General features: G+C 44.1%; 1 protein-coding gene across 1 annotated transcript; it reads right to left on the reverse strand.

Annotated features, from left to right (window-relative positions):
* Positions 1 to 4,306: 4,306 nt before the first annotated feature.
* Positions 4,307 to 59,042, reverse strand: LOC124265807 (integrator complex subunit 1-like). Its single transcript, XM_046700639.1, is given in 39 exon segments — positions 4,307 to 4,442; positions 5,104 to 5,222; positions 11,446 to 11,742; positions 12,831 to 13,043; positions 13,281 to 13,376; positions 16,486 to 16,539; positions 16,955 to 17,017; positions 17,065 to 17,075; positions 17,427 to 17,546; positions 18,420 to 18,668; positions 18,982 to 19,140; positions 19,320 to 19,431; positions 20,345 to 20,366; positions 20,416 to 20,561; positions 20,792 to 20,896; positions 23,293 to 23,460; positions 23,880 to 24,029; positions 24,540 to 24,710; positions 25,364 to 25,493; positions 26,221 to 26,240; positions 26,242 to 26,422; positions 27,167 to 27,227; positions 27,656 to 27,747; positions 29,346 to 29,445; positions 30,447 to 30,604; positions 33,440 to 33,517; positions 33,936 to 33,961; positions 33,964 to 34,058; positions 34,196 to 34,304; positions 37,844 to 38,026; positions 39,163 to 39,304; positions 52,529 to 52,674; positions 52,999 to 53,185; positions 53,406 to 53,523; positions 55,034 to 55,190; positions 56,250 to 56,387; positions 56,582 to 56,778; positions 57,689 to 57,976; positions 58,750 to 59,042. Coding segments are annotated over 39 exon segments (5,046 nt in total). The 5' UTR covers positions 58,799 to 59,042.
* Positions 59,043 to 60,948: the final 1,906 nt, after the last annotated feature.

Here is a 60,948-nt window from a genome sequence, read left to right on the forward strand (position 1 = left end):
CAGTCTGCAGCAACAAGCGACCTCCAAAAGAGCGTCATAGTATTTCCTGACAGCAAAGTTTTATCCAGTACCGCTATGACCGGGTGCTCGGTAAGAACTACCGATACTCACACCGGGCGCAGTAGAATCGCGAACCAAATCATCCATCAGTTGCGAAGACCTACGACAGGATTGTACCACGAAACGGTTCGTCGATGACTTTGAGAACTGATTAGCCAGACCCAGTCGGGGCGCCGGAGCGCGATTCTGTGATGATCACGCGCTACTGGATATCATAAAATTACCTGCATAGTGGAAGTTATTAGCGTATACTTGTAAAGAATTCATCCGGTAAAGGTATTGGCAGTGGATAAGCATAGATTAAACATTAAGCACTCTCACAAGCCGTGAAGGTAAACCGTGGATAAACAAATCAAATTGTCGAAGCGAGCTCACACTTCCTTAATGAGGAATTCAGCGCCACAGATGCTCCTGTCGGGTTGGTAAATCGGTTCAGGTGTGGTGAGCCGAATGTTGGACATTGATCTGAATCAGTCCGCGGATCTGGATCGGTTCGGTATCCGGAACGCTTTAAATGATCTCAGCTGATGGAGAGATTCTAGAACGCCAGTGATTTGAACCGATGAGGCGAGGTGAAATGTTCCGCTAAGGTGAATCGTTTCGTGCTGTGCATGTGAATCGATGATGAACCGCTTTGGCGATACGTAAACAGTCTTAATATTAGCGGCTTAACCATTGAGTCGATATCGCATCCACATAATGCCGTGGCTAAACGGTTTTGACGATAACTCGCTGTGTGAGTCAGCTGGCAACACAGAGCCAGCTTGGATGAGGCGGACCATCGACGATATCATCTGATGATGCGCCAATGAAATTACTCACCGGCCTGACATGGAATTGACGACGGCAGTTAAAGTTACCGGTCGCACGCGGGGAATTTGTCGGGTGATCAACTGTTGAAGCGTAACGAAGCTGCCAGTTGAATCGGAGAAGCATGTCTGCATGTCTCTAAATATCGCCCTTGATAAGGGAGCAAATCGGCTAACGCTTGCTCCAGGAACACAGGTCATCACAACCACAATACGACGAGCGGGGATCCCAGGAAGCAATATTGTTACAGTGTACCACGCTACTTAGGGTCAACAGCAAGAAGCTATGGTGTCAGAAACCGCGCCTGGAGAGGATCACCGCAGTATTCCGAAGACCTCAGCAATAACCTGCTATGACCCAGGCTAGGTAGAAGTGGCATGGCATGAAGGTGAACGCACCATCCACCGGAAACCATAACGAAGCCTCAGCAGGTGAAACCACCCGCGACAGAAACCCATGTTAATGTGGGAAACCACGACCAGGTTGCGCTAACCGCGAGTGCTCAATAGGGGATATCCTGATTAACCTCCGAGGTGAATAAGCAATCAATTGACGCAGAAATCACCCCGACCAAAACACACCGCATAGCCAGGGTGAACCGGAATCGGTAATGGCGTAACCACTTTGACTCAGGTGAGACTGAACTACCACTAATGAATCAGAATGCTGCGGCGAATTGATTCTCGACTTGGCGAGATGGTGAGCTCTAACCTAAACCTATGTTGAGTGGGTGAACTGAGTCGGTAATGTGAACTCGTTCCGGCCCTGGTGAATCCGAAGTTTCGGTTCTGAGATCGGCCGTCCGCTGAGGTGAATCTGAAGTTCTATCTTGCTAACGCAATTCAATAACGCTAGGTGAATGGTTCCGTTTAGTGGAACCAACACTGGCTGCTAGGACCCAATCTGATTGGTGAAATGAGCTCCAGGTGGTGAATTTGTTCCGACTGGTATTATTGGAATATTGACGACGGTAGCAAGAGCCGAACGCAGACTCCAGAAACGATTAGTTCCCAGCAGTAGAAGAACGAATCTCAACCCCAACCACAGATGGTGACTCCAACTCAAGGGTGAATTTACTTTTAGTGAAATGAAACCGTACCGTTAGAGGAGAACGGATATGTCTCCAACCAACGCTCGAAGCCATCGCCCGATGATGAATGCTTGGATTTAGAAGCTTCGGTGGACCTGAACGGTCCCGGAAGAACGGATTCTACTTAGGATGAAGTGCAGATCACAGGTCTTGTGGTGCAGATTAGCCATTGGCGACACTACCTGAAAGCATCGCCCATGATGAACTTTGAGCTAGGTGGGAGGAAAGCTGCCCCAAAACGCTTTGGCTACATTCTCAGACAATATAGAATCAGATCGAAGCATCCATAAAATCTTCAAGTAGGGAGAGACGGAGATTTAGAACGGCGAAAGCAGGTAGGGGCTGATAAACATTGTTTTGAGCGGAGATGGACCAGATTCCGTGATAAGACATCCTTTATTCATGTGCCAAACGCATCGATGTTAAAGCCGAATTAAAATCCTCATTAGACAGTCCGGACATTTTAGGGACAACGTTTGTCCTGGACTCAAGAACAACTCCACAATAATCAACACATAATGTGTGGGTCCTAAGCTGAAAAACTTTTATTACGCTTTGAGCTTAACATCTTCGCTTTGGCCTGAACAGGCTTAACCAATGTTGAGCAATTATCGTGATTAAAATTTTTCACATCCACTCAGTGGAGCGACAAGAAAGAGAATGAGTATGTGAGGTGATCACATGGGCGAGGATCGGCAAGATGCCTCCTCAGGTTGTCATGGACTAGTGAGCGGCGACTTAGCAGGAAATACACGCGACAGCACAGGGACATTTGCGTATCAAGGCAGGCCTGAAAGCAGTTTTAATTCGCTTCACCTCTCATGGTCGAATAAGAGAGAGAGGTGCAAGTCGAGATTGATAAGTTTAAAAACATCCTCTTTTTCCAAGTCACTGTAAATCAAAAAAGGAAGCACTACTACAAAATAATCACCAAATATTATTTAATAGTCCAGCTTAACAGTCCACACAGTAAAATTAGGTTGTTCTTCCGTGACGCCATGAGCGCACTCAACGCGGAAATTATTAATAACCATGGGTGTTGTGTAGAGGAGATCTTGATCGGCGGAGGTAGGAGAGTTTGCAGGAGAAAACACTGGAGAAAAATAAGGCTGGCTGGTAGACATGAGCGCTGTGAGTGGTAAGTGAGAGCGGTGAGTGGTAAGGAGAGCGGAGTGGTAAGGAGAGCGGTGGAGTGGTAAGGAGGAGCAGTGAGGGGTGATGAGCTGTGAGTGGTAAGGAGAGCGTGAGTGGTAAGGAGATGCGCTGAGGGGTATGCAGAGCTGAGGGCAAGGAGAGCCGTGAGCAGGCGACGTGAGGCAAGGAGGAGCGGCAAGGAGAGCTGCGGAGGAAAGGAGGAGCAGTGAGGCAAGGAGAGGTGAAGTGGCAAGGGAGAGCGCGCTGAGTGGCAAGGAGAGCCGCGAGGGGTAAGGAGAGCGTGAGTGGTAAGGAGAGCCGTGAGGGGCGACAATGAGGTGAGCAAGGAGAGCCGTAAGGAAAGTGCTGAGTGGTAAGGAGAGTGTTGAGTGGCAAGAAGACCCGTGGAGTGGTAACGCCGGAGAGCTGCTGAGTATTTGAGGAGAGCTGAGTGAGCAAGCGGAGAGTGTTGAGAGGAGTCGAGAGCATGTCGTGGTAATGGAGTGAGCCGTGAGTGGGAGGGAGAGCGGTGAGTGGTAAGAGAGAGCGTGTGAGTGGTAAGGAGCAGCCGAGTGGGTAATGAGGGTATGAGGATGGGAGGGAGGAGCGGAGTGGTAAGGAGAGCCGGAGTGAGTGGGGAGCAGAGCCGTGAGTGGTAAGGGAGAGATGTGAGCGGTAAGGGAGAGCTGCTGAGTGGTGTGGCGAGAGCGTGGTGGTGGAGTGAGAGCGGCGGAGTGGTAAGGAGAGCGTGAGTGGGTAGGGAGAGCAGTGAGGGGCAAGGAGAGCGGGGTGAGTGGTGAGGTGAGACGGGTGAGTTGTGGGAGAGCGTGAGGGGTAAGCGGAGAGGTGAGTGGGTAAGTGAGAGCGGTGGAGTGGGGTGAGAGCGGTGAGTGGTGAGGAGAGGTTGAGTAGTAGGAGTGCAGTGAGTGGTAGGTGAGAGCGGTGAGGTTGAGGAGAGGTTGAGCATAGAGAGTGTGTTAAGGCAGGACAGAGTGATTAGAGTAAATGGGACAGCAATAGCAGTGGAGAGCACTGAGCAGAGAGTGTTCAGCAACGGGAAGAGTGATGGCAACATGACACATACCAGTGGACCGTGGCTTCCCTTGAAGATGATCTGCACCAAAGCTCTCAGTCGACATCCTTGTCAGCCAAGCAGGCCTTCAGCAGACTCATCCTCTGGACAAAGGGTCTCTGGGGTTGAAGAACATGGGCTCAGGGCACCAGCAGGATTGGAGGACATGGCTGCAGTTGTTTTCCTAGTGTCACCAGCTTCTTCCAGGATGTAGTCCACCACCACATATCACCTGGCTGATGGTCGGGCGACAGAATGTCCTCGCGAACTGTCCATCTGGGACAAATAAAACATAGCTTATTACCAGGAAGAGCATTACAACTAGCTTCAATGATATTGTTTTCTAAGAGAAAGATTTCAGTCCTCCACAACCTGAACAAAGACCTCCTGCCAGCCATATGCGTAAAGAAAGTCTACCTTCTTGCACTCGCCCCTGCCAGATCTTTTGGGATGTGGATACACCACAGGAAGTCCAACACCGCTGCTAGCATTGAAGCTGAAATACAGGTTTCTGAAGTTGAAGGTTACTGAACCACAAATACTCACTGCCTGAATTACCTTTCAGTGAGACTGCTAAGATCAATTGTTAATTTTTGAAAGAAGAATCTTGATCTCTTTTAGCTAATGCTTAATTTAGTATTCCTGTGATATTACTGGAAATTAAGTGGAAAGCCTGAAGTTAACACCTGAGTGAAACCCACCAGCATGGGTCTGGTGCTGACATGTAGAAACACAATCATGGCAAATCTGGTGTCAGACATGTGACACCTGGGACAACTGGGTAAACCATACGCCCCCAGAAATAAACAAAGCTTGATGTTGATGGAACACATAGCCACATGCTTCACAGCCATCAGCAACCAGGTCATATCAGGCTATACAGAAACAACAGCCATCAGTAACCAAATCATGTCAGACTCCACAAAAACTACATTACCTCTTGTCTGTGTTGTTGAGGATCCTGGTGATACACCTGTTGACTGTGCCCCAGTTACACTGGTGAGTGAGCAGCGCCAGCAAGTAGGGCTCCTTCCGCCGCTCTGAACCTTTTCTCCTCTAATGGCTGACGGTCTTCTTAGCAAATATCAACTGCCGTTGCAGATCGGGTTGACTGGATGATTTCAGGGTCCAGCAGTTCCAACCAGTCAATCAGCAGAGAGGCAGTGGATACAAGCATGGGCTTACCTGGTGGTAAAATGGCAATGCTGATCATAACTCCCGCAGGTGATCAACTACAAAGGACTTTTTCACACTCACCATCTAAAGAACATATTATTTGTCTTCACAACACAGCGATAAAGTTGACAAGATAACGTCAAGGGTAAAGACTTAGTTCCTGGTTCACTTGTTATACAGCCGAACACACACATCTTACACTTCAAATGTATCAGAGCCTGACTGGCAAGCTTCTTGGTCATCTGCCTGATGTCGTTTTCATCAGCTCCATCATCACACACTGCCGCTACACTAGGTTCTCAAGGTCAGGTCGCCACTCAGAGCTGGGGAGACCTTCAAACACCAGTCAACATTAGGTCAACTATCACAAGCTACCCATGTAGGTAGCATTCCTCGCTCAGCTAAGCGAACTAAACAAAGGAATAACAGGTTAGAGAGAACACCGCCTTATACCTCTGCAACTAGGGAGATGTTGGCTGCTTATAGTGATTAGAAACGGGCTGGTGCGTTGCTTTCAAGATTACTGTACTGATAGAAGGCTTTACATGCATGCGCATGTCATGTTCTTAATGGCAGGGCCCAAATGCCAACACCAGTTCTCTGTTAATAGTGTTGGCCCCACAAGATCCCATGCTGTTGTTACACACCACTCAGGCACTTATATACTCGTCCATGAGCTGGCCAGTTTTATCCCCTTACTGTCGGAGCCCAATGCACAGCAACAATAAGTACAATTTTTTATCACCTTTGATATGGTTTTATCTCCATTTAGCAATATTCCAGCAATAATAACGGAGGGGACACCAGAAATTGTCTTCATTGTACCTATGCTGGGAATTGAACCGTTGTCTTCTGTGCGACAAGCAAACCCTTTTAACCACTATGCTACCGACAATAATCGCCACTATTTTGGCATGACACATCCTTGATTGAACCATTGATCTCTTCTCTTTGGGCAGATGCTTTATCGTGGTACAACAAGGCAGCCAATATGACGTGTAGGGCTGCAAACAAACTGATCATAAAGCAACTAGTACTGTTCACCATGTTAGCACCACAAAACGAGATGCCAACTTTACCCTGCAGGGGATGTGTGCTCATGCCATCAACCACTGTTCTGTCTTGTTCGAATTTCCCAGTCACCTCTATGATAAAGATGTAACATTGCTGGGAGGAGGAGAAAACAACCCCTCGCGACTAAAAACAGGGGCGTGAGGTAGCCTAGTGGTTAAAGTGTTTGTTCGCCACGCCAAAGACCCGGTTCGATTCCCCGCATGAGGGCACAATGTGAAGCCATTTCTGGTGTTCCCCACCGCGATATTGCTGAATATTGCTAAAAGCCGGGCAAGAAACCATACTCACTCACTCACACCAAAAATGTAATTTTTGAGTAAAATTGATATTTTATACTTCATCCTGACTCATGCTCTTTGTTTGTCTTCTCTTCTCTGCAACATAGTGGAACACTTGTATCTCCTAATTGAAGCCCCTTCAATGTAAAATCACTAATTGGTACTCACCACGAAGTTGCCTCCCTTTGCCCTTTTGGCGGAACAGGTGTCGCCACCTCTCTGGCCTTTCATGCTTCACTCTCTCCTGATTTTGCTGCAGCCCAACACTTGAATTTACAGGGAAATCTAAAGTGTTATGTGGGAGGATGGGAGGTTAATTATGAGTCAGGATAAGTTATAAAATATCAATTTTACTCAAAATTACATATTTTTCCTTATCCTGACTCATGCTCTTTGTTTGTAGAATCCTAATGGAACGGAGGTGGGCAAAACAGAATACTTTGATTTTATAGAATTAGTGATTTATATAGATTTAACTGTAATAACTCCTTACGGGAACTTCATAAAGGCATAGACTTAGATAATTCCTCTATTATAAGTTCATAGGTTATAATGCCATACTGGGGTATTTCATATTATGATATACTGGAGATATTATAAACAACAATATCAAAGCTTACCTGATAGAGAAGCTTATACCACTGAACATATATACATACTGCTAGAACTCAGAGAGTTATAAGCCAGATAATGCATGTAACAATTATGCATATTAATCTTCGTAAGACTCCACGGTTAACGCTTACTTCCAGGACTGTCAACTGCTGTGCGAGGACCAAGGGATCTAAATGGTGAATGCCTGAGACGCCCTCGGTGGTGATATCTCTCAGGTAGTGATTAGCAAACACCATGTTAGATTTCCAAAAGCATCCTTCCATAATTGTATTCAAAGAACAGTTACCGTAAGGCGAGAGTGGAAAGCCAACTTCTGATTTCATGGGATTTGATGCTGCTGAGGGGTCCAGTCCTGCCGCCCTTGTAGGCTGGCATGACAGTTCTATCCATATAGATATGGTGGGTACGAGAGACTTCTGTCTGAGTTGTTGCCGACAAGGAATGAATAATCGCTTGAGAAATCTTCGCCTTGTTTTGGGAACGTCGTAAATAGATTTTGAGAGCTCTGACTGCTATAGAGATAAGTCCAGTGTATCTTGGAGATCCCGGAAATGGAGGATAATGCAGGATATGAAATAACCCGTTCTGGTTGACCTGGTAGTTGATTTTTGGCTTATGAAATCCCATCTTAATCCCAGGTGTGCTGTGTTTTGATTGTCATCAAACCGTATCCTCTCATAATCTATAGTGCTGAATTTCCTACACATCCTGGCTGCTGTGGCTAGAGATAACAGGAAAAGCGCTTTTCTGTGAGAGAAACTCAAAAGTTTGTCGACTCCAGCGTTCATAAGCCTCACTTGTGAGGTGTTGCAACACTATATTCAGATCCTGCTGGGGCGCGAACTTCCGCTTTGGTCCTCCAATCGAAAGCCCGTAGTAAGGCCAGTAACTCTGGAGTTCTTGTTAATCTAACACCCGCTCTCATGGTAATGACAGAACTAAGCCGCAAGATATGTTGACAATGTCGGCCTTTTAAATGTTTGTTTTGCCGTAGTAACACAAATAATCTGCCACTTGTGGATGAGTAGCATCTCTTGCTGTAAATCCCTTTATTTACTGCGTAATTCTCAAACTGTGCCACTTGTCGTCGCCGCGTTACGTGTAGAATAGCGGTAGAATAGCAAGCGCGTTGACCGCTTTGCCGCCTCTGGTAGAATACCTCTTGTTTAAACACATTTTAATACAATCCATACGCGGAAGTTGGAATACTTCTGGCTTCCGTGCACCTGTTTGGTGTGTGGATGTATTAATAGATTTGAGCCAGGGAAGCTCTAGTGTTGGTTGACCATTTCTTGAATTAGAATGGGGAAACCACGCTCTGGTCGCCAGTAGGGCGCCACTCAAAGTGAGTTGGAGGCTTCTGTGTTTGTCTGATTTTCTGTAACACTTGAGGTATTATTGCTGGCGGCGGAAACGCTGCACGCATTGAGGCCTTCCCAGGATATGCTTAGAGCCGCCCGCTGCCCATGCTTGTGGTCTGGGACTGGTGACACGTAATGTCGGTAGCTGATTGTTGAAGCGTTTGCGGTATTAGATCTACTAGCGGGCGCCCTATTTGCTTGATTATCTGTGCAAATATTTCTGTATTGAGCATCCATTCTGTCGGGTGACGGTTGATGTGGCCGAGAGTGCGCTCTTGCTAGTACATTCTTGGCTCGAATGACATGCTCTGACATGGGTTTAGATCGCGGTATTAGATCGAACAGTTGAAAGCTTAAAGTCAATAGGTTCAGTGATCTTGTTGAACCTTGTTTGTTCACATAGAACGCCACTGTCGAAGTTGTCGGTATGAATCATTAAGCGCGCATTCTGTAGAATGTTGCCCAATGAAGTATGCATGCTGATTACAGCTTTCATCTCTAACATGTTTATATGGAGCTTGCTTTCTTGCCTTTGATTCCATAACCCTGATGCCGTCCGGTTGGCTGAGATGAGCTCCTCAACCCTGGAGCCGACGCGCCTACATATTAGATGGGTTTTTGAATTCTGCTCTTCTAAACAAATACCTTCGCGAAACATTCGACCTCCTGGTCCACCATAGTAGATGAGGTCTGAGACGCTTCGGTAGACTGAATGGTTGTAGGTCGTCGAGATGTGCATTGATGAAGACCTGTAATGGGCGTAATCCGTAATCTGCCCGAGACTGTCATGTCTTGGCTGATGAGGAGACCCAACACGCCCTCTGCCATTGTCGTAGGTGTAACGGAGAGAGTAGAGCTGACGGAATGGTCTGTTGGATCTTGAGCCAACGGTCTTCTGGCACGACGATACGGCCAGTGACTGTGATAAATCGAACGCCTAGGAACTGCAGATCTTGGCGATGGTACCAGGTCCCACTTGAGTAAGTTTACTAACCATCCTAGCTGTGTTAGTAGCTTTATGATAGTAGTTTAACTGTAGTTTGAGATGCTGTGGATCTTGATCTACTTTGTATCCCGGTCGTCGAGGTAGAACGACTCCGCGAGCCCCTAGACGATGTAGATAGGTGACAATAGGTTTCGCTATCCTCGTGAATAGCCAGGGGCTGATGATATGCCTCAATGGGAGTACTTTCCATTGGTAATGTAGCCCGCCTAGTGCAAATCTTAGATATTTCCTGGATTCGGGATGTATCGGGACATGTAGATAAGCCGCCTTGCAGATCCATACCGGCCATGTAATCCATGGGGCTTAATCAACCGCCGCAACTGGAGGAAGGTGTATCATGCGAAACTTTGGTGGTTTGGCGTAGATAATTCCTGCTGAAAAAAGCTCATGTTGTAAATGAGTCTGTATTTCTCCTTGAGTTTTTCTTGGGTACTAGGAAAACTGGGGAGTAGAAGCCTGGTTCGATGTCTACTTGATCTAGTACTTTCTATGGCCTGCTTGGTTATGAGTGATGTAACCGCCTCTCTTAACTTTGGTAGTTGTTGTGCCTGTAAGTCGAACTTGTAAGGGTTGACTGTCAGCGGAGGCGTGGCCTGTAGTGGGATACGAAACTGTTGAAGAATGTTGGAGACATAAGGGTCTTTAACATTCCCCAGTTCTCCCAGTGTAGTTGGAGGCGCCCACCCACTTGTGACGGTTGTACTGGAACGGCTGGGGTGGAAGACTCCAGTCGTTCAACCTGTCTTTCAGCCGCTTATAGTTGGGGGAACCTCTGGGTGTCCTGCCTCTTCCTGACCCTCCTCTATAGTTGCCATATGGGCTTAATTTAAAAGAATCTTTTCCCCTGGCTGCTGGCTATCTTCCTATCCCGCGGCTTTCTGTAGCCCCGAACTTAGATCTCCCTGAGTATCTTTGTGAAGTCTGCCTGATGATCGCGCTTGCTAGCTGTTCCATCGACTTGATCATAAGGACTTCTCTGAGTCCTTAGTGACTTCCTTGGAGACTTTGTCTATTCCTCCGTCAAAGATGTTTGGGGATGACCACGGGCTTCGTATAGAGTGGAGCTGTAAAGTTCTCACCCCAGCTGCAGGAAGCTGAGGAGGCCTCTGACGACGAAGCTAAGGTCAGTGCTGCTGAGACAGATGTGAGATGATCTGTAAGGAACTGCTGGTCCTTCTTTTGCATCAGTAGGGCCGAAAAGTAGATCATCCTATCATCTTCAGAGGTCGATACGAAATCTGGTGATAAGTGTCTCATTGATCGCTCTAGATCTATTTAGGCCAAAGAACATGCCCTCGCCATGTTTTCTATCTGCACCAGCTTGCATCGTCAATCTTGTAGTTCTTGTTCTTAACATCGCTGATCAGCTTGTAGTTTTCATCGATGTCTTGTGCCTTCAGGAAGGGGTCCATACAGCGTGGAGAACTTCTTAGCGTGAAAGTTCGGCAGATGTGGAGTCTGCACTTTCGTGAGCTTTAATGAAGGCTGTATCTAGATTATGTGGCACCGCAGCAATCGGTCGATCGGAGGTAAGGTGATGGCGTCTGCATCGCCTTCCTTCTTCATCAGGTATGTCTGCGCTGAGTTGCCACTCTTGGACGGTGAAGATAAATCTAGGTTGTTTACCATCCAATATCTTATTCTCAGCCGTTTGAGAAGATGATGCTCTCCATCATCTTCTGTACCAGCATCGGAGATGAGAGGTTGATGCTCTTCTGATGGTGACCTCTGGGCTGCTATCTCTATGTCGGGTGACACTTCGGGGAGACCTGAGTGTAGACCTGTGTGCCGACTTGTGTGATGACCCGCGCAGGTGATGCACGTGGAGATCGGCGTGGTGAACGGCGCGGAGATCGCTCTAGGTGATCTGCGCCTTCTATGGGAAGACCCAGATCTGCGAGGAGAATGTTGACGGCCAGCGAAGCTCTTGAATAGTCCTCGACGCCCTTCTGGACGATGATCGATCTGTGTGACGGCCTTCGCAGCTTCCTCTGCGTCCGACCTGGGGAGCGGCGCCTTGACTTCCGCGGACGGTTTCCATGACGCCTGGTGGTCTGAGTCTGCATCTGAGGACGAGGCCGAGGATGATGACGATCTCTCCCCTTCGCCGAAGGCCTTCGCGGACGACCGTACATCTGGCGCCCTTCGCTGAGGTGGTCTGTGACTTCCTTCTCGGGCTGCTTCGTCGTGGCTGCTACGCTGACTGGGGGTGCCTCTGGGGTATCGCCTGGCGTTGCTCTGGCCCTGGGCTGGCTGCTTCCCGACTGTAGTGGCCCTCCATCATGGTCATGATCTGCCGCAACAGCTCGTCTGGGATGGTCTGCGCATTTAAGTAGTCGGTGCTCCTCTCTGCGATGACAGCTGCTGACCCTCAGGGAAGTCGCCTGACATCAGTGTAGAGGCATCAGGCTGCATGGCGCATCTCTGCTGATGTCACTGTAGCTGTCACCGGTCGCTTCTTGTGGCGCGACGTCAGGGATGATGATCGGCTGATCATCGTAGAGCCCAGTTCGGCGGCTGGAACAATCTCGGCTGAGAAAGTTCTTGACGACTTCGTAGACTTCCCCTTAGATGTCGACGCTGCCCTGGGGGTCCGAAGTCTGCGTTGGGAAGACGTCGTGGCCCTCTTGGACTTTATCTGCGATGACGGGACGTCTGGGGAGGCAGGACGCTTCTTAGTGTTGGCGGACTGCATCCCACGCCCATCTTCCGACGGAGTCTCTTGCGAAACACCAGACGGGAGGGGGTCTATCGACAGCAGCTGACTGGAAGGGGAATCCGATGTATCGGCCATGTCTAACCCTTGTTTGCGTGACCTATCTGCGGTACGTCTCACGACGCAAAGTAGCTATACCTCTATAGTAACCTATAAGAGGTAATAAACTAAGAAAAACCAAAGGATATAGTGTGTAAGGAGACACAGGCGCTCTCACATCCTGCTCACTGGGCGAAGAAGGAGAGAGTGAAGCATGAGGCCAGAGGGTGGCGACACCTGTTCCCGCCAAAAGGGCAAGGGAGGCAACTCGTGGTGAGTACCAATTAGTGATTTTACATTGAAGGGAGCTTCAATTAAGGAGATACAAGTGTTCCACTATGTTCGCAAGAAGAAGAAGACAAGCAAAAGAGCATGAGTCAGGATAAGGAAAAATAGTACTCTACCTTGTGTGAGCTTGTTAGGATCCACTTTCCCACCAGTTTTAAACATCTCCAGTTTCATCTGAGTTCTTTCTTTGGTCTTACTCTCTGATCCTGATGTTTTACCAGCTTCCAAGAACTGCTTGATGACCGACAGGAGTGGACTTCTTCGTCCCGGTGTGAAGACAGCCAGGCGTTCCACCATCCTCCTCACAGCATCAGAGAGTGATGTCTGACAGCACAATAGTGGTACAATAAAAACATTATCTCAGGTACACATATAGAGAATGTCTGTTTGTGTCTCTCATCTCACCACCCCGATCAAAAACAGAACCATTTTTCATACAGTCTCATTTTTCAGTTTTGAAATCATTTTTGCACATATTGAATACACCGGCTAACTTCTGTTTAAAATCATTCCATGAATCTTTCTTGTAATTCTGAATTTCTTAAGTATTTTGTTTCCCACCTGTTTAGATATGAGCAACTTGAGAAGTGGTCCTGATCTGGAAGATGTCTCATAAAGACGCGCTGCAAACTCGGCACCTTTTGTTGATTCCAGGATCTGGGCAACAAGCATCTCAAAATAATATCAACGATAATAGATGTGTCTACATCTCAAAATCAATTAAGTACGACATAATACAAGATTTCAAGCATATCAATTAAGTACGACATAATACAAGCAAGCACATAAATACCTTTAAATACGCCTCTAACATTTAATTTCCGTGCGTATCGTGCAAATGGAAATCTATTTCGAATAAATACTTGTCAAGTTTCTTTTGCGAAACACGATTTGACACATGAGGACACCCCAACACTAGGAATCACTTGCGTTGCCATGCAACGATTGGCTAAAAACTACACTGTTCCTATTTATATCCAGTCGGACCTGACATTTCGCGCATCACACGGTTGCTCAGTTATTTCTCACACGTCTTCAAATACAAAAACATGGTTGGAAATAGTGATCAATGAATCGTCCAGACAAACCACATCACCAACTCGCTCACACAAAAACATGTCAGTACTCCTTCAAAATTCTCAGTACACCTCCACTTGCAATATGATGTGTAAGTACACTCGCACCCCCAAAAGTTATCTGGAGCCCTGATGTGTAATGTGTTCAGCCATCTTCCAGCTGTATGGCTGGGGCCAGTGCGGACCAGACAAACATGTGATTGATACTGTGAACAAGAATCCACAACATCAAACAAAATACAAGTAAAGGGGGCACCCAATCCATTCGGTCACCTCTTACAAGTGTAGGTGGCTGGCGACATAATTTAACCAAGAAGCCCCATAACCCCCTCACTATAAATAGAAGTAGATGAGTTTGTGGAAGCATCACTTAAGTCAAGGCAGGTCGAAAACAATGAGATGCATCAGATGCTCAAGTCAAGGCAGGCCGAAAACAATGAGATGCATCAGAGGCTCAAGTCAAAACAGGCCTAAAACAATGAGATGCATCAGATGCTCAAGTCAAGACAGGCCGAAAACAATGAGATGCATCAGAGGATCAAGTCAAGACAGGCCGAAAACAATGAGATGCATCAGAGGCTCAAGTCAAGACAGGCCCAAAACAATGAGATGCATCAGAGGCTCAAGTCAAAACAGGCCTAAAACAATGAGATGCATCAGATGCTCAAGTCAAGACAGGCCGAAAACAATGAGATGCATCAGAGGCTCAAGTCAAAACAGGCCGAAAACAATGAGATGCATCAGATGCATCAGAGGCTCAAGTCAAGACAGGCCGAAAACAATGAGATGCATCAGAGGCTCAAGTCAAGGCAGGCTGAAAACAATGAGATGCATCAGAGGCTCAAGTCAAAACAGGCCGAAAACAATGAGATGCATCAGATGCTCAAGTCAAGACAGGCCTAAAACAATGAGATGCATCAGAGGCTCAAGTCAAGACAGGCCGAAAACAATGAGATGCATCAGAGGCTCAAGTCAAGACAGGCCTAAAACAATGAGATGCATCAGAGGCTCAAGTCAAGACAGGCCGAAAACAATGAGATGCATCAGATGCTCAAGTCAAGACAGGCCGAAAACAATGAGATGCATCAGAGGCTCAAGTCAAGACAGGCCCAAAACAATGAGATGCATCAGAGGCTCAAGTCAAGACAGGCCTAAAACAATGAGATGCATCAGAGGCTCAAGTCAAGACAGGCCTAAAACAATGAGATGCATCAGAGGCTCAAGTCAAGACAGGCCTAAAACAATGAGATGCATCAGAGGATCAAGTCAAGACAGGCCTAAAACAATGAGATGCATCAGAGGCTCAAGTCAAGGCAGGCTGAAAACAATGAGATGCATCAGAGGCTCAAGTCAAAACAGGCCGAAAACAATGAGATGCATCAGATGCTCAAGTCAAGACAGGCCGAAAACAATGAGATGCATCAGATGCTCAAGTCAAGACAGGCCCAAAACAATGAGATGCATCAGAGGCTCAAGTCAAGACAGGCCTAAAACAATGAGATGCATCAGAGGCTCAAGTCAAGACAGGCCGAAAACAATGAGATGCATCAGAGGCTCAAGTCAAAACAGGCCTAAAACAATGAGATGCATCAGAGGCTCAAGTCAAAACAGGCCGAAAACAATGAGATGCATCAGAGGCTCAAGTCAAGACAGGCCGAAAACAATGAGATGCATCAGAGGCTCAAGTCAAGACAGGCTGAAAACAATGAGATGCATCAGAGGCTCAAGTCAAGGCAGGCCGAAAACAATGAGATGCATCAGAGGCTCAAGTCAAGACAGGCTGAAAACAATGAGATGCATCAGAGGCTCAAGTCAAGACAGGCCGAAAACAATGAGATGCATCAGAGGCTCAAGTCAAGACAGGCCTAAAACAATGAGATGCATCAGAGGCTCAAGTCAAGACAGGCCGAAAACAATGAGATGCATCAGAGGCTCAAGTCAAGACAGGCCGAAAACAATGAGATGCATCAGAGGCTCAAGTCAAGACAGGCCTAAAACAATGAGATGCATCAGAGGCTCAAGTCAAGACAGGCCGAAAACAATGAGATGCATCAGGCAGGCTCAAGTGATCAAGACAGGTGTGATGTGGCAAGTATGATGCATCAGAGGCTCAAGTGAAGACAGGCCGAAAACAATGAGATGCATCAGTGGCTCATGTACTGTCAAGACATGGCCGTGTACAATGTGATGATGCATCATATGATGGGCTCAATGTCATGTGGCAAGTGTGTACTTTCATATGATGTTGCAAATATGTACTGTCGTGTGATGTGGCAAGTGTGTACTGTCATGTGTGATGTGGCAAGCATGTACTGTCATGTGTGATATGGAAAGTGTGTACTTTCATGTGTGTTTTGGGAAGTTCAAGTACTGTCATGTGTGATGTGGGAAGTGTGTACTTTGATGTGTGATGTGGCAAGTACTGTCATGTGTGATGTGGGAAGTGTATACTGTCATACTTGATGTGGCAAGTGTATACTGTCATATTTGATGTGGCAAGTGTATACTGTCATGTGTGATGTGGCAAGTACACACGTGACAGTAGACACGTGACTGATTTACTGAATGTTAACAGATTAAAATAATACAACTAAATATTCAAAGTTTAGCTCAGAAAATCCATATTTATAGCAGCAGTTACAGCAACAACCTACATCAACTCTTACTCAACATCATCTACGTCGACTCACCTTGTGCATCGTGGTGATCACCTCAGCAGCTTTGGCCTGCTCACTAGATATTGACTGAAAGAAAATAGGGCAAAATGGGCAAAACCTTTGAAACCTTACAATAACACAAGTAAAGTTTACATGCATTGCTTTGGTTTCACACCACTTTAAGAAGTTAATACACAAAGGCATTTAGACAGTGGTCAAATGTAACACATGTTAAGCAGTATTTCAATAATACCAGTGACTGTAATAATGACATGGTAGCGAAGCCTGAAGGTGGTAACTGTAGTGAAACACCATGGTATGCTGCTGACACACCAACAGAAACCACTGTTCAGGGCGATCTGTAGTCAAAGACATGATCAAAGGTCGAGTTTAAGGGAGGCAACTCGGAAACTTCAAAGTACTGATGCCTTCTTAAGTGAACAGTTTTATTCTAAACAGCAGTCATGGCCTGAAAATTTGACCAGAGCGGAAGAAAACTGACCTTGATGAGTGCTTGATACAACTTGTTGGATCTTGGGTTGGACGTTCCGCTTGGGTCAAAGATCTGGTAACAGAATAGAACGAAGATGTTAGGAGCTTTTCCCAACTAACTGCAATTGTACCTAGCAGAAATCCTGGAACCCTTAGAACACATGCACTCCCTCAACCTCCAGGTTCCTAGTTACATAAAATCAGGTCTAACTTGTACTCACTGGTCACAGCTGAAAATGAGTATTATTCCCTTTCTGGAAATAATTACCTGTTGTGATCTCATAGATTTTCAAATAACTGTACAAAATTGTTCTCACAGATATGGGTATAATATATATTATACAGCTACCATCAGTGAGAACAGTTGCTTCTATTTCTTGAATTTCCATACAACTGTGACATATTCAACCTTAAATATACTTAAATTCCAGAACAAAATCAGCAAGGAGAACTGGAGAACTGTTCAGATGTCCAGTATTTACCTCCAGCAGGCAGGGTATCATGTTGGGTCTCCCCCACGGGAGTGTGACCTCCTCCACCTTCCGGATCTGCCACCGGGGGGTAGCCAATGACCCCAGTGTCCATCCCCTCTGTATTTGGTCCTGGAATAACAGACACACATCAGGTAAACACAAGGAAATCCTGCTTCATCTTTACAGGAAGGAAATATTCGGAAATAGTTTACATTAGTCAGTGCTTAAAGCAGTAATCCACACACACACCTATTTAGATACTTAGGGTCAACAAATGCCAATATTCAAGTCTGCAGGATTGATGAATAGACTGACTGACTGAGTTTGGTTTTACGGCACTTTTAGCAATATTCCAGCAACATCACGCCGGGGGACACCAGAAATGGGCTTCACACATTGTGCCCATGTGGGGATTCGAACCCAGGTCATCAGCGTGACGAGCCAACACTTTAACCACTAGGCTACCCCACCGCCCGCCCCTTTGATGAATAGAGATCACTATTTCTGCTAATAGGTTCTTGAAAGACATTTAGAAGTTGGACGAAGATGAAGACATGACACGTTTTAATGGATAACAAGAAATTTTTGTCCATAAACACATGTCATGTATTGATACCAATAGGGATACACAGGACCAGGTATCTCCCTGTGACATGTTATCCATTGTTCTTATCCTGGAAGGTCCTGGTTAGAATTAAACCTCAGTAACCCATCCTTGTCGTAAGAGGCCACTAACGGGATCGGGTGGTCAGGCTCGCTGACTTGGTTGACACGTCATCGGTTCCCAATTGCGCAGATTGATGTTCATGCTGTTGATCACTGGATTGTCTAGTCCAGACTCGATTATTTACAGACCGCCACCATATAGCTAGATTATTGTTGAGTGCGGCATAAAACAAAACTCACTCTCTCACTCACTCTTATCCTGGAAAGAACAAAAACTCTTCCTGATTTAATTCATGGTTGCACAAGATATCGCCATAGATTTCAAACATCCCTGACCTTGTTTGGGTTGAGGCAGATGTTGAGTCAACATGAGATTGAACTTTTCCCCTCCTTTGGCCCCTCTCTTGTGCTGGATCTCAATCAACTGGGCCATGTATACCTTGTCCAGCACAGCCTGCTCTAGCCCTGTGGGGTCTAAACCCACAGCATTGTCCAGACAGGTCAACAGCTTGCTCATGCTGGCCACAGGGATCCCGAACGATTGGACAAACAGCAACAGCTGGGCTGGTTCCAGTTCCTGCAGAGCTGTCGTGGTAGAAAGAGGTAACAACTGAAGGAACTATACACATGGACAAGAGTATTGCAACACTCGGTACTCTACATGGTATCGATAGGGTACCATTAACCATATAAGAAACTTATCAAAACCTCAATTTAACTTACTATATGGTTTAATTGACCCTCAAGAAATAATTATGTGCAATAACTGATGGAACTATTGACACATTGCAGTTGTTGGCAGACTTGTATCACATTGAATATTATTCAGACATAGTTGCTTCATTTACCACTAAAACATAATGTTTTTTATCTTTGTTAAGGAAGCCTTTGTTCTCACCTGAGTTGACAAGTTGGTCCACACTGGAGCGTATCATCCTGAGTTTCAGCCAATCAGGGAGCAGCAACGCCTCCTCGGATGTGTCCAGTAGGAAGGCTGATGGGAGATGTCCTTCCTTGGGAAACCATGTTTCCAACAGCTCGTAGTACTGACTGTCACCTGGCCATACACCAAACAATACAACCAGTCAGTGACAAGGGTAAATTGTATCTTCATAATATTTATTCAGCCAATTATTTCAACTACATAAGATATGAGCTCAGAAGGATACGTTCACTGAAAACTGAGAGTGAAGAACTCCACACTCATGAGATTGTTTAAGTGTTGAGTTGGCTGACCTGTGGGTGGTCCGTAGGTGAGCAGTGTGATCATGGCATGTACGACCAGGATGAACATTGTGGCAGACTCTCCCGACTCCCACTGTAGCAGGATCTGGTCCTGGGTGTTAGACTGAAACAGAGTCAGGAAATACAATGTACACACATAGTTAGGATCTTACAATACAATACCATAAAGTGTATAAACCCCAACACTATACTATATAAAACACCCAACACTATACTATACACCCCAACACTATACTATGTATACACCCCAACACTATACTATGTATACACCCCAACACTATACTATGTATACACCCCAACACTATACTATGTATACACCCCAACACTATACTATGTATACACCCCAACACTATACCATGTATACACCCCAACACTATACTATGTATACACCCCAACACTATACTATGTATACACCCCAACAGTATACCATGTATACACCCCAACACTATACTATGTATACACCCCAACACTATACTATGTATACACCCCAACACTATACTATGTATACACCCCAACAGTATTATGTATACACCCCAACAGTATACTATGTATACACCCCAACACTATACTATGTATACACCCAACACTATACTATGTATACTATGTATACACCACCTATGTATACACCCCAACACTATACTATGTATACACCCCAACACTATACTTGTATACACCCTATGGATACACCACCCCAACAGTATACTATGTATACACCCTAACAGTATACACATGTATACACCCCAACACTATACTACTATGTATACACCCCATACACCCAACAGTATACCATGTGTAAACACCCCCAACAGTATACTGTATAACACTATAAGTATACACCAGTATACAACAGTCATGATATAAAAGGTATGTATACACCCATGTATACACCCCAACAGATTGTTATACAATACCACATACCCCAACAGTATACATGTAGGCCTCCATGTGTGTGGCTCCCCCTATACATGTATACACCCCAACAGTTATAGGTAGTTCAACAGTATACCATGTAAAACCCATGTAAAGTACCCCAGGTCTGATGAGGGTGTATACACCCTGTGATTGTTCACAATACCACATCCCTCCTTGCTCCCGGGCCTTCTTGAGGTAGTTCACATAAAGGCTGATGAGGGCGACGAGGGTGACATCCTGCGATGGTGTCCAGGGGTTGGTCTCACATGGTAGGATGTGGTTGATCACCGATGTCCTCTCTACTATCAGCTGAGCCACATCCTTAAACAAAGTAAAGCAACTATCAGCAACAGATATCTGTATCAGTGAAGATTGGACAGTGATAACACTACACTATGCAATGTTGCAAATATTCCCACTGAGTATCATTACAGCAATATTTTCAAATTCAACAGACTTGATGGTCATAAATAATTAAGAAATTAAATGGCCTTACAAGAATGACTGCAGAAGTCTTGCAGAGTGTATATAATGAATGATGTAGAACTTACAGAGGCCAGGTTGTCGAGGTCATAGAGATTCTGGTCCAGGGAATGCTGGGACAGGAAGATGATGTAGGAACTGACCAAACTCGGATCCGTCTCTATCTGGCAGGCCTGTAACAACACACCAGTCAGAGAGGGAATGCTTACATCGTGATAAGATTTATAGGGAACTCAGCACAGAGAGTATGGGGAACAGAACACGTCGACAGGGTGGATTTATACAACATACACTTATGTAGGGAATAGTTGTAGTGGGATCCAGTGGCGGATACAGAGCGGCGGTTCAGGGGGTTCGCACCCCCCCCTTTTGAACATGACTTAAGATCACATTGAAGAATTTTTTTGGCGTTGGTGGAGCCAATGGGGGTTTCAGTGGGTTCGAATCCCCCTGAACCCCCTCCTTTCAAAATTCCTGGATCCGCCCATGGGATCAATAACACATGGGAGGTTATACAGGGAATACATGTTATATGAAACAGCCAAAGGGGGAACAGCTGTACAGGGAGCAATTACATGGGGAACAGCTGTACAGGAACAATTACATGGGGAACAGTTGTACAGGGATCAGTTACATGGGGAACAGTTGTACAGGGATCAGTTACATGGGGAACAGTTGTACAGGGATCGGTTACATGGGGAACAGTTGTACAGGGATCTGTTACATGGGGAACAGTTGTACAGGGATATAGTTACATCATGAAACAGTTGTACAGGATCAATTACATGGGGAACAGTTGTACAGGGATCGATTACATGGGGAACAGTTGTACAGGGATCAGTTACATGGGGAACAGTTGTACAGGGATCGGTTACATGGGGAACAGTTGTACAGGTATCTATTACATGGGCAACAGTTGTACAGGGATCGGTTACATGGGGAACAGTTGTACAGGGATCGGTTACATGGGGAACAGTTGTACAGGGATCTGTTACATGGGGAACAGTTGTACAGGGATTGTACAGGGATTACATGGGGAACAGTTGTACAGGATCGGTTACATGGGGAACAGTTGTACAGGATCGGTTACATGGGGAACAGTTGTACAGGAACAGTTACATGGGGGAACAGCTGTACAGGGATCAGTTACATGGGGAACAGTTGTAACAGGATCGTTACATGGGAACAGTTGTACAGGGAACAGTTACATGGGGAACAGTTGTACAGGGAACAGTTACATGGGGAACAGTTGTACAGGGAACAGTTACATGGGGAACAGTTGTACAGAGAACAGTTACATGGGAACAGTTGTACAGGGATCAATTACATTGTACAGGGAACAGTTACATGGGAACAGTTGTACAGGTATCGGTTATTATAGGGAACAGTTGTACAGGGATCAGTTACATGGGGAACAGTTGTACAGGGATCAATTACATTAGGGAACAGTTGTACAGGGATCGGGTTACATGGGGAACAGTTGTACAGGGATCAGTTACATGGGGAACAGTTGTACAGGAACAGTTACATGGGGAACAGTTGTACAGAGAACAGTTACATGGGGAACAGTTGTACAGAGAACAATTACATGGGGAACAGTTGTACAGGGATCGGGTTACATGAGGGAACAGTTGTACAGGAACAAATGGGGGGCAACAGCTTGTTACATGGGGAACAGCTGTACAGGGATCAATTACATGGGGAACAGTTGTACAGGAACAGTTACATCGGGGAACAGTTGTACAGGATCGGTTACATGGGGAACAGCTTGTACAGGGAACAGTTACATGGGGAACAGTTGTACAGGGAACAATTACATGGGGAACAGTTGTACAGAGAACAATTACATGGGGAACAGTTGTACAGGAACAGTTACATGGGGAACAGTTGTACAGAGAACAGTTACATGGGGAACAGTTGTACAGGGAACAGTTACATGGGGAACAGTTGTACAGAGAACAATTACATGGGGAACAGTTGTACAGGGAACAATTACATGGGGAACAGTTGTACAGGGATCAGTTACATGGGGAACAGTTGTACAGGGATCGGTTACATGGGGAACAGTTGTACAGGGATCGGTTACATGGGGAACAGTTGTACAGGGATCGATTACATGGGGAACAGTTGTACAGGGAACAGTTACATGGGGAACATTGTACAGGTATACAGTTATCTGTTATGGGGAACAGTTGTACAGGATCGGTTACATGGGGAACAGTTGTACAGGGATCAGTTACATGGGGAACAGTTGTACAGGTATCAGTTACATGGGGAACAGTTGTACAGGGATCAGTTACATGGGGAACAGATGTACAGGGAGCAGTTACATGGGGAACAGTTGTACAGGGAACAATTACATGGGGAACAGTGAAGAATCTGTCATTATTTGACATGACTGGCAAATTATTAACACAATATCATAATCAGACTATTTTGAGAACTGTATATATTCATACACAACATGAAGGAAAGCATTTCTGAAATCAACCTGAAAAAAACAATCAAACAGATTCTACACTGTACACAAAATCACATCCACAGAAAACATGGTGTTAAGCAGACATACCTGTCGAAGTGCCATACTAGTTTGACCTTTCACCTCCTGGAACAGCGGGAGGGATGGCAGATCCTTCAACAGCCAATCGTTGGTTCTGTTGTCACCATCAACATCCATCTTGGTTTCTTCCTTGTCATCAGGACTAGAGGCTGACTTAGACACAACCATCGACAATCCCTGTTACACAAGTAAGAGAGGGTTAGAAACAGACAACAGTACTACAGCCAGTGTCCATGTCTGTCTAAAACACAATATTAGTATTGACTCAACTGAATTGTTTCCCGCTTTGAGGCCACTATGGCCAAGTCATCCACATGAGGACAAACAGAATTGTTGTCAAGAAGCGACAACTTCTGACCAATCCTATCTCCTGCTTGACAACGATACAAGAATATGTATAGAAAGGTTGCATCACCTGAATAAAGAAGTTCTTCATCCCCAAAGTTTGTCCTTATCTCACTCTCCAACTTCTAAAAATGCCACTCAAAGAATACAAATCATCCACATCAAGTAGCTGACTTTGTGGGATCTCATGGGCTTTTCACATGGTCTACATTTGTCTCGTCATGTCTAGTTGCCCTAAAATCATGACTTACCTTGATGGCCTGAGATCGAGACACAGACTGGGTGGAAGACAGCCGCTTGAGGAAGTAGTCAAGGACCTGGAACATTGTTGATGAGTCGGAGGACGTCCCATGCACCATCTCCTGCAGGCGGCTCAGAAGTTGTCGCTGCTTCTTCAGTTTCTTTAACAGATATATAAACATTTAACAAAGGTGCTTGTTTTGCATATTGTGAAATATTACACACTACTGAGTGTTCACATGAAAATTGTGATTTTGGGGTCATGGCCAGCAATTTACATAATTATGGTTTCCTTTTCTGAAGTAGAACAAACAATATTACCAAAAGAGAAGGACAGAAATTGTTCAAACTCTATGTATATCAGATGTAATTTTGTTTATGAACTATACTGTATGCATTACTCTCATATTCACTGTGTGACTGGCCAGTTGCCATCCTGCAAATCACCCATTCTGGAGTGGAGAGATATCATGACATAACAGTCTTTGTTGAACTCGAGATACCACAGTAAGAATCTGCTGTTCACAAGATAGGAACTATTTTACTTAATTACTCATGGTGATAAATTTGTTACATGAAACACTGACAGAAAAGTAAAAGTCCCGATCAGTTTAAGGTACTTGTCAGATATATGCACATCTACAAACTGTCTGCTGGAAGCTCCTGCCTACCTCTTTCCTCCTGTACTTCTCGGCTTTGATGACGTCGGAGTCCCCTGTGTCGGTGGACTCGGGCGGCTCATGCAGCAGGAACTCACACAAACACTGGATAGGCAGCACGTCCAAGGAGCCCTCACTCGACTCCACCAGCTCCGCCAGCCACGGCATGGACTGGGACGTCCCCTGCAACACCATCCACATCAACAAAATGCAAATGTGATCTATTTCCACATATTCCATGAAAGAAATGTGTCCTTTTTGACAAACTGATTGAAAAACACTTGAGCCAGAAACCACTGTTACTGTGTACAGTCACCTAAGCAACTACAGTGTACAGTCACCTAACCAACTACTGTGTACAGTCACCTAACCAACTACAGTGTACAGGAATGTTGTTTTACGGCTAGACAACTTCTTCATGTATGTGAGGCTTCGGTGTAGATGCTATCAGGAACCACTTGCTTGATAACGGTGTTAGCATCTACCAGTACACCAAAATGTCGCATCATGTTTTAGTTTAGATGCTAACACCATTGTTAAGTATCACTTGAAGTTGTCTATACATAAAACATTGTTCCTGTTCATCATATCAGATTCTAATTGCCACTCAAAAAAGAAACAGTGTAGTTATGAAATCCATTAAGCAAATTAAGTGCTAAACTGACACATCTGTAATGAATTTCTTACATCCCTTGCTTGGCCCAGTAACTGTTATATCTGCTGCTATGTGTGTGACAATGAGACTGCTTCAAATACTGATCTGTTTTGAATTTAACATGGTGTGACAGAAACTAGATTCAAGTCCTCCCAGCCAGAGTAGTCTCCCCTGTACGCACCTGTCTTTGTATGATGTCCAGTAGGAAGTCAGGATTCCGGCTCCGACACAGCATCTGACCGACCTTAAGGGTGTTGCACAGACTGGACATCTGGTCCAGCACTTTGGCTGGGGGACATCGCGCAATACCACTGTGGAAAGGATAGCCACTGACAGTGTTATGAGGATGTCTTTGTATCGAGGAGTGAGTGAGTTTAGTTTTACGCCGATTTTAGCAATATTCCAGCAATATCAAGCCGGGGGACACCTGAAATGGGCTTCATACATTTTACCCATGTGGGGAATTAAACCCGGGTTTTCGGCATGATGAGTGAACGCTTTAACCATTAGGCTACCCAATCACCCTCAAAGAGTGAGTGAGTGATTTTAGTTTTACGCTGCAGTCAGCAATATTTCAGCTGTATGGCGGTGGTCTGAAAATAATCGAGTCTGGACCAGAAAATCCAGTGATCAAAAGCATGAGCATTGATCTACGCAGCTGGGATGCAATGACCTGTGTGAACCAAGTCAGCGAGCCTGACTACCCAATCAAGGGTTACTGAAGATCAATTCTAACCCAGATCTCTTTGTATCAAGGACAATCAACTTGCCACTCACAGCATCTGAGGTAAACCTTCACCTTAGCTACCACAGAACGATGGAGACAACCTAGTTGATTTCCAAAATTGTCTTGCAAAATTTTGGAAGTAATACATTAGATGAGCACTTCTAAGAAAGACTAAAAATGCACATTTTGTATTCACAAAACAGACAATACATTTTCCACAACTCAGTAAAATATCCTGCTGTTCTATTGATGAAACACAGTGAACCTTCCAGACAGTTGCCTGTGCAGTTGTCTGCCCCTAGACTACCTACTTGGGGTCCATGGTGGTAAGCTTGGTCAAGGAGAAGACTGTTGGCCTCTGTGATGGTCACTTTGCTGGTGGCGGCAGCCAGGTGGCTCTCAAACTCAAGTATCTGCTGCACCTCCTGCTGTGCAATCTGACGCTCCCGGTTCTTGATCTCATCAATCACCTTATCATCAGTTGCCGTGGTTGGCGGAGGGAACTTGAAGTTGCTGTAACGCAGACATGAATTCTCTTATGTCAGTGACTTGTATATTGCTTTGCTGAGTGAGTGAGTGAGTGAGTGAATTGGGTTTAATGGCATTCCATTTCTGTCATGGCATGATAGCTTAATGTGGGAAGAATGCCTGAAGCGATGTAGGTGTCAGACATTTACCACTATCTTGAAAACCATGTGCACTAGTATCATGCGGAAAGAAAATGAAACAACACAAATGGGGCAAAACAGGATTCAAGCCCACAATCACATGTTTTGACATGCTCAAGGGAAATAACTCCGCACACCGAAATAACTCCGTACTGAGCCACCAATGCCCTTGCTTTGCTGAGTGAATCAATGTAAGTTGAGTGAGTGAGTGAGTGAGTGAGTGAGTGAGTGAGGGAGTATGCTTTTAGCAATATTCCAGCAATACCACGGCAGGGGAAACCACCAGAAATAGGCTTCACACATTGTACCCATGTGGCGAATCAAACCTGGGTCTTCAGCGTGGCAAGCGGGCGATTTAACCATTAGGCTACCCCACCGCCCCTTGAATGAATGACAATGAATATTCCACATGGCTATACACTGACTCTTTCTTGTTATTGTTCATCCAAAGCAACATAAATTAGTTTGGAGTGATGGACCAACACTGTCGGTGAATACAGAAACATGGCATCTTATGGTGACATGCAAGGTCTGGACCAGCAACAGCTGAGGTGTGTAATCGGGGATGGTGCTGGAGAATGCTACTCACTTTGTCATGGCCATCTCCATCAGACACTTCAGAGTTGGGTAGTTTTCCCATGCTGAGAGACCTGTCAATATATACCGACTCACATCATCATTCACATGGACAATTACATCAGTTTACATGGGTCTGTGTTATCACACTATCACTGTACAGTTGAATCTTGTTCTCCCAAACATTGTATAGATAAATAAGTTTCCAGATATCAGAATTCCTTGTCAACTGACATGAGGTAACAGCCCTATCCACATTCTGTAGGCCAAAACAACAAACTTACACAATATAATGATGAAAACAAATGAAATATAAAGCAAACATCAGAGCATGAAGGTTTCTCATGGGTCAAATGGAAGGTAAAGTTTGAATCAGTAATTTTACAGACATGTTTTTCTGAGAAGACACACAATGAAATAGATTCAAGTTCAAACTGTCCATATATCCTCCACCATCGACAGTTATATTTTAACATGTAACATGTGTGGAAGGTCCACTTACCAAATGTACTGGGGTTGAAAGCACTGATGACTACCAGCATCGTCCAGGCCTTCCAGTACAGAGCGGATATGGCCAGAGTAGGGGGCTGGTACCTGAAACAGGGGAGGGGAGCTAGAACAGACCATCATCAGGGGCACAATAGGAGGTATAGATCACACTACTATGTACAGACCATGTACATCAGGGGGCACAATAGGAGGTATAGATCACATCACACTTCTATGTACAGACCATTAGCAGGGGCACAATAGGAGGTATAGATCACATTACTATGTACAGACCATCAGCAGGGGCACAATAGGAGGTATAGATCACATTACTATGTACAGACCATCAGCAGGGGCACAATAGGAGGTATAGATCACATTACTATGTACAGACCATCATCAGGGGCACAATAGGAGGTATAGATCACATTACTATGTACAGACCATCATCAGGGGCACAATAGGAGGTACAGATCACATTACTATGTACAGACCATTAGCAGGGGTCCAATAGGAGGTACAGATCACACTTCTATGTACAGACCATTAGCAGGGGCACAATAGGAGGTACAGATCACATTACTATGTACAGACCATTAGCAGGGGCACAATAGGAGGTACAGATCACATTACTATGTACAGACCATCAGCAGGGGCACAATAGGAGGTATAGATCACACTTCTATGTACAGACCATTAGCAGGGGCACAATAGGAGGTATAGATCACATTACTATGTACAGACCATCAGCAGGGGCACAATAGGAGGTATAGATCACACTTCTATGTACAGACCATCATCAGGGGCACAATAGGAGGTACAGATCACATTACTATGTACAGACCATCATCAGGGGCACAATAGGAGGTATAGATCACATTACTATGTACAGACCATTAGCAGGGGTGCAATAGGAGGTACAGATGACACTTCTATGTACAGACCATTAGCAGGGGTACAACAGGAGGTACAGATCACACTTCTATGTACAGACCATCAGCAGGGGCACAATAGGAGGTACAGATCACATTACTATGTACCAGACCATCAGCAGGGGCACAATAGGAGGTATAGATCACACTTCTATGTACAGACCATTATCAGGGGCACAATAGGAGGTACAGATCACATTACTATGTACAGACCATCAGCAGGGGCACAATAGGAGGTATAGATCACACTTCTATGTACAGACCATTATCAGGGGCACAATAGGAGGTACAGATCACATTACTATGTACAGACCATCATCAGGGGCACAATAGGAGGTACAGATCACACTTCTATGTACAGACCATTATCAGGGGCACAATAGGAGGTACAGATCACATTTCTATGTACAGACCATCAGCAGGGGCACAATAGGAGGTATAGATCACACTTCTATGTACAGACCATTATCAGGGGCACAATAGGAGGTACAGACCATCAGGGGGCACAATAGGAGGTACAGATCACACATCTTACTATGTACAGACCATTATCAGGGGCACAATAGGAGGTACAGATCACACTTCTATGTACAGACCATCATCAGGGGCACAATAGGAGGTACAGATCACATTAGGGACAGACCATTAGGAGAGACACAATGGTACAAATCACATTGGGCCACTAAATACACAAATCTTTAAGTCATACCCTGAAGAGGAACCTGTCACTTAAAACACCCATTAAGCTTAACACTAACACCTCCCACTCACCCTTTAGGAAGGCCGATGTTCTCTGGGTGTCTGTAAGCACACAGGTTAAGAAGGGCATCAATTAGCTCCAGTCTCAACACCTGCAGAACCTGCATACCCGTGCCTGCTGAAAAATACAACACATCCTCTGTCGCGGTACAGCATACCTGATGTAAATACAACACTCTTTGTACAACAACCCTCTGTCTTTGTGGTGTACAACATACCTGCTGTAAAGTACAACACACCCTCTGTCGTCGTACAACATACCTGCTGTAAAGTACAACACCCCCTCTGTCATGTACAACATACCTGCTGTAAAACACAACACACACCACTCTGTTGTGTACAACATAATCCTGATGTACCTGCTGTAAAGTACAACACACCCTCTGTCATGTACAACATGTACCTGCTGAAAAATACAACACATCCCCTGTGGTGTGGTGTACAACATACATACCTGCTGTAAAACATACCTGATACAACACACCCTCTGTCATGTACAACATGCCTGTTGTAAAATACAACACACTCTGTCAACATACCTGTGTAAAGTACAACAACCCTCTGTCATACCTGCTGTGTAAAGTACAACACACCCTCTGTCATGTACAACATACCTGCTGTAAAATACAACAGTCTTTGTGGTGTACAACATACCTGCTGTAAAGTACAACACATCCACTGTCGTGTACAACATACCTGCTGTAAAGTACAACACACTCTTTGTGGTGTACAACATACCTGATGTAAAGTACAACACACCCTCTGTCATGTACAACATGCCTGATGTAAAATACAACACTCTTTGTGGTGTAAAACACAGCTGCAAATCTGTGTAAATTTCCATCAAGCTATTGCTGCTCCAGAATTCTGACATGGTACAAAGTTTATGGTGCTTTGGAAAGGGATTCAACTCACATCTCACAAAACCTTGGTGTCTGCAGGACCAAGCAATACACTGGGTAGTTTGCTCAATAACAACATATTTCAGAGTGTGTTCTTTCAAATACACTTATTTCATATTTGAAGTTGCAGGTTGATATAATCAAATGAAAATATTTTTTGATCTTACAAAATGAAATGATAAAGCTATGCATGCTAAATGGCTGGACTGACCTCCGAGGTACAGAGGGGCTGCCCGCCGGATGAGCTGGTCTGCCAGCTCCACAGCATCAGCAGCACTGAGAGGCAGTTCCCGGGACAAGCCAATCAGCAGGACCCGCATCAGGGAGTCCTCCATCACAGGCACCTCCGCCGCCAGTCGCAGCATCATCCTGCAGTGCCAGATGTGTCAACATGGTTATCATGGCAGGCAGTAGTCGACCCAGAGGAAAACGTTTTCAATATCCACTTACAGGAAACACTTTCATTTCAAACCTGTGATGAGAAGAGTGAGTGAGTGAGTGTGTTTGGCCCCATACCACTTTAACAGTATTTCCGTCCCACTCGGATGCCTATACTGACAAGGGTTCTTCCTGAGGGCAAAGACCCAAGTTCGAGTTCCCACATGGGTACAATGTGTAAAGCCCATTTCTGGTGTCCCCTGCCATGATTTTGCTGGAATATTGCTAAAGCGGCGTAAAACTAAACTCACTCTTCCCGAGGGTAGCCCTATGTTATAGCATACTCGCCTACAGTCCCCTTCCCCTTGTTTCACCCTCCAACAATGCATTCGCCACTACTCACGTCCGCGGTCTCTCCACGTGACCAGTTGTCCTTGTTATAGTACACTTTCGCCCACAGTCCCCTCCCCTTGTTTCACCCTCCAACACTTCCGCCACTACTCACGTGCGGTCTCCCTCGGGCGACCAGTTGTCCTTGTTATAGTACACTCGCCTACAGTCCCCCTCCCCTTGTTTCACCCTCCAACACTGCCGCCACTACTCACGTGCGGTCTCCCTCGGTCGGCCAGTTGTCCTTGTTATAGTACACTCGCCCACACTCCCCCTCCCCTTGTTTCACCCTCCAACACTGCCGCCACTACTCACGGGCGGTCACCCTCGGGAAGCCAGTTGTCCTTGTTATAGTACACTCGCCCACAGTCCCCCTCCCCCTTGTTTCACCCTCCAACACTTCCGCCACTACTCACGTGCGGTCTCCCTCGGGCGGCCAGTTGTCCTTGTTATAGTACACTCGCCCACAGTCCCCCTCCCCTTGTTTCACCTCCAACACTTCCGCCACTACTCACGCGGTCACCCTCGGAAGCCAGTTGTCCTTGTTATAGTACACTCGCCCACAGTCCCCCTCCCCTTGTTTCACCCTCCAACACTTCCGCCACTACTCACGTGCGGTCACCCTCGGGCGGCCAGTTGTCCCTTGTTATAGTACACTTTCTTCCCACAGTCCCCCTCCCCTTGTTTCACCCTCCAACACTTCCGCCACTACTCACGTCTGCGGTCTCCTCGGGCTGACCAGTTGTCCTTGTTATAGTACACTTTCGCCCACAGTCCCCCTCCCCTTGTTTCACCCACCAACACTTCCGCCACTACTCATGTCGCGGTCTCCCTCAGGCGCCAGTTGTCCTTGTTATAGTACACTTTCGCCCACAGTCCCCTCCCTTGTTTCCCCTCCTCAACACTGCCGCCACTACTCACGCGCGGTCTCTCCCTCGGCTGACCAGTTGTCCTTGTTATAGTACACTCTCGCCCACTCCCCCTCCTCCCTTGTTTCCCTCCAACACTTCCTCGCCACTACTCCGTGCGGTCTCCTCTCGGCGGCCAGTTGTCCTTGTTATAGTACACTTTCGCCCACAGTCCCCCCTCCCCTTGTTTCCCCTCAACACTTCCGCCACTACTCACGTCTTGCGGTCTCCTCGGTGACCCAGTTGTCCTTGTTATAGTTACACTTGCCCCCACACTCCCTCCCCCTTGTTTCCCCTCCAACACTTCCGCCACTACTCTACGTCGATGCGGTCTCCCTCAGGCGGCCAGTTGTCCTTGTTATAGTTACACGCTCGCCCAGTCCCCTCCCTTGTTTCTTCAATTCTCCAACACTTCGCCACTACTCACGTGCGGTCTCCCTCGGGCGGCCAGTTGTCCTTGTTATAGTACACTCGCCCACAGTCCCCCTCCCCTTGTTTCACCCTCCAACACTGCCGCCACTACTCCGATCGGGTCTCCCTCGGCCAGTTGTCCTTGTTATAGTACACTTTCGCCCACACCCTCCCCTCCCCTTGTTTCCCCTCCAACACTTCCGCCACTACTCCGTGCGGTCTCCCTCGGCGGCCAGTTGTCCTTGTTATAGTATTTACACTTTCGCCCACACTCCCCTCCCTTGTTTCCCCCTCCAACAATGCCGCCACTACTCACGGGCGGTCTCCCTCGGTGACCAGTTGTCCCTTGTTATAGTACCTTTCGCCCACAGTCCCCTCCCTTGTTTCACCCTCCAACACTGCCGCCACTACTCACGCGGCTGGTCTCCCTCGGCTCCAGTTGTCCTTGTTATAGTACACTTTCGCCCACAGTCCCCCTCCCCTTGTTTCCCCTCCAACACTTCGCCACTACTCATCGTCGCGGTCTCCCTCGGCGGCCAGTTGTCCTTGTTATAGTACACTTTCGCCCACACTCCCCTCCCCTTGTTTCCCCTCAACAATGCTCGCCACTACTCCGCGGGCGGTCTCCCTCGGTCGGCCAGTTGTCCTTGTTATAGTACACTCGCCCACAGTCCCCCTCCCCTTGTTTCACCCTCCAACACTGCCGCCACTACTCACGTGCGGTCTCCCTCGGGCGGCCAGTTGTCCTTGTTATAGTACACTCGCCCACACTCCCCTTCCCCTTGTTTCCCCCTCCAACACTTCCGCCACTACTCACGTGCGGTCTCCTCGGGCGGTGACCAGTTGTCCTTGTTATAGTACACTTCGCCCACAGTCCCCTCCCCTTGTTTTACCCTCCAACACTTCGCCACTACTCACGTGCGGTCTCCCTCGGTGACCAGTTGTCCTTGTTATATAGTACTTTCGCCCACAGTCCCCTCCCCTTGTTTCCCCTCCAACACTTCCGCCACTACTCACGTGTGGTCACCCTCGGTCGGCCAGTTGTCCTTGTTATAGTACACTCGCCCACACTCCCCTTCCCCTTGTTTCACCCTCCAACACTTCCGCCACTACTCACGTGCGGTCTCCCTCGGTCGGCCAGTTGTCCTTGTTATAGTAATGTTGGGCCTCCTCCATGAACAACACCTTGTGCAGACTGCAAAAAGGTCATTAGTCATGGCACATGTTTGTACACCAAAGTAATTTATTTCATGTTGTATTCAAAAGATTTTCAACAAGATAAAACAGTATGACAAGTGGATGACTCAGGACATGATTATAAGACATGTTGAGTATTACAAACATATACTGACAGCCCCTGAATACACAGAATGATAGACCCAGATTATTACTCATCATCATATTTGATTCCAACAAAACAATTAAACTTTTTATGATATTCTAAAGTCATGCATAATAGAGAGTGCAAACATTTCGCAGATATAATGTCTTAATTCTTATGAAAGAGCGTGTGATATTTTCCTTATTGACCTCGGTATATAACTAACAATTTTCATTTGTTACCGGACTAAACCTTTTCTATATGCAAATCCTGTTGTACACCTTCAACTCACCAGTGAACATACTCTGCAGCCTTTATACGTCCATGGCCTTGGGAACAACTGTGTGCAGCCACCAGATGGCGTCACGCTGTATAATGGCAACCTGTTGTTTGAACTGCTGCAAGGTCTCCAGGTCTGGAAAACAAGTTCAAATGAGGTTAACAGTTTGTTCTGGATGCAATATCCATGTAATGATTTTCACATTTTGCATTTTTTGCATGTTTTTTTGAAGTGATAAAAGACAAGGACAACAATAAGAAGGAATATCCCACCTTTGTGTTCTCCCCTGGAGAGTGATGCTACCGCCTCCCGGACTCCCGGAGTGATGCCCATCAGCACACTGAGAGTGATGAGGTCTGCGATCGACATCACAAACCTCTCCTGTAGACAGAGTGGGACATTGATTTTGTACATGACATGCAGGGGGGTCACTTAATTTGTACATATATTTTAGGGGGGTCATTCACATTGTACATGCTTCTCCATAAAAATCATCAGCACCCCCCCATAACCATAACTTATGAAGGGTCCCTTACCATCAATCTCAACTGACAATATGACAATACAGCTCTGACAATATGACACTACATCTCTGACAGTATGACACTACAGCTCTGACAGTATAACAATACATCTCTGGCAGTATGACACTACATCTCTGGCAGTATGACACCTACAGCTCTGACAGTATGACTCTACAGCTCTGACAGTATGACACTACATCTCTGACAGTATAACATTACATCTCTGACAATATGACACAACAGCTCTGACAGTATGACACTACAGCTCTGACAGTTTGACAATACAGCTCTGACAGTATGACAATACAGCTCTGACAGTATGACACTACAGGTCTTGCAGTATGACACTACAGCTCTGACAGTATGACACTACATCTCTGACAGTATGACTACAGCTCTGACAGTATGACTCTACAGCTCTGACAGTATGACTCTACAGCTCTGATAGTATGACACTACATCTCTGGCAATATGACTCTACAGCTCTGACAGTATGACACTACATCTCTGACAGTATAACAATACATCTCTGACAGTATGACACTACAGCTCTGACAGTATGACACTACAGCTCTGACAGACACTACAACTCTGACAGTATGACACTACAGCTCTGACAGACACTACAACTCTGGCAATATGACACAACAGCTCTGACAGACACTACAACTCTGGCAATATGACACAACAGCTCTGACAGACACTACATCTCTGACAGTATGACACTACAGCTCTGACAGTATGACAGTACAGCTCTGACAGACACTACAACTCTGGCAATATGACACAACAGCTCTGACAGACACTACAACTCTGACAGTATGACAGTACAGCTCTGACAGACACTACATCTCTGACAGTATGACAGTACAGCTCTGACAGTATGACAGTACAGCTCTGACAGACACTACAACTCCGGCAATATGACACAACAGCTCTGACAGACACTACAACTCTGACAGTATGACTCTACAGCTCTGACAGACACTACAACTCTGGCAATATGACACAACAGCTCTGACAGACACTACAACTCTGACAGTATGACACTACAGCTCTGACAGACACTACATCTCTGACAGTATGACACTACATCTCTGACAGTATGACACTACAGCTCTGACAGCATGACACTACAGCTCTGAGTGTATGACAATACATCTCTGAGTGTATGACAATGCATCTCTGGTAGTACGACACTACAGCTTTGACAGTATGACACTACAGTTCTGAGTGTATGACAATACATCTCTGGTAGTATGACACTACAGCTCTGACAGTATGACAATACAGCTCTGAGTGTATGACAATACATCTCTGGTAGTATGACACTACATCTCTGACAGTATGACACTACAGCTCTGACAGTATAACATTACATCTCTGCAATATGACATTTCATCTCTGACAGTATGACACTACAGCTCTGACAGTATGACACTACAGCTCTAACAGTATAACATTACATCTCTGGCAATATGACACTACAGCTCTGACAGCATGACACTACATCTCTGACAGACAGTACAACTCTGGCAATATGACACAACAGCTCTGACAGTATGACACTACAGCTCTGACAGTATGACACTACATCTGACAGTTAGACACTACAGCTCTGGCAGTATGACACTACAGCTCTGACAGTATGACACTACAGCTCTGACAGTATAACATTACATCTCTGACAATATGACAGTACAGCTCTGATAGTATAACATTACAGCTCTGACAGTATGACACTACAGCTCTGACAGTATGACACTACAGCTCTGATAGTATAATACTACAGCTCTGACAGTATGACAACATATCTCTGGTAGTATGACACTACAGCTTTGACAGTATAACACTACAGCTCTGAGTGTATGACAATACATCTCTGGCAATATGACAGTACAGCTCTGATAGTATAACACTACAGCTCTGACAGTATGACACTACAGCTCTGACAGTATGACACTACATCTCTGACAGACACTACAACTCTGGCAATATGACACTACAGCTCTGACAGTATGACACTACAGCTCTGACAGTATGACACTACAGCTCTGACAGTATGACACTACATCTCTGACAGTTAGACACTACAGCTCTGACAGTATGACACTACAGCTCTGACAGTATAACATTACATCTCTGGCAATATGACATTTCATCTCTGACAGTATGACACTACAGCTCTGACAGTATGACACTACAGCTCTAACAGTATAACATTACATCTCTGGCAATATGACACTACAGCTCTGACAGCATGACACTACATCTCTGACAGACAGTACAACTCTGGCAATATGACACAACAGCTCTGACAGTATGACACTACAGCTCTGACAGTATGACACTACAGCTCTGACAGTATGACACTACATCTCTGACAGTTAGACACTACAGCTCTGGCAGTTATGACACTACAGCTCTGACAGTATGACACTACAGCTCTGACAGTATAACACTACATCTCTGACAATATGACAGTACAGCTCTGATAGTATAACATTACAGCTCTGACAGTATGACACTACAGCTCTGACAGTATGACACTACAGCTCTGATAGTATAATACTACAGCTCTGACAGTATGACAACATATCTCTGGTAGTATGACACTACAGCTTTGACAGTATAACACTACAGCTCTGAGTGTATGACAATACATCTCTGGCAATATGACAGTACAGCTCTGATAGTATAACACTACAGCTCTGACAGTATGACACTACAGCTCTGACAGTATGACACTACATCTCTGACAGACACTACAACTCTGGCAATATGACACAACAGCTCTGACAGTATGACACTACAGCTCTGACAGTATGACACTACAGCTCTGACAGTATGACACTACATCTCTGACAGTTAGACACTACAGCTCTGGCAGTATGACACTACAGCTCTGACAGTATGACAATGCAGCTCTGACAGTATGACTACAGCTCTGGCAGGATGACACAGCTCTGAGTGTATGACAATACATCTATGGTAGTATGACACTACAACTCTGACAGTATGACACTACATCTCTGGCAGTATGACACTACAGCTGACAGTATGACAGTACAGCTCTGCCAGTATGACAGTACAGCTCTGACAGTATGACCCTATAGCTCTGACAGTATGACAATACATCTCTGGCAGGATGACACTACAGCTCTGACAGTATGACAGTACAGCTCTGACAGTATGATTCTATAGCTCTGATAGTATGACAATACATCTCTGACAGTACTAGAGAACCAATTAACACTGATGCCAATAACATCTTTCTTTCACCTTTCACTGCTATTATTGAATCTTGTCAATACTTTCAAGCCCAAACAAACAGCCACAGTATTTGTATATATGATAAACAAAGGGCCACAGTATTTATGTAAATGATTAACACACCTTAAATGCTGGTTCAAGGTCAGTGAACTTTGCCTCTGACCTCTCCTGCATGAGCCCCAGACAGAAGGCAGTGAAGTTCATGTCATGTCGAAGTGTACGAACAATCTCCCGCAACAGCGCTCGTAGGGCTCGCAGGTAATCATCCTTGTTAGCCAACAAATCCTGGAATATTTCTGCCAGGATCTGCACATAGAAGACACACATATGTATGGTGTGATGTAGTATATTATATTATTGTGCATGTACAGAATGAATTACTAATTGCCAAACTGATGGTGTCTTCCTATAATATCTGAACCAGCATACAATCGTATAGTGAATTCAAATACCCTCAATGGCCAACAAATGTGAAATTAAACTCAAAAGCATATGTAGATTACTTGTGTTGCATTAAGGAAAGGTTTTGGTGGTTGTTTATCACATAGATAAATACAGAACCAGTGGTCAGTATGACACAAGTACGGCACATATAACCTCTAAACCTTTGATAAAAGTCTCTTGAATTATTCATCTGAACAAACTAGGTGTCCTTCATTACATTACACATCTTCAAGATGATTTATGGACCCACCTTGGCATCAGGTTCAGACGTACATCTATGAATCATGGACCCACCATGGCTGCAGGTTCAGACGTACATCTATGAATTATGGACCCACCTAGGCATGAGGTTCGGAAGTACATCTATGAATCAGGGACCCACCATGGCTGCAGGTTCAGACGTACATATATGAATCATGGTCCCACCTTGGCTGCAAGTTCAGATGTACATCCATGAATCATGGACCCACCTTGGCATCAGGTTCAGACGTACATCTATGAATCAGGTACCCACCTTGGCATCAGGTTCAGACGTACATCTTTGAATCATGGACTCACCTTGGCTGCAAGTTCAGATGTACATCCATGAATCATGGACCCACCTTGGCATCAGGTTCAGACGTACATCTATGAATCATGGACCCACCTTGGCTGCAGGTTCAGACGTACATCTATGAATCAGGTACCCACCATGGCATCAGGTTTAGAAGTACATCTATGAATCAGGTACCCACCATGGCTGCAGGTTCAGACGTACATCCATGAATCATGGACCCACCTTGGCTGCAAGTTCAGACGTACATCTATGAATCATGGACCCACCTAGGCATCAGGTTTAGAAGTACATCTATGAATCAGGTACCCACCTTGGCATCAGGTTCAGACGTACATCTTTGAATCATGGACCCACCTAGGCATCAGGTTTAGAAGTACATCTATGAATCAGGTACCCACCTTGGCATCAGGTTCAGACGTACATCTTTGAATCATGGACCCACCTTGGCTGCAGGTTCAGGAGAGATCTGGAATGTGACGGCCACAAGGGACATGTTGTTCGGATTGCGGGTCTGGGACAACTCGTTGTAGATGGTGTGTGTCAGGACGATACGCAGGTTGTCTGGATGTTGTAACATCAGCTCTCTGTATCAGGGAAGCATGTATCAGCACAAACAATGATGAAACCAAAGAGGGAGATGTGTTGCTGACAATATGGTATACCAAACACAGGCTGTTATTGTAGTCTCTAGTACCGACCAAATTGCATACAATAATGTAATTTATCAAGTAAAATTGATATTTTTATACGTATCCTGACTCATCATGTGAGTAAATAAATAAAATAATGTGACCAGCCTTACTTGTCACTCTCTCCTGATTTTCTGCCCATGCACTTGGATCTGCTGTGAAATCCGAAGTGTTTCCAGCGGGGAGGTTGGGAGGGCTTCTCATCATGAGTCAGGATAAGTATAAAAATATCATTTTTACATGAAAAATTACATTTTTTTTTTCTTATCCTGACTCATGATCTTTTGCTTATAGAATCCGACGAATTGGTGTGGGTCAAGCCACTTCATGGATTCATCAGCTGTCCTTAGATATGTCCTGTATTCCCGAACTGCAAAACAGCATTTCCGTGATCCTATTCTTCTGAACTTCTGTTATAACTTGGGGGGGGGGGAAAAAGAGAGTAACCACTTTCTTGTCTTACTTCAGTCTCAGACAAGTTGTATCATGTTGATTCATGTGGCTATAGATAATTTAGTATCTTCTTAATACTAGATAACTTCTTTTGCTGGTCCTCCAGTATAAAAGATCTCAGCAGAGCAAGTAATTCTGGTACTTTCGTCAACTTGATGCCTGTTTTCATGGTAATCACTGCACTGATGGCGGCTAGATATGTAGATAATGGCGAACCTTTCAGATGTCTGGTCTTTCTAAGATGACACAGGTATTCCGCCACTTGAGGATGAGTAGCTTTCATCGCAATGAACCCTTTCCGCCTTGCTTCAGCCACTTGTCATCATACAGGTTACCAGTAGATCTGCGTAACACTAGCGTTACTGCCTTGCCTGCCCTGGCGGAGTATCCTCTTTTCTTCAAACATGTTTTTATACGGTCCACACGTGTAGCTGGAACGCTGTCGGGTCCCCGTGGACTTGCTTGGTGTGCGGATGTATGAGTAGGTTCGGCCAATCTGGTAACTTGATTGTTGGACTTCCGAGATCTTCTATTAGGTCTAGGAACCATACTCTCGCTGGCCAGTATGGCGCGACCAAAGTCAGTTGTAGCGCCTGTGTCTGTTTGATCTTCAGCAGTACTTCCGGTAGTAATATCGGGGTTGGAAGCGTTTAGTCCTTCCCATGATATGCTCAGTGCATCTGTTGCCCAGGCTTGGTGATCTGGAACTGGTGAGACAAACGTCTGTAGTTGTTTGTTGAACCTCGTGGCAAACAGGTCTATGCAAGGGGATCCTATTTGGATGGAGCATCCATTCCGTAGGTGACGGGTGTAGTGGTCGTGAGAGAGCGTCTGCCAGTACGTTCTTGGCTCCGGGTACGTGACACGCCTTTATCCAGATGTTTGCTTCCTGTGTCATCTGGAACAACTGGAATGTGAGCTGCAATAGGCTTGGAGACTTTGTGGATCCTTGCCGATTTATGGAGTATGCCACTGTAGAGTTGTCCGTGTGGACCATCAGCATTTTGTTGTTCAGTGAGCTTGACCATAGTTGTAAGGCGTTGATCACGGCTTTCATCTCCAGCAGATTGATGTGAAGATGCTGCTCTATTTTGGCCCACCTTCCTGATGCAACTTGATTGTTGAGATGCGCACCCCAGCCTTGTATCGAAGGCCGGCTCTTGTAAATAGGTCCCTCCGCAAACGTTTGACCTGTGTGTCCACCACAGTAGATACCTCCTGAGGTTGTCTGGCAGCAAGATTGGGTAGACGCTATCTAGATGTTTTGTCTGGAACCATTGCAGCGTGCAGCAGTCTTAGTTGTAACCTTCCTGTGCGAGTCCTGCACCGAGGTTAGTAGAACTTGCCATGATTGTAGTGTTAACGGAGAGATGACTGCTGGTGGAATCATGGCTTGTATCTTGACCCAACGATCTTCTGGGACGACAATACGATTCTGTGTTGTGATAAACCTTATCCCCAGAAAATCTTGTTTTGGTTCCAACTCTGACTTCATAAGGTTCACCAGCCATCCTAGTTGAGTGAGCAATTTGATCGTGAAGTTCAGTTGTAGTCTGAGTTGACTGGCATCTTGGTGAACCTGAATTCCGTCGTCCAAGTAGAAGGCATTGCGTAGACGTCGATGATGTAGATATGCAACTATAGGCTTGGTTACTCGTGTGAATAGCCACGGAGCCGAAGATATCCCAAACGGTAGGACGTTCCATTGGAAGTGCTGCCCTCTGAATAGGAATCTTAGATGCTTTCTTGATTCCAGATGTATGGGGATGTGTAGGTACGCATCCTGCAGGTCTATGCTGGCCATGTAATCTGCTGGACGAATGAGTAGTCTGAGTTGAGGTAGGTGGATCATTCTGAACGTGTCTGGTTTCAGAAGATAGTTTTTGTTGAATTTGCGCATGTTGTAAATCAGTCTGAACTTCTCCTTGGAGTTCTTCTTGGGTATTAGAAAATTTGGGGAGTAGAAGCCTGGAGTGAGATGATGCTGATCTATTATCTCTACCGCCTCCTTCATAAGTAGTGAGTTGATGGCTTCTTGTTTTTTGTCTGCCTGCTCCTCTGCATAGTCGAAGACCATCGGGCTGAGGGTTAGGGGAGGTGTGGCCTTGAGTTGTACTCTGTATCCTTCTCGTAGTACTTGGGAGACATAGTCGTCCTCTAGTATTCCACAATTTTTCCAGTACCTTTGTAGACGTCCACCCACTGTTGATGGTTTTACAGGAACGGCTGGGGGTGGAAGACTCCAGATATCAACGTCTAGTTCCTCTGGAACCTCTGGGAGTGCGGCCTCTGATTTAAACATATTTTATTCACAAATGTGAAAGGGATTGGGGACAAGTAATCCAACTTAAAATACCCGCTCCCTAATATTTACATACATACATTTTCAATTATATACATATTAGGAAAGAATAGAGAGAAGAGATAGGAAAGTTAAGTAGAGGAAGGGATACAACTCATGTGATCACACAAAACGTTTCGATTGATGAATAAAAGTTTGCACACCTTTAAAAACGTATTCATTCTGTTGAATGGTCATATCAGGACTTCCAAATAACATCAATGACAATGTGATTGGAGAGTCTCGATTTACAATACTTTTTAAATTTAACATTAATATTTCCCTTTGGATGTTGTACAGTTTACATTCTAATAGGAAGTGATGTACATTTTCACAAGTATTGCCACAGTAACAAGAAGCAGAATCTTTCATGTTGAAACGATACAGATCATAATTTAGCTGACTAGTCATATATCTCAACTTTGTGTGTATAATATTTAATTTTCTAATTCCAAACGAGTAATATGATGGAGCTACAGGTTGCTCGCACTTAAAGTACGACTTGAAACTTTGTAATGAAGGTCGATTTTTAAAGAACCACTAAACTTTGTTTTTGTTACTCTTTAACCATTACATTACATATGAAAGATTTGTGGTTAGTCTTATGCGGAACACCAAATTTATTCTTTAAAAACTTGTGGTTAATTAATACCGAAATTTGCGATTAAAAGTGGCCAAAAAGTCGCCTCGCTTCCCTCCTCAACCAAAAACCACAGACAGGTTACGAAACTCTGTCGCCAGAGCACTGCAGTGACGCCATATGAGGAACGATTTTCAGTTAGTTGTATAGAAAATGTGTAGCACGCCATCATTTTGATGATTTCTCGACATCAACGACATTTACATGCCTAATCGCTGCTTTGTCGCCAATTGCTCCTAGGGGTCGGGCGATGGTGTCCCCATGCACAGATTTCCACAGGACCCCGCAGTTCGTGCTAAATGGGTTATGTTTGTGAGTGCGGTTTAGCCGCTGTGGAAGCCTGAAACGATATCTTACTTGTGTTCAGATCGCTTCACGGAAGTTAAAGAATCAAAACTACTTACTAGTTGTAGTAAAATATGCATATGATTGATGACCATAAAGATTTTCTATGACACAACTTGTAACATAACGATTTCTTCCGGAAGTGAGGTTGTGGTCAAGTAACAATAATATTGTAAGTAGTATTATATTGACACCCACCTCGCTGCCATAGAGAGAATTGTTATGATATATGCTATGTCATGCAAAAATCCTATTGGCTATCAATAAAATACATATTTTATTACCAGTAGAAAGTAGTTTTGATTTTAGACCGGTGAAAACAAACCTAAATACCATTTATCCTCAGACTGGCGGATGTTCCCGACAGGGCTTCATTTTAAAAATAAAAAAATCTGTTAGAATTAATGAGATTATAGTTTGTTTTCATCAAGTTAGAAAATCAAGACTACTTTCTACTCGTTGTTAAATATGTATTGGAATCATAACCAAACGGATTTTGCATGACACAACTTATAACATAACGATTTCTTCCACGGAAGCCAGGTGGGGGTCGGTCACAATACTGCGCCGATAAATTTCTTTTGCTACATTCCCATGGTTAATGTCCACTCACCAGTATGTAGATACTAGTCAATGTGCGCCTTTATATTTGGTCTTATAATCCTAATTAGTTTATTATCACACTTGTATGCATTTTGAAACTAAATAAAAAGCAGACGATCTCTGCTGATACTTATAGTGAATTTATAACAGAACTGTAATATCTAGACATTTTATAGTTTGCCAATGTGAATCATAATTCGCACACACACACCCTAGTGCATGTTGTCTGTCTCATTACACTTCACGGCTAAAACAATGATTCTGTTGAATGCTACGACAAAATGAATAAAACAAAATGCAAATATTAAAATTAAAACAGATTAAAGTTATAGGAACAATATCAGGCCATTACCTTGTTCGAGGAATGTATCCATCAATATCCACAAAACTGTTCCAAATGATGTGTCTTTTAACAGTTTAATATACTAAAAAAGTGATAAATCTTTTCAGGTATTGGTGTATAGTCTCATTGGTCACCCAAGATAGCACACCTGGCAACTAATTGCATAATGTCCGCTTTTCTTTAAAAACAGTAATTTAGTTAGCCAATAATGGGCAATCAATCAATGTATTGCCGGGTTAATCCTTTGAAAGAAGGACGTTGTTTTTACGCAGACACCGAATACGACAGAGTGTATTCAGTATAGATTAGTAAATCTACATACATAAACACTACCTTTGACAATTCCGCTGTGTAAGATAAAAGTAATTAATCAATCAGCTGTTATCGGGTTAATCCTTTGATCGATGTTTATAATGTTGAATATTTACTCCAGACACAAGAAATGCCAAATGGGAACCTTTGTCGGTAATCTAAGTGTGTTACCACTAATTATACCTGTTATAAATTCATTAACTGACCATCAAGTGAATGATGACAAATAACATGTGTAGGTTTATACCACCTAACACGGGTTACAACGAGGGAGTATTAATTGCTGTATTGCATGTGAAAACTTATGGGCCGACACTGTTTTGAGAATACAAACAGATTTTACATGACATGATTAAATATCGAGGTAAAACAACACAGAAATGGGATCAATTTGGATCAGTCATTATACAAATAGGGCCTAACGACACCAATCGATTTTGACAGAATCGCCTATGAAAACAAGTTGTAACTCGAAACTAGGCAAAGCAGGAGACAAAATTAAATGACAGTAGATTGTGAGAACATATAGCTTTCATTTTCCACAACAATTGTCACGATTTCAGGTTTATACAAGCCTGTAAACACGATAATTTACCCCCTAAAATGTAGATGAATTCTGCATCGGCTCTCAAAGCTATTCCTCATATGACGCCACAGAGGCGCTACCGCCTGATTGGTTGAAATTTCGCTCATGGGTGAGAATTGTGCACTGTTGTCAAAAAAGGTCGATTTAAGTCAATTAAAGGTCGAAATGAGTAGTTTTAATGACGGGTTTCATTTATAACGATGCCAGTTAGTGATTTATGTATTTGTACCCCCTAGGGTTTATGTGACCTTTAATCGCAAAAATACCATACAATATTTTTCTTTGTTGTCGAGATGTACAAATATGATGGTAAAGTTCAATTAATTGATGGACAGTTGAATGACCTGCTTGAAAGCCTGATTGGTACTTATATAAAAGTTTGTTAACAAGGAAATAGTTATACAAGTGTTTGTATACCACTCTTTCAAACAGTTTTCCTATGCAACTTATAAGAGAAATAGGTCTATAAATGGAAACAATAGAGTGATCACCTTTCTTAAACAGAGGCATGACATATGCACTTTTCCACATATACATCTAAACGTTAATTAAGCACCACCCACTTTTCCAGAAAAGTTCAACATTCAAATCATGAAAAGTGCAATTTCCTGTCTGACTCAATGTAATTGAGGATTGATTTTGCTGAAGGGATGTCCTGCACTATCACTACACAGAAAACGAAGCCGATGATTATCTTTGATACCAATTTATTGTAGTTATGCGAATAAGCGTCAAAATGACCATTTCATTAGGCCTGAAAAGTATCCCTGTCCAGTCCATACTGGTATCTGCAATGTCAAACGTTCAACTTCAATATGCCTCTTGTCATCAAGGCTATCTCTAGAAACTGTTTAGTCAGTATCGGGAGTATCCACCTCTAACACGAATCACATTTTCAAGACGCTTCTCATGCTTGAACTGAGACTTCTGATTCTAAGCATCGGGATTCTCTGCCACTCCTTGTGAAGAGCCTGTTGCAGTTCATCCATATTCTGCACAGGAGGATCTCTGGCTTCACTTGGCTTGCAAGATAATCCCATAAATGCTCTATGGGATTAAGATCCGGCTTCTGGCTGGCCATGGAATAGTGTCAATAGCATTGTTCCTCAAATGATCGACTACTGCTCTGGCACGATGAGGCCTGGCGCTATCATCCATGAACAGTGGACTCCACTGGCAAGTGTGTGATTGTCAAAATGGGGTATTACGGCAACATCCAAGATGTCACGTTGATAACGTTGTCCGCTTAACGCTCCCGGTACTGTGATTAGGTCCAGCTTGCAGTCGTGAGGACACACAACCCCCACCATCACTGAGCCACCGCCAAAGGGGACCGCTGGTTCAATCATTTCGGTTATAAGCTTCATTGCATGCGCGGCGCCAGACACGGCTGCCGCGCCATCAGTGACGGTGCAAAGGTAACGACTTTCGTCCGACCAGTGGACTCTGCGCCAGTATCGGATTGTGGTTTTGCCTTAACCTGCACCACGCCAGGCGTTCTTGCATGTGTGTCAGTGAGAAATGGACGCCTGACTGGTCTATGTGCACGCAATCCTGCAGCTCTTAACCTCTTCGAAGGTATTCGTGGACAGTCTGACGCCCACTTTCGCCATTGTCTATGGAGGTCTTCAGCATGGGTCATTGGATTGCGTCTGGCTAAGCGAATTAAGGCCCTGTCGCCACGAAGCACTAGTTTTTCTTGGGCGCCCAGGTCTGGGTCGGTCTTTGACGCCTCCAGTTTGCACGTGCTTCGCATCAGTCGGCTAACAATGGTGTGATTGAGATTCAAATTGATACCAATTTGACGGCATGATAAACCGGTTTCATGCATGCCAATGATTTTCCATCGTAGGTTCTCGGATAGCCTACGTCTCGGCATGTTGTATTGGAACAGTACAATAAGATCTGTTGCTTCAACGTTCAAATTTCAGCCATTAAGTATCAAACAACAATACTGTGTTTTCAGTCGAAAGACCCCGTGCATGTGTATCGAGCACGTGCATCTTCTGTATTGCGCAGTTTATGTCTGCGATAAGTGTGATGCACGGGCAATACAGGCATATAGCATACTGTGAAATTTCATTATCCTTACTTGACACTAATTGATAATATTTACTTTTGAATTTGGTGGTGCTTAATTAACGTTTAGCTGTATATTTGGATACACACTATATTGCAATGATAAGTTGAACAGTAAACACAGGGGCTTGGATATGGAATAAACGGTATTCTTTAATAATTTATGACTTATTCTATCCGGCCCTGAAGCTTTGTTTAACTGTAAACATTTTATAACATCAGATACTTCCTTCTCAGAAATTACTATTTTATCTAACTGCATATTGGTCCTTGAGGGAAATGTGTAATGGTACATCTTTATCATTCAAACGGGAAATTGATTCGAAATATGTATTAAGTTTTTCAGCTTTTTCCAAATCAGAAAATAGCGTTGGAAATTCATCAACAACATTCTGCTTGAGAGGAGGAATATGCGAAGTAGAGCCCGAGTTTTTAACAATATAATGTAATAATTTCCAATATGAAGATTTATTTTCAGAGTATAATTCCAAAAGTAGGCCATTAATATAAGAGTAGAAGTTTTCTTTCGCATAACATTTCATGTTGTTTACTCTATTTCTCTGATGTTTATAAGCTTTTTGTCGCTTCTCTTTTTTGTTTTCTTGGCCTTTCTCAGTAATCGGGTCTCTTTACGGGGATTCCCTCCTCAAATTAGAGTCATACCATGGTTTGTCATTTGGACGAATAGTTACTATTTTTGAAGGAATACATGATTTCACATGTTGAGTAAATTTGTTATAAAATAGTGAACAAGCATCATTAACATTTGAACATCCATTATATAAATCCTTCCATTCTGTATTTTCTATAAGATAATTGAGCATTTCATAATCACCCTTATTGTAACACCAGATTTCTTGCTTATAAGATATGTTGTTACATAATTGTGTACTTATGTTTACATATGTTCCTCTGTGATCACTTATATTGCTATCAAACTCAACAACACCACTGTCAACATCAATGTCTTCACTGACAATTACCGGATCAAGCAAAGTACTGGTTGTTTTGGTAACTCTAGTAGGTTCAGATATAACATTTCTTAAATTTTTCATAACCAAGAGTTCATTTACATTAAGTTTTTTAGCGGATAAGAGATTTTCATTTATATCACCAACAATAACAACCTTAGACGACATATCAAGAGCACTTTCAACGCTATTATCTAAGCGAGCCCAAAAGTCCAAAGAATTATACTCTGGTCGGTATACAGTACATAATAACAGCGAATTTTGAGGTAAATATATCTGAATCCAATTGAGTGCGGCCTCTCCCTGAGTTTCCTCTGTAATATCCGGATGGGCGACGAAAAGATCCTTTGCCGCCTCTGAAGCTGGAGTACTTCTTCTCCTTTGCCTTTCGATGCCGGAATATTTGGCCTTGCTGTTATACTTTTGCGAAGTATGACGGATGACATTGGCCAGAGTATCTATGGATTTTATCATCATAACTTCTCTAGAGTCGTGCGTAGCTACCTTAGTTGCATCGTCTATTTGTCATCCAAAGATAGTAGGCGCCTCCCATGGAGCTCTCAGTAGCAGTTGGGTGAATCTGCCACTCTATGAACAGGATGCAAGTAGCCCATGTCTGCGTAGTAAAGTGAGACCTGCAGATATAGATGCCAGATGGTCAGATAAAAAGTATTGGTCCTTCTTCTGAGTTATGAGCGCCGAATATATCATTCTGTCCTCTTCCCGAACTTGAGTTCTGGAAATTATTGATCAATGCTTCATTGATACCTCTGGACCTGGCCAACCAGAAGAAGGATCTCATTGTAGAAGTATCAAGTTGAGATAACTTTTTATCTTCTACTTTATACATCTTGTTCCGGGAGTCGTTGACTAACTTTACGTTATCATCCCATTCAGGCGCCTTTGTAAATGGATCCATATGATGTAAGGGGAATCTCTTCACATTAAATGATGGCAGATGCTGACTCTGGTACTTGGATGCTTTCGCGAAAGCTGTGCTAAGGTTGGAGGGTACCCTGGATATAGGTTCAATCAGAGGGACAGTGACGGAGTCAAAGTCGTTGTTACGCATCATTTAAGTGTTGACTTCATCTTTATCCTTAGAAGGAGACTCCAAGTTCAACTCGTTGGCAATCCAAGCTGTAACCTCTGCGTCTGGGAAGACGAAGTCCGCTTGCTCATCCAGTATCTCCTGATTATTAGAGCTAGGCCTCCGCGTATCATCCATCTGCGAACCTGTATCCCTTCTCGAACCTTCATCATCCTTTTGCGAACCTCTGTCTGCAGATTCCTCCGTACGCGAATGTCTATCTTGAGAGTCCTCTCTTCGCGAACCTCTATCTGTAGATTCATCTCTTCCCGAACCTCTAGAGATATGAGATCTCGATCTAGAGCGGCTAGGTGTAGGAGATGGATCCTTTGATGTTCTCGAACGTTGAGGGTTTGCAGATGTAGAACGATGAGTAGGCATCTCATGTCTTCTATCCTCCTCCAAGATGACAGAGTTGTCCGACTGTGGAGACCTTCGCAAAGGTGTACGTTCGCCAACGTAGTCTTGAGACATAGTTCTCTGAGGAGTAGGTTCGCGCAAGTATGTAGGTTCGCGCATGTCCGTAGGTTTGCGCACGGTGTCGGTAGATGAGAGGCTTCGCTGAGCCTTCGCTTCTTCCTCGAACCTGCGTTCCATCACGGTCATCATCTGGTTGGTGAATTGTCTCATAAATTCGAACTAACCCTGCATCGCCGGCGCCAGGCACCTGTGACAGACCTGAGCATGAAGCTAGCCCGCCACCAGGTGCCGAGGGCGCTCTATCACCACGGCCGAAGGCGGGATCAAGCTGCCCGGGGGGAGGCGCGTTCTCCGAGCCGAAGCTCGGGCCGCAGCCAACCCCCTCAGATGTGTCAGATCCACCCCTGACGACCGGCTGCGCGCTGAGCTCCTTACGGAACCCAGCCAAAGCCGTATTGATCAGAGATTTCACTGACGACATCTGTTCCTGAAACAAAGCGGTTAAAGAGTCAACAGGTACAACTGGTGCCGACACAACAGGGGGGGTGGCAGATACAGGAGCAGCTTGAGATATAGATGTATTAGTTTTCTCCAACGAAGCCTCCTTGGAACCCTTAGCTCTTTTGGGAGCCGGCTCCGTATGGGAAGCGGCTCCCGTAGACCCCTTTTTTTGTGTGAACGCTTGGACGGGGGATCCTGAGCCCAGATATCACCCCCCGCCTGAAGCAGGTTGCTGTAAAACAGCCGGTCCACCCGTCGTGCCTTAATAGTTTGAGGCGTGAAAATGGCACACGCCGGACACCCCTCTTCCTCATGATCAGTTTGGATGAGGCAACGTAAACACACCTTGTGCGTGTCCCTGACGGGAATGGCAGCGAGGCACGAAGTACAGGATTTAAACTGCAACAAGTAAAAAACCTGTGCAGCAATCAACCCCATACACACATACATATATGAAAAAACATGCATGGGCGACACAACTAATGCGACAGCGTAGCATACAGTTGACAATAACCATAATACGCACTGCAACATAACTAACAATTACGACTTTTAGCGTAAGATAGAAAATGCTAGCAGCGGAAACGCCCTACATGTAACAACATATAAATAAAAAGTACTATAACCACCTGTAACATTGAAAAAACACACGGAAAACCAAAGAACAGGGAGGCTACCGAAGGGACCTGTCTGCCATCTTGACACGCACCCGGCGAGCCGACCGCGACAGGTACCAAGTTACAACTAGAAATTATGAATGAAAAAGTTCAGAACAAGCCTCCAAATCGCCCATGCAGGGAAAAAAGAGAACCATACATACAGTTGCTGTTTCTGACACACTCATAATTTTGCGCAGGGAAAAGAAACCTTCTTGAATGGACCCACGTCTTGCCGGTAAACGACAGCATGGAAAGTGAGGTACGAGGTTACGGTCTAGAGTTACCTGCTCTTGGCTGTAGGGGGCCGGAGGGCCCTGTAAGGGTGGTCTCACAAGACAAAACGTAGTTTTTGTTTTGTAAATATTTTTATTCAAATATTGTTACAACTGTCGTAGGGAATTTAAATGGACATTTAAATGCTTATAAGTACCCCAAGGAGGAATATATAAAAAAGAATCACCCGGGTCAAAGTTCTGCGTTGGTTGAAGCTGCTGCGGTGTAGAAGAAGCGTTCGCGAACGCTGATGAGTTCTGTGCCTCGACTTCACTCTGTTGAGAAATAAGTGGTGGTTCGTCAAACAGCTGTCCTGCTGTGACCGTTGCAGGAGACGATCTAGTAGTCGTAGAAGTCGATTGAGTCGCTGATCTCATAGGTACTTCGGGTAGAAGTAATGGGGGATCATCAAAAACGTCTACTTCATGTGGAGGTAATATCTCTTTGATGAAGGATTTCTGATGTTTTCACTTACTAGCCCGTTTAGATTTACCCTCCGATCTGGTAACAGATGCTTTCTTCTGCGATGTAGAAGAGGATGACGTCTTTTTCTTAGCTTGAGTCGGAGTCAACTGCGTAGTAGCCGATCTCTTCTTAGCCCCCGTACCAGCAGACTGCCCCTGCAACGTACTGCACCAGTATTATTACTGCCCCTGCACCAGTATTATGAATTTCAGCAGTAGCAAGCAACATACGGTTTGCAGGCTGATCACCTGTTTTATCAGCCGTGACTTGAGATGACTTCTTCACCCGATCCATGGCATGTCTATAGATATAAGACAAATATTGATTAAATTGTAGATATGTTAAATCAACACAATAAGTACAGCGCAAGCTGGAAGAACAGTGTTTTATGCACGAAGGGCATTGGGGGTGAGGATCAGCCACGGATAACCTGTGCCTGCAAACACTGCAAGATTTCATGAAATGTAAACAAAGTTACATAACGAAGAAATACAAATATTTTGTACAAAATTTGTACATATAATGCAAAGTAGTTATTGCCAAATCCATACACAGCGTAATTTTGAAGAATAAGACCTAAATAAAAAGGATATAATGCCGTATATGGGACTCAAGTGCTTGCCCAACCATCCACTTGGGCGAAAAGGGAGAGAGTGACAAGTAAGGCTGGTCACATGACTGTTTACGCGGGAAAGGGCAAAAGGGAGGTAACTCGAGGGTGAGTGTATTTATACGTCCGCTTCAGGAACTTCAAGGGATTCAAGTGTTCCACTACCATTCGAAAGGAAAAGGGAGATAAGCAAAAGATCATGAGTCAGGATAAGAAAACTTAGGCCATGTAAGCCTATAGTATTGGGCATAGCCCTATTTGTTTAGACTAAACTCAAATCAAAAAAGGGGTCATTGTTTGCAACACAACATTCAGTTATGCAATTAATAACAACATAAAACCACTAACAGCAACAAAAACTTTACAATGGTCTGTAAATGAACAATGAATCGTGGAGTGGTGAGCCACAATGACATGAGATATCTCACCTCATACAGTTGGCATAGTGATTGATGAGTGGTTTAGTCTTCATCCTCATCTTGATGAGCTGTGCAATGACATCCAGGTCACTGTGGTCTGCCTGGTTACAGTTCATGCACACAGACATCAGCAGATCCTGGGCTGTGCGGGCCAGCTGAAACAGAACATGGCGCAAGTATGGCTACAGTTACTTAATGCTGTTTTGTCTGAGTGAGTGAGTGAGTGAGTGAGTGAGTGAGTGAGTGAGTGAGTGAGTGAGGAGGGGAGGGAGTGAGTGAGTGAGTGAGTGAGTGAGTGAGTGAGGTTTTACATTGCTTTTAGCAATATTCCAGCATTTCTGTTATATGGTGGCATCTCAGTATTTCACCACTATCATGGGGTGCCACTTTGAAGGAGAACACTGGACCAGAGATACCTTTCAGTCAATGGCACACAGTTTAAAAGGTTATTCTGGTACTGTTGGCAGTGTTGGACGTACCTTGGGGTTTTGAAGCCACATTTCCAAACGCTGGGCAGTCAGAGCTCGGACCTCACCATAGCCACATGTCACGGTCATCAGACGGATCAGGTTACGCGCAGAAGCATCCATAGGCTGGCGGCGGATCAGCTGCTCACGGATCAGTTCCATGATGTAGGATTCTATGCTGTCTTGTTGATAAGGAAACCTGTCAAGAAACACGGAGGGATGGAGACTGCAACATTGCACTGATGTGCTGATTTCACCCCCTTCCTGTTGGCAAAGCTGATGTGTCGTTCACCAAATATCCTATCCAAATAGCCATATCCTGGTAAATATTTACTCCAGAGGATACATCATCACAATACATTTCATAGAATTTATCATGATTTGACTTTTATCAATATATACACAACGTCAACACTGACCTTTGAAAGACATTGGTACTGTCGCTGTCTGTTCCTGATACAGAGCTCTTCTCGCTGTCCCCACCGTCGGAGCCCTTGGAGCCCTCGTCCTCCTCAAACAAGTGCAACACTGGACTGGCTGTCAACACAGGAACATACGGATCACAGACAGTATTCCCATTACCATTGTTACAAACCAGCTAAAATTCACCATATTCAAGCAACAAACAATCAAGTCTGCATTCAACTATATTCCAGCAATAAACAATCAAGTCTGCATTCAACCATATTCAAGCAACAAACAATCAAGTCTGCATTCAACCATCTTCCAGCAATAAACAATCAAGTCTGCATTCAACCATATTCCAGCAATAAACAATCAAGTCTGCATTCAACCATATTCCAGCAATAAACAATCAAGTCTGCATTCAACCATATTCAAGCAATAATCAATCAAGTCTGCATTCAACCATATTCCAGCAATAAACAATCAAGTCTGCATTCAACCATATTCCAGCAATAAACAATCAAGTCTGCATTCAACCATATTCCAGCAATAAACAATCAAGTCTGCATTCAACCATTTTCCAGCAATAAACAATCAAGTCTGCATTCAACCATATTCCAGCAATAAACAATCAAGTCTGCATTCATCCATATTCCAGCAATAAACAATCAAGTCTGCATTCAACCATATTCCAGCAATAAACAATCAAGTCTGCATTCATCCATTTTCCAGCAATAAACAATCAAGTCTGCATTCAACCATATTCAAGCAATAAACAATCAAGTCTGCATTCAACCATATTCAAGCAATAAACAATCAAGTCTGCATTCAACCATATTCCAGCAATAAACAATCAAGTCTGCATTCAACCATATTCCAGCAATAAACAATCAAGTCTGCATTCATCCATATTCCAGCAATAAACAATCAAGTCTGCATTCAACCATTTTCCAGCAATAAACAATCAAGTCTGCATTCAACCATTTTCCAGCAATAAACAATCAAGTCTGCATTCAACCATTTTCCAGCAATAAACAATCAAGTCTGCATTCAACCATCTTCCAGCAATAAACAATAAATTCTGCATTCAACCATTTTCCAGCAATAAACAATCAAGTCTGCATTCAACCATTTTCCAGCAATAAACAATCAAGTCTGCTTTCAACCATTTTCCAGCAATAAACAATCAAGTCTGCATTCAACCATTTTCCAGCAATAAACAATCAAGTCTGCATTCAACCATTTTCCAGCAATAAACAATCAAGTCTGCATTCAACCATCTTCCAGCAATAAACAATAAATTCTGCATTCAACCATTTTCCAGCAATAAACAATCAAGTCTGCATTCAACCATTTTCCAGCAATAAACAATCAAGTCTGCTTTCAACCATATTCCAGCAATAAACAATCAAGTCTGCATTCATCCATATTCCAGCAATAAACAATCAAGTCTGCATTCAACCATATTCCAGCAATAAACAATCAAGTCTGCTCCAAACAATCCAGTGATTGATATTATGAACAATGACATATGGTGTTTGGGCATGATGACATGCAATCTGCCATGTCACAAGCCACCACTGGATCCAGTTAGTTGCCTCCGAACAACCAGCATAGGTTGAGCCTGGTTGAATGGTTGTACCTGATCCTGGAGATTCCCCTTTAGGTGGGTCGGCTGCTACCAGCATGCTCTTAGGGGGCATCTTGGTGCAGAAGGCAGTCAGAATGTTGTCAACAAAGCCTTTGCAGTCATCTCGGTCAACCCAGACACGTTCACCAAGTGAGTCTTCTACATATACCTGTAACCATGACAACACAATATTGGCTTCTGCAACATTCCCTTAAAATGATATCAGCCTGTGGATAACACCTCTAACCAAACAGTAAACTGGTTAAAAACGTAAATAGTTTTAATACAATTCTTTGAAAATACTAGAAGCATTTACATGTACATATATGGCTATTTGCTTTCATGCACCACATGAATGAGATTATACTCTGGAAAATTGTGTTCAACACTTCACAGAAGTTGACATCCATATAAGCACTATGTTATGCACATAGTACTGACTTTATCACTTTACCCGATAGAAGTCAAAATATGAGAAATGTAAGTTGAAATAGTTTGAGATGCTCCTTCAATTTGCTAATATCTGTTCGCTTTATGCTGAACTTCTGCTAAAGGTTTTGCACTGTTCACTCAATAAGTATGGCCAAAGGTTTTGCTCTGTCCACTCAATAACTATGGCCCGCTGAACAGTCATTTCAGGGTTTGTACAAATTATCAGGCCTTTTTAGGGCCCAATCTACTACTTTAAAGGCACATATAACACATAAACAGTTGAACAAACATGAGGTTGGTGGAATATGGGACTGATTATCAAAGGGAAATAACTCTTAGGTACATTGTCATGATGGGAAAATGGAGATTAATTAACACACATTATCATTGTAAGGTATTTTGTATGCATCAGTTTTATGTAAAATCATAACTTGACAAGTTTTGCTAAATTTATGGCCTTTTCAGGGCAAATTTGTGGCAATTAGCTTAAACAAATTTCGGGCCTTATTTGGGTAAAACGTTCACATTTCAGGTTTCTCAAGCCCGTGTGAACCCTGTATTTGCTTAGTTTTTTGTTGCTGTTCACACTGCAGCACTGCAGTCGGCAATATTCAGCTGTATGACAGTGGTCTGTATTTGGCCCTGTACCACACAATCCAGTGATTGAGCTCGAGAGCATCTATCTAGAAAACGATGACATACACCAAGCAAGTCAGCGAGTCAAGACACTTGATCCCATTAGTCGCCTCACACGACACTCGTGAGTTGCTCTAACATTTAAACAATATAAGCGTACTTTGACAAAGTCATCAGGCCAGTTCTCCTCTTCAATGAAGGCAGCATAGAGCACATTGCAGCCAGCAACTGACACCAAGGGGTTCCCCTTGGCCTTGAAGTTCAGGGACATGTCTCGCTTCAACAAGCTGCAGAAAGCCTGAAGGAGAATTGACAAAATATGACACCATACAAACGCAGGTAGTGGTGTTCAAGTATATTAAAAACAAACAATCATTACCAGATCTTCATGACAACTGGGTAAACATGCATGCACAACTTGTCTAATAGTAAGACAAATACAGTTGCAGTCAAACTTGTTTTATTTGAAGAAGTGATCTGGTGAATACGTACTTCAATTACAACTTCACTACAGAAGAGGGTGGGCCGTGTTTTGGCAAGATACATCAGTGAGAGGAAAACAGCTGGGTCAGGCTTTGCTCGGTTTGATCGTAGCGACTTGACAGCTCCACACAGCAGTCCCTCGATCCTCTCGTCACTCCCAGACTCCTCCGCCACCAGCAACTGATCCAACACCTCACATGGGTCCACTGTCACACACACATCATCATCATCATCATCATCATCATCAAGCATCTGATTCATAACAACACACATCAATACCACCCAAAAATACATGGAAATATCAATAGAAAAAACATATCATATGATCATTTGAAATTTATAAAAATATAGCCACTCGACATTTGCTGGCATGTTCTACCCGAACCAGTCCAATACAAGCACAGTAAAATCATGCAGTAATGTCTTGTGTGTCTGTCATGTGTGCCTGTAGTTGCTTGTACTAACCCTGCCTAATCCAGGTTTTATAGTGATGGCTAGGAAACAATACTGCAGGCTTGGACATTACCACTGTATTGTTCTATTCAGATGGGAAGAGTGTAATGATAGGTTTTTCTATGGTTGAGGACTATGTTAGAAATATAGAGAACATACACTGTATACCATGTTTATATAGGTTATTTTGTCAAACTGTTTGAACACTGTGAATACTTTATTTCACAATTGCTGAATTAGATGTTTCTTTGTTGTTTGCCACCACACTCAGCAATATTCCATGCATATGACAGTAGTCGGTAAATAATCTGGACCAGACACTCCAGTGATTAGGATCATGAACATCAATCTAAGCAATTTGAATCCAATGACATGCATCAACCAAGTCAGCGAGTCTGACCACCGAATCCTGTTAGTCGCCTCTTACAACAAGCATGTGTTGCCGAAGACCAATTCTACTCCAGATCATCATGGGGGCTGATTTACATGGGAAAAATAATATATGAGTAAGCAAATAATAAAGTAATTACACATCAACTGTAACTTTATTTCAGCTGAAGCAATAACGTGAATCTGTTGATTCTGACAGTGACAGATTCTAATTCTGGAATCAACAGATTCCTGTGATTTTGGTACTAATGATTTCACTGTATTTTGATTTACCATCAATAGCTGTCTCTTCAAACTGAAGAGAAATAACTGTAGCTGGGGATCCTTTCCGTTCAACGTCTCCATGACGACCTAGCGGCATAAACGTTTGACCAAGTTTGGGTTTCTTTGGAGCTAGTCCCCCAGTGGCTGCTGTGGCAACCGGAGCTTCTCGTTTCCTGTCAGCAGACGAGGTGGGTTTTCTCCCGACTGGCTGAGGACTGGTGGATCTCTTGGTGTCAGGCTCAGCACCCTTTCCCTTCGACACACCAAGTGCAATGAAGTCCCCTGTCGGAGGGTGTCCTGTTAACAATAACACACAATATTGCTTAGTCAGTAACCTGTGTGGTTTTAGGCTACTTTGAATTTCAGTTAGATGATGGCATGTCCATAAAATGTTGGCAGAAAATCTTATATGAGACAGCTCTGAGATGTTTGTCAGTTTGATGAAACCCACAAGCACTGATATGGTGCTGGCATTGCTAGAAACATAATAAAAAACTGGTGCAACTCTACACAGTGATTTCACAACTTAACACTTGACTGCCTACTTCGTGGTATGCAGTCAATGTGTTAAGCTAAGTGGGTGAACTGTGGCACCGGTTAGCTGTGTTGATGTGAGAATTTCTGAGGTCTCATAACTTAAATACATTTCACAATTATCCCTAGAAACTGCTGGTTCAACACACTGGTTAAGACTAAGAGCAAGCACCTTATTAGTTGGGCCACAGAACATGAACAATTTTATGCAAAAACTTGCTGACAAGAAATTATCACGGTAACGGTTGTAAAGTGACGAACCTTTCGCTAAATATATCGTATCTATGACTCAGTACTTTGACGATAAATAAGGTAAAGGTGTCTTAACGAGCATAAAGTCGAATTTACACTGACAGTCCTAAAGACAAGGTCTTTAGAATTTAGATTTTTTGTTTCTGGTACTCCCATAAAGTGTCAATTTCTACATACTGTCTACTTTGTGGATTATGGTCTAAAGTATTTATATACTGATGACGGGAATTTATCTTAGAATCTAACCCCTTTATCCATATCTGAATCTGCATTAAAATGCGTACCTTTTGGTTTGGGACCCTTCTTCCCGGGTGCAGCTTTGGATCTTTCCATACTTGAGTTATTCGTCTTTAAAACAATAAATCAACAAATCGCATTTCTAAAGAAAACACAAAACAAAAACATTGCCGGTCATTCTCTGAGCCATGCCATTTTCCGCTTTACCAATTCAAAGGGAAGTAACTCTAAATAAGAACGCTCGCCCCATGTTGAAGGCCACTAAACACATGAGTTGGATTACCTGGTGGCTAGCCCCACTCAGTTCAAGACTCTCTGCTTTGAATAACGTGGCCTTTAGTTGGATTCAATAAAAAAAAACAATTTAGGTACAAAGTCGATTTAGCATATTAACATTATCTTACACTGTTACCCTAAAAGATAAAAGACAAAACAAAATCTTGCTTTTTGGAAACTTTATAAGTTGTTAAATTTCCCCAAAATAGTTTCAACCCAACAAAGAAATATGCTAAATCTCATTCATGTGCATTATGAAAAATAAATTATAATTATTCTGACTTAATCTATTTCAAGTTTTCTGTTTCGTAACAATGCAATGTTCATCAAATCAATTTCAGTAGCTTTTCTCAGTTGAGCGTGATCGTTGATGCCTGCCTCCATAAATCTTACGTGACTCATCATTTCTAATGCAAACACGAATTGGGAAATATCGTAGCATGTGGCCGTGTTTAGAGCGTTTCCAATAACATTTGGTAGATAATCATTCTTAACAAAGACATAATCAGTCATCGTTCTGACATCGTTACATTTTTTTATTGAATGTATGAATCGAACTGCCATCTAAAGGTACAATAGAGGAAAGATTTCTCTCTTCGAGAACCCTTTGAAGACAATTGGAGCGAGTATGTCTATTGGCTGTGTTGATATCACCAGGGATAATTACTTGTCCTTGCTGTGAGGAAATAACACATAGGTCCATAGGATAATAGATGTTGTTGGGAGTACACTCACTCCACATTAGCGCATGGTAACCGAACTCGAAGTATAAGTGTTGGCTTGCTGCCTATAGTGAGTGAGTGAGTTTTTGGTTTTACGCCGCTTTTAGCAATATTCCAGCAATATCACGGTGGGGGACACCAGAAATGGGCTTCACACATAGTACCCATGTGGGGAATCGAACCCGGGTCTTCGGCGTGACGAGCGAACGCTTTAACCACTAGGCTACCACACTGAGCATCGACCTATGCAACTGGGATACGATGACATGTATCAAGCAAGTCAGCGAGTCTGACCACCCCACCCCCCACACCCACCCCTGATCCCGTTAGTTGCCTCTTACGACAAGCATGGGTTACTGAAGATCAATTCTAATCCTGGTGTTATATTGTAATGAACAGTTAATCCTATTACGCATTGGCAGTTCCAAGCGTGTTGATTGCTAAATACACAAAGTACACCATGTGTTGGCTGATGCAATCTCTTGAGAAATTACAATGTCGTTTTAGAGAGGGTCAGTTTGCACTAAAACATGATGTAGGACCGGATTTGATTGTCGGAATTCGGAATAGAGGGATGTTGGATTAGAGGGAGTTTCTTATATAATATTATACAGGGACAAATTCGGGACCAAATGAATATGTCGGTTTACAGGGGAATGTCGGATTAGAGGGATGTCTGTTTAGAGGGAGTGCACTGTATATTGACGAGGGACCATCTGCACCACTCGCCTTTACATCGTTTTCAGGCCAGACAGTTTCATCACTCAGTATCACGTGTACGTTGGTTGGGGACATTGATACTTATAGGGTATGTGCACTCGTCCCTCTGAGTGTTCCAATAGTCTGATGTACGTGGTTGACACATCTCGTTCTCTTACATAGTCAGGGCAACTCAAAGGCCTGATCAGGCCGTACTAAAGACATGACTATAAATAGTCTCTATTATTGAATCGAGAAGACCCTAGGAGACCCTTTTTCCACTATCGAATTTGACCGATCAGTGTTCGACGAGCTGTGTGCCTCATTTTGAGATAAGTAATTCTTGCAATGGTCGTTGTTGTCATCTTTAGTAATTGACGTCCCGACCCTAAGACCGGGGCTTAGTCTTTAAGGTGGAGCTGGTAATAAAACAAAATATTAAAAAAAGCTGGTACGGTGGTGGCAACTGAGGAAGACAAACCCACAACGATGCAGGTCGTAAGCGGGTACGGTGGTGGTACCTCAGGAAGACAAACCCACAACGATGCA

This window comes from Haliotis rubra, unplaced genomic scaffold (genome assembly GCF_003918875.1).
Source record: "Haliotis rubra isolate DU_JTF1 unplaced genomic scaffold, ASM391887v1 Scf997, whole genome shotgun sequence".
In the NCBI taxonomy this organism is placed as follows: Eukaryota; Metazoa; Mollusca; class Gastropoda; order Lepetellida; family Haliotidae; genus Haliotis; species Haliotis rubra.